We start from the raw sequence: 57,195 nt of genomic DNA on the forward strand, positions 1-57,195 counted from the left end.
TTATTCAATAAGGTATTGTTAGAAAGATGTATGAGCAATAAAATAAGTTTTGCACAAACTAGGGTTGTCTAGAAAACCTACAAGCAATTTATTACATATTGGTCAAATCATTTTATCTCTATTTAGTAAAATTCGAAGGATCAATTGAAATAAATATTTGGATAAGTATTTATCATTTAAATCATTCAATAGAGTATAAAGGAAAGATGTAAGAGTTAGTTTCCATAAAAGAGATTGAGATTATGTTTGATTTAAAGTTTTGTACACAATACTATAATTGAAATAAAATAAATAGGTCAGATAATTTTATCTTTGTGTAGTAGAATTTAAAAGAGCAATTAAAATAAACATTTGAATAGGTATTCATACTTCAAATCATTCAAATCAAAGTTTGCAATACCATACCGTATTAGTGTTTCGAGGTTGGTTCGATACGGTACGATACTAGTATATCGAGCGGTACACCAAGATTTATCGAGCGGTTTCCTTTTAGCACTGTACACTTATAATGTATTACTGTAACATTGTAGCATGGATCATTCGGTAGCGGACGGTCCATGTACCGATATATCGTTGGACCAGTACGTACTGCCCGTACCGAACGGTACCATTTGAAATTACATACCATGATTCAAATAAGATATTAAAAAAATCAAAAAAATTAATTAAAAAAAATATTTTCTCAAATTAAAATTTTGTATAAAATATTTAAGTTAATATAAGACAGATAAATACACACATACATATATAAATAAATAAATAAAAAATATATATATATAATAAAATCACTATAAAGATTATTTGAAAACATTGTATATAATCTATAGACTTATAACTTTGATCAAACTAACTACAAGCCTAAAAATATAATATTATAATAATGATAATAAAAACTGATATGATGTAATTTATAATATTTTTTAATAATATTTTCAATACATCAATAAAATACTGTAAATATTATCGAAAACTATTATAAATGAGCCAAATGAAAACATGTAACATTTGAAAACTTATAAAAAATAAAAAAAATTGAAGGAAACACTTTTGAGAGGTATTTTGAATATTAAAAAAAACCCTATATATATATATATTTATAAACCCAAAATAAAGGCCTAAGAATTCATCGAGTCAAGATTCATATCTATCTATTTCAACAAATTCATGGATTTCACCAAACATTGAACACAATGGTTTTTGGATTAGTCCATTATCTGAGGTTAACATTTGTCATATATTTTTTTCTTTTTGATTATACATAAATAATTCACGTCTATTTAAGTCTGATGTCACGTAAGATTATTCCTTGCGTTAGAGGTGAGTTGATTCGAGTAATAATAAATATAACATCCTTTCTTGCAATGTTTGATCCCATTAAATGATAACTAACTTGCTGTTGTAGTTTCCACGATTTAGGAGAAGCAGAGCATTTATATTGCATGACCTTCTTTCCATTTATGTCTTCCACCATATGAGCATATAATTCACTCTTCACCTGATGACTAATTATTATTATTATTATCATTGGCATAAGTTTTTAGAACACGGAGAATTTGATATGGTAAAAGTGAAAAATTAAGCCATCATCAATAAAGAGGAACGGAAGCCATTTGTCATATTGGTACATAAAAATTGTAGCAAAACAAAAAAAACCAATCATATGTTATTGTTATTATCCTTATTAAGCTATAATCATCGATTACATTGACAACATTAAGAATCAATTTACTATCATTGTTGTCATGTCATTTAAGAAATTTAATAGTAAGGTGTTGATATCAGATCCCCTCTTACCACTGAATTTTATAATTTACAATTTGATATGACTTGGAAATTCTTACCCATAGTTGTCATGTCATTATTTATAAGAAATATAAGATGCACGATATATAATAATATTTTTTGTAAAGCAAAATATATTTTCTCCGTTATTTAAGATATTGGGTAACATAAATAAGCCGACCTATACATTTTTTTATGGAATTAACTCATTCTTTTTTATCGGTAAATAATTTAAAAAAAAATGAGAAAGAATATTTTATTATAATACAAAAAAATGACTAGAAATTAAAACTTTGAGTATACTATACCGAAGTATACATAACTTTGAGAATATATTTTTCTCACGGTATACTGAAGTATACCGTGAGAAAAATATATTTTGAACGTTGATATTTTAATTTTATGCAGGATGCATTTTCTTGGGACATTAGATTTAGAAATTAGAATGAAGATAAAAAAACTTACTTCTGAGATCATATTTTAAATATATTTATTTTATTTTTTATATGAATCATAAAGTTTTTCCCCCTTCTCTTGCAATTAAAAAAAAATTATCTTTTACAAAAAAAAGAGGAAAAATTAGGATAATGTACTTTGGAGACCGGATCGGGTCCGATCTGATCGGATGCGGATAGACTACTGGCAGATTTGGTTCGACGTTTTGCAAGACCGAGTTAAAGATTTCGACACCCGGTCGAAATTTAAATTGAGCCGGACCTCCATGTGGCCCAGCCCGGTCGTATCGCCTTAAGTAGCCTCACTCCGTCCGACCCGAAAGGTCAGGGAAGGCGTTCCAATAACTCGAGCGCCGCCTCGGAGCCTTCTTCGTCCCTGCCGTGACAGTCTCCGCAGGCGGCCGTAGGCGACGCCTCTTCTCCTGCTCTCTGGTTCCGTCTCGGTGGTCGATTGAGAGCGAGGCGGACGAGTGTTCGAGGGCCCAATGACCACTCGAATTACTCCCGGAGTGGGAGCCAACCTCCTCGGCCAGCACTCCGCGGAGAGGAATCAGGAAGCCACAACCTATGTGGGAAACCTAGACCCGCAGGTGCTCCTCGCCGCTTTCTCTCTTCTCTTCTTCCCCATTTTCAGCTGTGGGTCTTGATCCCTTAATCTAGGGTTTTTAAAGAAACCCTCCCCCTTCTGTTGTTTTGTTATATTGATGAATTAGCGAGCTATATGCTGCATGTATTCACATTTTTGCTGTTATTTGCAGGTTTCGGAGGAGTTGTTATGGGAATTATTTGTCCAAGCTGGCCCAGTTGGTAATTCACAAGCCTGTTGATGTTTCTTGGTCTTCGCGGTCGAATGCGATTTCCAATATCGTTCTCCTACAACCGTCGTCGTTATTTCATTGTTTTTTCTCTCTGCGATAACAACTCATATATGCTTGCTGAAATCACCCTACTTGACGATAAAAAAATGCATGCACATAGAATTCTTGCATGACCTACCGGTCGCTGCTGGCATAATATCTTACAAATCATGAACTGGCTAACTCTTTTGAATTTGTCAAGACCCATGCCTTTCTGTTTTCTTATTCTAGTTTGTGAGGTAGTCAGTAAAAGGTAAAATTCAACTTGTAAAGCTTCTTGAATATTAGCAACAATGCATGGACTTTTGTTATTGTCTTGGTTATTCTTGCCCTGTATTGGTGATGAACAGTTTACATTATATTACATATTATTCTACAAGTCCATATTTTATCTTGGGATGTTAGCTACATCATAGGTTCTTTCATGCATATATTTACTTGATGAATCTGTTTGTTGGATAATCATCACCTAAAATGTTAGAAGAGGATATAATGAGGGAAAACTATTTAAGATGGTTCATGCACGTGCTAAGGAATTCTAGTTAGAAGAGGTCAGACAATTAAATATATTAGTGTAAGGAGAGTTAGATAGAGACCTAAGAAGATTTTATCAGAAATTATAATTAAGATTTAGATTCTTTTAATTTAACGAAGGATGCTGCTTTATACAGAGCTTGATGTTGTCGTTGTTGTAGGATAGTAGAGATTGACCTTCAATCTTCCCTCTTCTCCTCTTCCTCTTCCCTTATGACTATCTTTTCAGAGAATTAGTGCTTGGGGGGTGAACCATCCAATACATTTCCTAGCAGGAAGAGGTAACTGAATTGGTTAACAATATATTGAACAAGTTTGAGAGTAGGATAAGGGATATTTTCTAGATTTATTAGCTTGAAGGCTTCTACTAGTATATGTTCAAATTACAAATACTGTGACACATACCCTAGTTGTCTTGTGGCCATCTGTTAGATCTTCTTATGTCATGTTCCTAGTGCAAGTTAAACATTATAATCATTTTCCTTCGAGTAGTCAAGACATAATATTCATTTAGACTCGAGTATGATAGACCTCCAAGTAGTCAATGTAGATAAAAATGACTAATAAACGTTTGTTTTTTTATTTGTTCTGTTTTTGAGATCCTATAAGCATGTGAACAATTCTTTCTTTTTGGCTTCCTTGACGTTTGTGCTACTGATGTCTGTGTGGTACTATACAATTAAAGTTGTTCTTTCCTGTTTATGCTTCCACAACTAATTAGTTTGTATGTGGACCCTATTGATATAGCATGGCAAGGTAATGCAGGATTAATAGAGATATGAATGGGAATCAAGGCATTTGGTAATACTTCTATTTTCATGACCTATGCAACAATACATTCATATTTATAATTTAAGATATGAAAATCAGGATCGGATTGGATTGGCCAAATGTGACTTTCAGCTCAGGATTGTTCTATACTTGGTCAAGATCTTTTGATCCTTGACTAGGGATTTCCCAACCATAAACAATTGGGGATATCATGGCATCCAGTCATCTTGGTGTAAAAGATCAGCTAAGTTATTTTAATCTCGTGGGCTTTAATACCTCGAGGGTTTTTATGTTTGACAGAGGATCTTAAGCAAATGAAGGATATCCTTTAGATCTGATGCAGCCCACCTTTCAGATCTGATTTAATTATCTTCATAATAGACATGACATTTAGTTCTATTAGTTTAGGATTAAAATTTCTGATTGATAATATTGAGTTATTGCCTTATTTAAGTTGATTTTCCAAGAGCAGTATGACAAAATTTTGAGTCCTTTTTAAACATTGCACAGGTGTCTCTGGTGGATACTAGTTTTTCTGTTATTTGACTTAATATATGTTCTAAATTGGGGAGAAAGTAGCTGAATTATTTTTTAGTAAAGTAATTCAGTTTTCATTTTTTTTATTATTCCTAGAGTATTACAACGGTAATTCTGCTCATGTTAATCTATATCCTATTATGCTGATATGCTGAGTATTTGAGTCCTTATTTCTTTTCCTAAGAGTCTCACAATCAATAGGAATTTAGATATATATCCCTTACAAATTGAGCATTTGAGTATATCTCCTTATTCTGTTATTTTCCTAAGAGTCTTCTTCAACCACTTGAAATTGAGTTGAAAGTGAGCTTACTTGAAGTTACTCCAAGTCCTATTCTTCTTCTCTTTAGGTGTTTCCTATTTTCACTTCTTCTTTCATATGCTGAGTTCTTTGAAATGTCAAGTTATCAGTGATTTTCTGTCCAAATCAGTCCTAAACTGATTAAGATAGCGTCCATGTGACTTCTCAGGGAGGTTACACCAATATTCTTCTAGGTTTTTCTGGTGGTATGTGGAGTTGTAGACTATTAATTTTCTACTAAAGCTTAAACATAATGATGATAATCTCAAATCTGACTTTGTTTGGCAGTTAATGTATATGTTCCAAAAGATAGAGTTACAAATCTTCACCAAGGATATGGCTTTGTGGAGTTTCGGAGCGAAGAAGATGCGGATTATGTTAGTAAACATTCTTGTCTTTCGTGCTTGATTTTCTTATATTTTTTGTTGATCACTTTGCTGTGCATTGGCCATTTTTCTTTCCAGTAATTTTCACCTTTTTTGGTGCTGTTCTTTTGCAGGCTATTAAGATCTTGAACATGATTAAACTTTATGGAAAGCCGATACGTGTAAACAAGGTTCTCTTCTATTTGATATTCCTTTTACCTTTTCTGAAGCACTACTAATTTTTATCTTTATGTTCTACAACTTTAACACTAAGTAGCATTGTTAGGTTTAATGCAATAACCTTACTTCACAATATGTTGGTATCTGAAATTAAAGTCATGCTGTCATGGTTGCTTTGATTATGAATTCTGGTTTAGGTTTTGTCATGGTAATAACAGGGCTAATTGCCATTAGCACGTAATTGCAAGTTTTACAAGGGCTAATTGAGGTAGGTAGCAGAAGAATTTGGATGTTGTATTGATTTCTGATATAAATACATGCTACAGGTTCAAATTGAAGCCAAACAGTAGAACAGTGAAATTATTGGAATGTATTAATGCAGCAACATGCTTTCCTTACAGAACATGCCAAGTTAAGCAGCTTGATTCTGCAGATGGCAAATTGAATCAATTTTTTAGTGCCTCCGATCATGAAAAGATTTGACATGGAGAATTTTTACAGTTTTCTGCAGTTATGAGTTAAACAATTTTCTCTCATGTGTTTTAGAAACAAATCATAAAATGGAACAACCTATTTGCTTCCGATGATTAAATTTCACACTACTTTTATAACATCCATTTCATTCTCTTATTTTATTTTTAGCAAATCATGTTTCTCTGACCATCACCAATGTCTAAGCAATTGTCTTTATGAATTTAACAGTTATTCAGTTTTTATGAACTATCTGATATTTATGTCTTTTTTACTTGCATTATTCTTTTATTGCTTTCACCATAAAAACTATGCTTGCTTCATTGTGAAACATGAATTTTGCAAAATGCTTGCCATGTCAATATCGGACACCAGTAGGTGTTGGATACTTCTTAACATGTGCCGGGAATTTCAAACGTAAAGGACAGCTCCACCATCTACTCCTTTTTTTGTTAAGCATATTGCAGGACAATGAGATCATCTAAATAAGCCATAAAGGCATGTCAAATATTGACTAAATGTATCTAATTTCAATGCTTGTCTTACATTTTGTGTACTTGGTGGTTAGTGTACATCAATGCCATGTCTGACAACCATAGATTTTAATATTGTTCAAAGTTTATAAATCATAATCAAATGTAAAACATATATGTGTCGTAGACATGCCCATGCTGTCTCATGTCTTGTGTCCTTTTATGAAATTTGCTATGCCAATGTGTCCATGTCACATGTTGGTATCCATGATTCAGTCTTTTGGTGTATGTGTTGCGTCAGATCCTTTATCTGGTTGTTCTTTTACAAAGCTTGAAGTTGCTCATGTCCTTGTTGATCATAATAAATAAGTTTATAGAGAAAGCAGTTGTTGATGAGGTTATTATGAAGGATTTGTTACAAAATCAGTGTGATCAAGGTGTGTAAAGAGGTGTCTAAATGAGGATTGAATTTTGCAGTTCTCCTTAAACAGGGCTCATGGCATTTATTAATAGCAAAATTTAAGCATGCCTTGTGGATTTCTTTACAAAAGACTCAATTTTTAAAAGGCTCCTTTGTGATGTTACATCTGCTTTATCTGTTTGTCCTTAATTATTAATCATGAAATCTATGTCGCAAGGGATTAAAGCATTATTTTGTAAAATTTATAAATTTCCCATTCTTTAAGAAAAAGGAAAGATACCATCTTTATGTTTTACTGCAAGGACTAAATTAAACAAATGATTTTCTTTCACATATTAGTTTCACTTTTTTTTTCTTTCTTTCTTTATTTGCTTCTTTGCATTGTCACTTTTTTGTCTTGAGTACTTTATCTTCAACCACCTTTGTGTTAGTTCATTTCACATTTTACATAACAATCTATACTTTGAGATGATTAGTCCTTTTTCCTCCGTCATTTAGATGTTATTGAATGATAATTTATCTTAATATTACACTTATATCATGTTCCGTAATTATTTTTTCTAAGTACTATTTAGATGTTATTACAGAAAAAAAATTTCTGTGCCGAACTGTACTTACACCTCACCTTGCACCTCACATAGGGTCCAAGAGATGTTGGCATATTAATGTTTACAAATAATTCTTCAAGAACTTTTTAAAGATCTTATTGTTCTTCCTCTATTATTAAGTCTCAAGTTGTTGGTCTGATTTTTTATTTTTCCTCTATGAAGATCTTTCCTTTGAAACAGTTGGTTACACAAATATTTTCTAAAAGCATATGATTTTTGTCAATCAACCTACTGATCATTAATTCTTTTGCCTATTTTAGGCTTCTCAAGACAAGAAGAGCTTGGATGTAGGGGCAAACCTTTTTGTTGGTAATCTTGACCCGGTAAAGTCTTTTTCCTTCTATTAGCTGTATCTGTCATTTTTAATGTGGAATATATGATTTTTACTTCATGTGTCTGCTGCAGGATGTAGATGAGAAGCTTCTCTATGATACATTCAGTGCATTTGGTGTTATTGTAACAAATCCGAAGGTAATAATTTAAATTGTTCTCTTTGAACTCTTTGAATTATTACTGCAGCTTACTGTAAATGTAGTATGGGAAATACAAGGCTGCATGACTATCCTCACACAATATCATCCTTTCATTTACTTTCATTGTTTTCAAATATCATTCTTTGAGCATAACTTGAAAAATCTTCTATTAATTGATAATTTTATTCTGTTAAAAGTGAAACATTTTCACTTCAAGGATAAGCTTGTTTTCAAGAGATTTTTCATATAGTTAATTTGATATGTCATGAACATAAATTTCATTGTTTATAAAGTATGTTGTTTCTATCTGATGATTTCTTGTTTCTTTTCATGGTTAAGTGTTGTCTGTTTGTAATTTAATAGTTTCATAACTTGTGTTGGAGTTTTATTAGGTGAGTTAAGCTGGGTCTAGATGTAGAATGAAAATCTAGGCTAATAAATATATGAACATATGCTGTGAAACCATTAGTGTTTTTAAAAGCGCTAGGCTCTAAAAGATGTCAAGGTCCTAAAACATCCGAGGTGCTAGGTGTTTGCCTGAACGAAGTGAGATGCCCTAGAATATGAAAATATAAAGTATATATATTATGTTGATAAATATGATTATAGAAATAAAATTGTCATATCAAATTGAAATCATAGAGTACCAAATCATATTGTTCATCTTCAAATAACAAAACTGTCAAAGCAATTCTAAACAGGGATTAACCAGTGCTAAACAGTTCCAAACAAGGATGAACTAGTGCTAAACAATTTTAAAGAGGGATTGAGAACAATTCTAAAGAGGGATTAACCAGTGCTAAACAACTTTAAAGAGGCACTGAGAAGAGGAGTAATCGGCCTATGGAGGAAGATGGAGATGGAGACGGTGGTGACGAAGTGTCACGAACGGTCATTGCGCACCCGCAACAACTCCGTTCAATGAACCGTTCGTCGCTCTCATCTACATGTACAGCTACTTGGCAGCCTGTTTTGTCTTGATTTTGAGTCATTTTGCTTGTAAAAATGTAAGTTCGAACAAGTTGCAGCGCTACAAAGCGACCACTCACCGAACCGAGCAAAACAGCCCCAAAACAGCTCCGTTTTCGTGTGTCGCGGGCTGTTTTCTGCAGCCCGCCTTCGCCCACCAAAATGTCAGCCATCTCAGCCCCTTTGAACCCCCCGGGTGGCACAGGGCTGGATGGGGCTTCGGTATAGTGTCGGGCGTTGAACAACCTTTCGTAAATTCGCATGTTACCTTGACGGGAACTTGTTGTCGTGCCCGGCACCCGGTGAGCAGCTGTTTGTGGACTTGCAGCTGTTCGTTCAACCCTCTAAAGTCCTTGTTTGTCCCCTCTCCCTCTTTTCTCTTGTGCACGCAAGGTGCTCGCTGAATTGCTTGTAAAGCTTCCTCTCTTTTCGCGAGACGTCGGGACTTGTTTGTCGCTCGTTCTTTCGAACTAATCAACTTTCTCTTTTACAGGTCCTTTGGGACCTGTGAGAGGTTGCAAGTGGGCTGATCTTTGCGGAGCAATATCGCAAGGGCGAAGCGCGACTTAGGCAACGCAAGCTAAGTTCGCATCTTTGCCGCAAGGGTGCCTCGCGACTTAGGCAATGCAAGCTAAGTTCACGTCTTGGTCGCAAGGGTGCCTCATGCCTTAGGCAATTCCAGCTAAGGCCGTGACAGGAGGTAGCTTCGGACGAAGGTGTCGGCGACCGAGGGAGTTGCGCACGAAGGCAGCAACGACGGACGTAGGGTTTAGGTTTTAAAGTTGGGTTTGGTGTGCGGGGGTGGGGGGTTGTGGTTTAGTGTTAGGGCTCTTCTCTTTAGTTGGTTTGATTGAACCAACTTGAAAGATGGGTCAGGCGCGTGAGGGTGGGGGTGTGTGGTTTAGTGTTAAGGCTCTTCTCTCTAGTTAGTCTGATCGAACCAACTTGCCTATTCAATTGAACTAGGCACAAGCACAAGCCACCTTCACTTGGGCGCTCGCTCAAGGCATCCGGTCCTTGGGCTTAGGTGAGAGCCTAAGTAATGCTTCAATGAAGCGCGTCACTCAGAAGTTGTGTGAGGCGCTCAGGCCTTGTCTCACCTCGCCGGGCACCTATTAAAAACACTAGCCAGCAGTTCGAATGTCTCTCATGAATCACACATGGCAAAAAAATTATTATACTTAAAATTTTGCACTTTTTGATGGTATGGCATCAACCAAGTGTTTGGAAGTGTCTTAATAATATATGAACCTAAATAGCAGTCTCTAAGTTGATCAGTACATCCATTCCTCTCACTATGCATCTGGGATGTGTATACTCATGCAGTTGGACATTGAATTAAACTGCTAGCCAACTATGTTGGTAAGTGGTAGCATTAAGGGAATATTTCCTTCCGAGATCTAATATGAACCACCCAAAGGTTCTTAAACTGGGATGTGTATACTCATGCAGTTGGACATTGTGAAAATTAAACTGCTAGCCAACTATGTTGGTAAGTGGTACATTAAGGGAATATTTCCTTCCGAGATCTAATATGAACCACCCAAAGATTCTTACGTAATGTTTATGCAGTTTGCCTAAACTATCTTGCTGATACCACCCAGGACTTCTTCTCTGAAGCATCAGTTATCTGCAAAACTAAAATAATGTGTATTTTCTGTTGAAGCATTTTTTTTAATGTATTTTATTTGGTTCAGCATTTACCTTTTGTGAAAAGACATGTATGTCGCATATTCTATCATTTACGGTGTTAATCAACTGTCACTATTTATGGATCCTGTTTACAATTACATGTACCTGCTACATGTATGTCACTGTCACCTTTCAAATTTATATGCATTTTTTAGATAATGCGTGACCCTGAGACTGGGAACTCTCGAGGCTTTGGTTTTGTTAGCTATGATTCCTTCGAGGCATCTGATGCAGCAATAGAGGTACTACTGTCTAATTTACTTGATACTTTTTATCAATTTGGAGAACATTTTAGTTATATATGCATAGTTCATGGTCTAATTTGATTTCTTTGTTGGATGTGCATTGCATATATCCAGTCCATGAATGGTCAGTATCTTTGTAACCGTCAAATCACTGTTTCATATGCATATAAGAAGGATACCAAAGGAGAACGCCATGGCACCCCAGCAGGTATCTTTTTGTTCTAACCTTCTTGTACCATATTCTTTTATTTTTCAGGACTTGACTAGGCTGCAATTTGGGTTGTTGGCTCAAGTCCAGCCCATTCAAAACTTGAGAAAGAAGCCTGGTGGCAATTTAAAAATGTATTGAGCTTGGCTTGGAAAAGCCTGACGATCTCAATTTGGGCATATCAGCGCTGAGCCTCAACCTAACTTAACCCCCACCCTGGTTAGGTTGTTGGAAACCCTGAGTCAATCAACCCAACCTGACCTGATCTGAAACATCTAAATTTGGGTCATAACGCGAGGCCTGATTTTATTGGTTTGGTCGGTTCAGGTCATGGGCTTGTAGTCCAGACACCAGATTGAGCATGTGTTTATGCGCAAATGGCCTGAGTTTTAGCCCTAGCTTTGACATATTGGTGTAACTTATCCATGCCCATTCATCATATTCTTAACAGTGTTATCATCAGTTGCTATTGACCTGTGCTTTTTAATCTGACTCCATGCCTTTCCTAGTACTAAGATGTTGAACTATGGACATTTCAAATTGTAATATTTTGGGCTTAATGGGTTATTATGAAATAAGTTCATGGTTTGGTTTATTCTGACTCCCCATTCAATAATTTTTTTTTTTTTTGAACGGTATTCTGTATGACCTGATATTATTTATACTGTTTCAGTCAGGTTATTCTTGTTGCTTATTTTTTTTTTTTTTTGTGATTTATGCAGAGCGAGTTCTAGCAGCTAGCAACCCAGGAACTCAGAGGATCAGACCACATACCTTGTTCGCAAGTGGACCACCAACGCTCCCTAATGGCCCCCAGGCAAATGGATCAGTTCCCCCAGCAATCCCTCCCAGGCCATTCGCCAATGGACCACTACCACCAGCTCCACTTCCAGCAGTACGCCCCCCATCGATGCCAGTTGGACAATTTCCTCCCCCGATGCAGTGGCCTGCCCACCCCCAACCTGGACAAGGCCTTCCACAACCTGTGATGCCTCCACCACCGCTCCAACAGTTCAGGCCTCCAGCAAACTTGCCACCACCTCCACCCACAGGTATGATGAGGCCGCCACCACCACCACCTTCTGGGATGGGTGTTCCACCACCTGCTCTATGGAGACCACCTCCACCACCTCAGCAGATGGCTGGAAGGCCCATGCCTCCACCTCCGATGCCCATGCCACCAAATATGATGCCAAATGGCTCGGCTCCATGACATCACACAGGTTCTATAAGTTTCATTTGTCCTGATAATTCTGTGGAATCTCTTAAAACTTATGTGCACTAACTGTGGATCAGAAAATCTAGTGACTGATATGTCTTTTGGTTGTGTACTACTCTTTTAAGTATTGCACTGACTTACATTGTATAGCCGGGTGATATGACATCTTGGTGAGTAGATTTTGTTTATGATTGTAAAAGAGTTTTGAGTGTCAGAAATGCTGTGTAGACGGTGTATGAAATCTGGCTAAATCGTTGTCAACTTTGCTGTGGATTTCTTCGTATATTATAATATATCCGATCACTATTTCTGAAAAACTAGCTGTAATGTTATTTTAGCTGCCTTCGTGTTTGGATCCAATAAGAGTTATCACATTACCCATGTGGCATTGCAATCGCTAAATAGGGGAATGGGATTGGTCCGGTAGACGGCATCCATGGAAAGCCCCACTTTGGGGATGCTTAAAAAGGTTTCCAGGTTTTTTTATGAATCGAGTGAAAGTTGGAGAGTTGATTGTCTATAATTTTAATTATCTTTGTTGTCTTAATAGAAGGGTAGCTTTTAGCGTCTGCCTACTTGAAGTGACAGTCGCGGAAACATCAAAAAAAGAAAGTTAAGTCGCTCACAAATTTCTCTTTTGTTTAGGTTTACCATCAGAGCAAGCCATTTTCATGGAAACACCATCAATTATATTTATATTTTGATAAGTGGCCTTGTCCATGGACCCGTTCCAATTTTTTTTTTTTTTTTTTTTTTTAATGTTTTTCCTAATCATGGCATGGCTAACAGTTCACAGATGGCATCATTATTTTTTGTAGTTTATTTATAAAAAAAATGCATAGTTCCACCAACTACACATGTAATAGAGCATCATTCAGGACATAAATAATATAAATTATACATAAACATATTAAAAATAATAATAATTCCAATGTTATATCAATCTGCACACTTCAGTATAAAATGGTACACCACGTTAAGTTAATTATATTATATAATTGTTTTATTTTAACTAATAAAACAATTTTCCCAAAATATTCAAATCTTTTTAAACCCCTAAGCTGCAAAAAAATTAAAAAGCGATAAAAAGAAAATGTTCTTTATCTTTTTTTTTTCTTTTCTTTTTATCTTGGATCCCAGTCTAAGTCGATAGAACAATGCTATTAGTTATTTAAATCTACCCTAAAGATTAAAACCGCTTCTTTCGAGAAAAGGAAAGATAATAGACGTGTTCTAATCATATTATGTCGAGAGGATAATATTTCACCTTCCAACAATTGCATTCCAAATATTTTCTCCAAAATTACGTACTTCTATGATACCTTACTACTTTAAAAAAAAAAAAAAAAAAACCCTTTGTACTAGTAAGCGTCCACTAGAAGCCTAAATCTATTGGCACAATACTAGATAGAATTAGATATCTTGATTAGCTTAATATAATGGACAAAGTCGAGATTCAATCCAGGATCTTAAATCTTCTCTTACCGACAGCCTCTACTAACATGTTACCCAGCGACCTCTAGTATTTCTTAATACTACTTAGGTGAATAATCTATTAATTATGAGAGCTTGTTATTTACCTCTCTTCGACGTTAATTTCACAATGATAGATAATATTCTACATCAATTATATGCTGACATGTAATCGTGCCACCAAATTTGTACCTTTCAAATCAAATGATATCGACATCAATGTCGGCGTACTCATCGGACATGATATAGATCGAGAAACATTTTGACGTCTCAGCAACATGGAGTCGTAACCTTAGCTCGTATACTCGTGATTTAATCTCGATATATTAGTAAGAATAAGATATATGTAATATCATACGTATACTCTTTTATCTTGTTTTGCTGAGAGATCTTTAATTTCTTTTAATTTAATATCTTTTTTTTTTCTAATTTATCTGACGATGCAAGAGGATATGCACCTCTTTCATAGATATTTTCTAATATTAATCAAACTTTTTTTCTTATGTGAGCTCTAAATATTCATAAAATAATACTTTCATCTAGTATTGATCAGAGGTAAGCTTTAGTAATCTTTTATCTCAATCTACCTCTTCTTCTTGTTATTTAAAAAGTAACATAAAATCTTTATCATCTATCATATTTATCTTTAAAATCATTCAAAATAATTTTTTTAAGCCTTACGATTCTATAATAGTTCTCATCATAACTTTTTTTCAATCTCTAGTGATCTTTTTCATTAAATCTAAATAATAATAAATTTTGAAATAAATCATAAAAGTCATCATCTTCTGTAATTTCAATCTTCTCTTAAAAGTGATCAAACTTTGAATCTTTCGCTCTTTCTCTACAACCCACTAATATTGTGATGATCTTTTCCGTCGATCATATTTCTCCTACTGCAATCCACTCTAGCAAATTACTTTCTTGATCTCCTCTTCTTGATGAGTGTCAAGATTAAATCTATTTCTCATCGATGCTATGAGTAATTTTTCTTTTCTAAAATTTCTCTTTTTATTCTCTCTCTCTCTCTTCATAAATTTTTTCTCTCCTTAGAATTTCTCTCTATTTTTTCTCTCCTTGGATTTCTCTCTCGATAAATTCTCTCTTTTTGAGATTTTTCTTTCTCTCTCTAGCAATTCGATTTTCTCTTTATAGGTTTATTTTTTTTTTCTCTCTAGATCTATTTACTTTCAATATGTATATTTTCTCTCTCTACCAATATATATTTCTCTTTGTTGTTTTTATGATAGGATATTAATGGGAAGGTTCCCAACGGGGTAATATAGGTGCTTGTAGCATCTATTTCCTATACCCTCTCTTAGGGTAGATTATCCTTTCTTTTTTATCTTTCCTATACCATGTTAGAAATCATATCATAATAAAAATCAAAAAATAATATCATGTTAAAAAATCCTCATAAAATAATGATGGTCAATATGAAATTACGTAAGAGTGACAACATACGAGAATAGAGAAACTTTAAAACTAAAATTTATATTGAATATAATAATTTATAATATCTCAAATCTCGAATATATGAACTTATACTTTAATTCATCTCTCTTCCCTGTTATATATTTTTTAAAGCATTACATGAGCCCTTTATTTAAATAAAGGGATAAAATCAAGACTTTGACTTCTTGCATTATAGTAACTCTTATTTTTACTAATGTTCTTAAATCAAAATTCTATTTGATCTTAGCCGAGAGAGGCAAAAAAAAGAGGTTTTTTTAAACATGTAATATCAAGTAATGTAATACCGTACCGTATCGATGTTTCGAAGTTGGTTCGATACGGTACGGTACTGCCGTACCGAGCAGTACACTAGGATGTACCAAATAATTTTATATATTTTCTTCCTATTGTTACAGTGTAGTACTGTGGCATTGCTACTGTGTAATACTGTACCACTATAGCATGTTTCATCTGGTATCGAACGATTCGCATATCGATATGTCGTCGGACCGGTACGTACCACCCGTATCGGATAGTACCATTCAGTATTACATATCATGTGTAATATTTCAAAACCTATGCTTGACTAAAACCATTTGCTACCACATTAATCCCAACTAAAGAGGTGTAGCACAAGTAAAAAGGAAGTTGCGAGGGTTTGGTTCTGTAAGAAATAAAGTTCTTTTTATCTTTTCTCTTTATCTCCTATTTCTCTTTTCTATTTTCAAGCCTTGATTTCTATAAAATTTGTTTCTCGTATCACACAAATTCTCAAAGTCAATTTAGATCTAAAGAGATACATAGAAAAGAGACTCTCAAGAGAAAAATAAGTACTACGAATATTTATTTTATCCCATCGAGAGTCTTAATTAGATTTTGAGAGAGAAAATAGATTTGTTATATATAGAGAAAAATAAATAATGCTATAGAGAGAGAGAATATAAACAACTAGAAAAAAATAGCATAGAGAGAAAATCTAAGGAGAAATTATAGAGAAACAATTTGAAGAGAGAAAAACTATAAAGAGAAGAAATCTTGAACAACACTTATGATATGGATAAGAAGATTACCAACATGAATTCCTTCAATATCCTTGATTTATCGACAAGAGCTATAATCACTAAAGTATCTAAATAAATATTTTTTTTTAATATCAAAATATTTAAAATATTATTGATAAGAGTGAGTTTAACAGAGCGTAGGAAAGAAAAAACACTGAATTATATTAGATTATTAGATTACGAACATGAATTTATATTAGATTATTTAAAAATCTGAAGATGAATCATACTGAATTTATATTTTTTTTGTTATCATAAACTATATGAAAATCAAAAAGATTAATAGTGTTAAAATTATGAAAAAAATTAAATCATTAATGTCTAAATTTAAGCATGTTGTATATTCAATAAATTAATAAATTTTCTTAATGATCTAATAAAAATACATAAGATGACCAGAAGAAGAGGTGGTCAAAGCCGATGTTCCACCTCTCCGCAAACGCCACCGAGTCAGCGATGACACCCCCGAGATGAAGTTAATTGTCTCCACGACGCAGCCATCGTTGCAAATGAAGCCTCTGTCTTCTTGAGTTGGTGCTGCGGTGTCCGTCTCATCATGGCCCGCGCTAAGAAGACCATCCTGGTTGTCTGATTGATGATCCATACGAGTTGATCGAAGTCGTTGATGGATTCAATCCGAACCGGTCCGGGTTTTGGGCAGCTTTCTTTTGGTCGGATCGAGTCGACCGATTGATTGCGCCAGACCGAACGTCTTCTGTCGCCACTCAAGTCACGACCCTACCCGTGATTTGTTTCGCGGTCCATGTCCACCAAAGCTTGCTTCTCTCGGAGAGGAGGTGGGCCGCCGTCTTTTCTCTGGCGTCCTTACAAGGGAGTAACGTGACGACGTTTGTTTCTGGTTGGGTGGCGCGGCCGAGACAGTTGATCCAATAATCCAAGGAATCGACTCGTTGCCGGAGTCGCGGAATTAGAGATTGATTCCGATGCCCGTTAATACGTGCCGATCGCCCATTCCCCCACCGCCAAGTGCTCCGGGTGGCTCTCCCTCTCTCTTCCCGCATGTAAAGCTCGCTTTGAGCTTAGGAGGAGGAGCCGAGCCGTCGGCCTCGTTTCTCCCTTGACCTTTCACGTCGCTGTGTCGGGGAATCGGCTTTGGAGCACCCAGTTCTCCGCTCTCTCCTGCCGTCCTCCTCATCCTACTCGCTCTCCCTTGGGTGTCGTCGACTTCTTGAAATGCCTTCAAGAACAGTCTCTTCTCGTTCTCGTTGTTTCCTCTTGGAATTAGGTTACGTTTCTTGAATCCGGTTTCTTGAAACTCTTATGGCTCGAATCTTTGGTCTCTTTGTCTCTGGTAATGTTCGACGTTCTTGAGCTGACTGCTGCTGTTGTTTGCCGTCGGGAAGCTGATGGGGAATTAGTTTCGGTGGAGTATTTGTAATCGGTATCCGTTTCGGTCATTTGTTAAGCTTGCAGCGATGAGAGATATGCATATTCTTCGTTGTTTCCTCTATTGGTTTGCTATTGTCATGTCATCTGTGCGATTCTTGAACTGCCTTGAAGAAGAAGTCTCTCCTCACTCGTTGTTTCCTCTTGGAATTAGGTTACGTTTTCTTGAATCCGGTTTCTTGATAGTCATCTGATAAGCGCCGACCAAGTGTCGGAGCACAAGGCTTGCATCTTTGATCTCTGTCTCTGGCTCGACGTTCTTGAGTTGACTGCTGCTCTTGGTTTCCACCAAGAAGCTTGTTATTGGCATATGTTTCAGCCATGCATATGTTAGCATCTTTCACATAAACGTTCATTTTCTGCAGCTTGGTTGGGGTTGTCCATGACATGGGTTCATTGATGCTCCTTGGAATGTAGTTTAAGTTCCTAAGCAAGTTAGTAAAATTTGGAATTCCTAAAACGAATCTTCACATTACATGAATCAGAACTCAGCTTGAGCTATCCCTTATTTGGTACAGCTAATGTCTATGATACACCAAAAATACTGGCTATGATGGAGGACACTATTTGTTATTAACTCCTTAATGTCTCTGATACATCAAGCTAATTTTCAGTGCTCTTTATCGATCTGTCATTGTAATATCTGTCCTTGCGTATCTGTTAGCCTTGTTTCCTATTTTTCTTCTTTATTGTTGTATCAGTTGTATGCCACATAGATCTTACATATTAATTTGTTATGTATTGATTTGTTGACGATCAATTAGATTGTGTGATATTCCATCTTAGATTCTCAGGGTTTCTTGATCTTGGCAATGCAAGAAATAATAATTGAATTAGCTAAGAAATAAGACATAAAAATATTAAAGTATTAAAGATAAAGAGTTCCTATCATAGTGAAACTTAAAGTTTTGAGTTTATCTCTCTATAAATAAATGACTCTTATCATCAAGAAAAGAGATGAGATAGGGCCAAAAGAAGAAGAGAGATTAGGATGAAAATAGTCTTTGGTTTTGAAGTGTATTTTGTGTTCTCCTCTATTTTGACTACTCAATGATTTCTTAATATTTATTATCTTTTTGTGAGATTCTTTCACCATGGTATTAGAGTCTTGAATATAATCTTATTAGAGAGATAAAATAAAGAGAGAAAATAGGTTTCTTAGAGAGAGAAAAAATAAATAAATCTATAATGAGAGAAAACATATCCTATTAGAGAGAGAAATAACGTTGTTAGAGAGGAAAAATGATGTCGATAGAGAGAGAAATAGATAGAGAATCTCTAGAGAGATGCTTTGAGGAGAGAGAATATATACAAAGAAAATATGATGAGAGAGAAAATCATAGAGAAAAGAATCATTCGATTCGATGAGCATATATGATTATAAGAGGAGATACCAAGATCAAGAAAGTAATCGATAAATTATACTAAGCGAAAGATGATTGATGAAAGAGATCATCATGATGTTGATTAGTTGATAAAGAAATATCATCAGATTAAAAGTTTGAATGATGACCTTTATAATTTATTTGGATCTTATTATTATCGAGATTTGATAAAATAGATTACTATAGATGAAAAATTATGACGAAAATTTTTCATAGATAAGAAGATTTAAAAGAAATTATCATATATAGTTTTAAAGATATGATATATGATCGAGATTTCATATCGACTATTCGATATAAAACAATACGGAGATGCTTCTCTATGATTAGAGAGAATGAATCACTTTTGTGTTACAAGAAACTGATACAAAGATTATTAGGCAAACATATTCCACCACAGGAAACCTAAATTTTAATTATTAATATCTCTATTATCATACTTCAAAGTTGGAATCTTTTGTTGACATCTGCTTTCTGAGCGGAACCATGCTGCACATTAGGCAGCTACTAAACTAGAAATGAGAGCTCCACCGCTTTTTGGAAGGAATACTTTAAGAGTTATGTATTGTAATTTTTTTATTTTTTAATTAAAATCTTTGAATTTTGTTTTGAAAGAAGAACAAACTAAGACTTATGTATTTTAAACACATCAATTATATCATTAGGTTAAATAGCTCAACAAAGTTAACGAGACAATCATTCTATCAAACCTAATCTTAATATCTAAAGTCACAAATTTAGAGGGAGAACAATCACTACGCTGACTGATTAGCAAATTTTATTGAAATTAATAGTTATGGCATTAATAGTGATGGATGGATTCCCTAAGTTTGGACTTTTGATTTCCTGTAATAGGAGAGAGGAGATGGATGCGTAAACATGAGATAGTTATGCAATGTATTTCTAGATTATGCATGTGCGCATGGTGTTCTAATGTTCATAATAAATCGAGGGTCATCCTAGCACAGAAATTTTAATAGCAAATATGTGGTGCAAGGGAGACCAAAATAAAGATAAAGGCAGGATAATGACATATGCATTAAAACTCATCAAACCATGTGTTTTGCATGCATCTGGAAATGTTTGATCAAAGTAACTTCCTACTAAATAGGTAGTGCTAAAAGAAAGCACACAGAAACTGTGTCAGGCCTAAATTATTCCACAAGAAAGCCCCAAATTAACAAAGTAAAATTTAAACAGTTTACAAGTTTTGATTTTTTTTTTATTAAGACAAATACTTTATGGTATTTATGACAAAATTGGATAGGGCTTTTGAGAAAAGAAAAAAAAAAGTTAATATTTCAACTAAAAAATATATGCAAAAAAAATTCATGATCTCCTCCTGCTTATAACGATGGTGAAGTGATGCTGGAACTGATCAAGAAAAAAATTTCATATAGTAAGATTTTCTTGAATGCCGAAAAATGACCCGCAGATGTTTCCACCAATATCTGGGAATGTTTCAAATCCAGGAAGAGGTTTCACCATGCCTTTCTTGTCGACATCAACTGGGTATTTGAGTAGGTGGCCCCTCATTTCAGTAATATCATCAGCCACAAATTGTTTCCAGTTCAGCAGACCAAGGTCACGAACCCGTCTCATGCATTCGAGGCTGTGTGGAGAGGTAAAACACTCCTCGACGGTTCCAATGTGTTCGGCCCACAGCGACATTCTGTAACCAAAAATCTGCATGTTTCGCCAGCCATCCATCCATCCTCGATCAGACTCCAAACAAACAATTGCAACAAATAGAATCTTATGAATTCAAGAATGAAGAAAGAGCCTCATCTGGAACCACAACAAGTATTAAAGATTTAACTATGATGAGTCATAGCTGAAACATTAGCGATGAGAACAGGACTCTGAAGTTGGAAAGAAAAAATCACAAAAAACTATGCTCACAAAAGAAAAGCAGAAAACCATAAAATGGAACCTGTGGAACGCAAATAATGTTCAGTAATCAACACAGTTATTGTGGGGTCTTCTAGACAAATCAAATGTCCAAATGACCATTGGGAGAATGTCTATTTTGTCAACAAAGGTATGTCATAGTGAAACAAGATAGATCGAGTTGTAATCATTACCTGTCCACGAGGACCAGAGAGCTTTCTTGCCCAGGTATGCTGGGGTTGGTATGCGCCCATTGCTATCTCCGTATCCCTCGTACCTTCCAACGACCTTTGGTTGATGTTTGCTGATCCCATGATAACGAATTCATCATCCACTATCATACCCTTTGAATGCACGTAGATCATGAAGCGTCTATTCTTCTTCGCAAGTGCCTGAAGAAACCAGGACCGTTATTTCTTTTATAGCAACCAAGAAAAATGCTCTTACATGCACTTATCAACTGTCAACAACGAGAAAAATATTGAGCTCTATGCATCCCAACATCACCAGGTCAGCTTTGCAGAGGACTCGATGCTTCCCGTCATTTACTAGTTGAGAAACAAAATTTACTGGGGAGTGGGAGCAACATGTAAGATTTCACAGGCGATGCAGCAACTTGGTAAGGGTTTTGTTGATCATCGGTTCATGCTGACATTAAAATGAATAGAACCCTGCTTGCAGAGTTACAAACAGAAGAACAAGAATATTGCATCTATTGCAAGTTTCTGATTTAAAAACAGGGAATTACCTGAGGAGAGATTTCTGCATTCTGACTCGCACTGTTTAGATCTGAAGCTTCCCGATTACCAAGGCAAAAGAAGTTTAAATAATCTTGTGGCTCATATATATTCTCAAGACCGACTTCCTTCAAGGCTGTATATATTGTCTCATACATCATTTGCATAGTTTTATTCTGCAGCAATCAACAGAAATTGTATCAACCGTAACCCAAAGCATTTTTTAGTTAAATATGACAATATTCAGTTGTAATAGGATAGTGTAACAGATTAATCCCACATCACAATACTAAGATTAACTTATAAGAATATGATTAATGTATTATTATCAATTTTAACTTAAATATATTGACCAGTAATTTAAGTTCAGAAGATGATGAGCCAATTAGCCCATTAAACTCGATAGTAACCTGACTCTAACACCAAATGTCATGAATGTTGGGCTAATTGACCCATCACTTCGTTTCACCTTTCAATAAATGTACAATTATAGAATGCTACTTGGTAATCAATAAATAAAAACTATATTTTAAATGTACATTGACATAATTATTATTTGGTAAAATTATATTTCAAAAGTTCATTAAAAATACTATGTGATAAATTTACCCTTCTAGCATATTTAATATTTATGCAAAAATAATTATATATATATATATATATATATATATATATATATGTAATCATATAAAAATTTTTGTATGACCCATATATATAATAAATAAATAATCATATAAATGAATGTAAAATAATTTTTAGAAATAAATAAATAAATGAATATATTGAAACGCTGAATGTGCAGAAGAATGAATATATAAATGCATTAAGCAAATTAAGGAATAAAAAGTCATCAATTAAAAGAATGGCAGAAACATGATATATCTATGGAGAATCAAGAAAGAGCTAATAAATAAGCATTAACCATAGAAAATAAGCAAATTCGTATAATGATAAATTGGATTTACCAAACTGGTGCATAATGGTAATTGTTTATCACAGAAACAAATATGTATAGCATTATTATCATGGAAGGAAAACTTTAACCAATCCAAAATCCAAAAGCATGCTCGAAATAATATCACTAACACAAAAAGAAACTCTTCTCATATCTTTTACGAAGCATTAGCCAAATTAAGGTAGATAAAGCTAACCTGCCAAAAAAGAATTCTTTGTGTAGGAGCACCAGTTGGATTACCCTCAGGCCACATCGGAATAACAATATATGCAGAGAAGCGTTCATTTGCTTTAATTTTGTTTGCAATTTTAAGGGCAATTTCAATTGGTATCAGATTATTGGCACCTACAACAAGAAAATACTCTTAGAAATCTGCAATAAAGGATATAGTGGCCATTGCAAATATAACTGAAGATCACATATATAATCATTAATATAGAAAATATTTACAAGGCAATCAAGATGGTAAAATCGTATCGAGAAACGGACCTGTAAAAGTAGGTAGCAAAGAAACATGACATGTTAAATAAGCTCGGATATTCCAATGTCTAGCAGGCAAGCCAAGCATACTAGAAAACATGCAAGCATCTGATAAGTTTAAAAATATAGAAATATATTTCAATTTTTTCCTATGTCACATTTGTTGGAAAATAATCTGAAAAGAATATATAAATAAGTTCAAAGGTTGATGATTCAGAAGTCAAAATACGAAACAAAGATTTTCATACAAAATCCTGGAGAGATCTGCACATTATATGATGATCATCTCAACCAATCATCTAAGGCCACAGTATATTTTCAAAAAATATCTCATATTATTAGCATTTATTTTATTTTTCTCCTTTTAAAAACTTGCTAATTTAAGACTCCAGAATTTCACGGAGAGATTATAAGTTTTTTGCTATATCAACCTGCAAACATATGCTGTTCACAGATTGACATGTTCTAGACAAAATTCTGGAAATTTAAAATACAAGCCACTATGGTGTAGTAGTATATTACTAGAAATATAAAAATCACAAAACACAAATTTTGATCAAGAGAAAACCAGTCATTTTTATGGCAGTGAAAAAAAAGCATTATGCTTCCTCACGTTGATCCCAACATGTTGCTTTCAGCATATTTCGTAACTATGGATTATGCACATGTGTTTTACTACTCAGCATCAACCTCCATCTCTTAAATTTCATGCAATATAAGCAAGGTCAGAAACAACTCATGTTACCATATATAGTCTTATGCACTTATGCCTCTGTAAAATCTTAGAATCTTTGACTCCACATCTCTTTTGCTGTCATCAGAACTTAGCATTCTCAAGATTTCTTTCCACCTCTGCTTCGTAGCAACCTAATACCTTAACCAACCTACTGCATGGCAGACTGCTAATTTTTAATAACTTCGACGTTTGCTTAAAAGCTCAAATGCTACTCTTGATTGAATCCTAGAAAACAAAAACAAAAAAAAACACTTCCTTTTTGTCACAGATCAATCCTTGCTTTTCAGCCACTGTTGCTGGTTGAATGCTAGTATTCCTTGTACTGAAATAATTATCCTTTTCCATCCTGGAAGCCCCATCAAAATAATAACTTTGTCGAGAAAACCTCAACTCCTGAGGGTTGTCAAAGGCAAACTTTTTATATCAGCTATGTAACTTGTATAAATTGTTCTGGCTTCAGCTAAATCAGCAATCAAGCAGTCCTCACTCCAGATATCTGTTGTGTTCAACTCAGAGTAGTTAATGTGGGTCACAGCCCTTGCAGCGCTTCAAGCCCTATCATGGCTGAAGCTTAAGCTCTATTAGCTGGTCTAAGAAACGCAGAGGAGCTGAATCTGTCACAGCTCCTAGTCAGAACCGATTCCCAGAACCTGGTACATTCTGTCCAAGGAAAGCTTCCAGTTCCTTTGTTTCTTCGGTCTCTTGTAAGAGAGGTTGTTTTGTTTTGTAACAGACCATCGATCAGCTGCATCGAATTTGTTCCTAGAGACAGCAATTGGTTGGCTGATAAGGCTGCTAATTTTGGGAGAACTTGTGCTTCTCCTTTCTTTTGAGTCAGTTAGTGATGTAGCTGCTTGTTCTGTGTTTTCTTCTTAATTTGCATCAATATATTTCCATTTAAAAAAAAATGTGGGTCACAGCCATCTCTCACATACAGCTCAACATTCTCTATAGACTCCAAATATGTTTCTAAGTACTTCATGAAAAAAGGTATATACTGTTGTGTGTGACAAGTATAGATTTTTTTCATAGCTTTGATGATATATGACTCAATTTTTTCAACATGACAACAGTAAGCACCATTCAGAACCTGAAACTTGAAAAGCAATGCCACAAAGCTAACACTTGAAACATTATATATTAGGCTATGTTTAAAATTCAAAGTTCTAATACATGGCTTAAGCTACTGATAATTTGAAGACTCGTTTGCAAAAACCATATTGTTTCTTCAAAAGTCATGGCTGACAAAAATAATATTACAAGAAAAACTATTGCAGTCCGTCACCAAGTTGAATCAATAAACTGTCATTATAATCATAAAATCAAAATCTTTGACATCAGCAATGGTGTGTTCTTGTTTAAAAAACCTACAGCAGAGCCACTAGTTGATATCTTAATTGTTTATCAAGTATAACTTGAAGCATTGCAACTAAAAAATCACGTCCCCTTCATAGTTCATTCTCATTAATCTGTTTGCAACTGAGATTAATAAAGACCTCTAAAATCCTTAATAATTATGTAGAATGCATAAAGTTACTGAGAAAATTAAATATCACAAGAGATCCCATTAATTAAGTGCAAAAAGCATAGCACAAAATGGATGCAAGCTATAAAAGAAATTGAAAGTAATTATAGATAAGAATCTGCACATTCTCTGAATTTCATATCAGAAGAAATTATGTCCTACTTAGCAAACGTGTGAACAACTTGCAATTGTACGATTGATGAAAATGACAATTTTACCTAAAACATGACATGTGAAATTGAAAAGTTCAAATATTTGAGTACCTTGGATGTTTATGCTCACCTAAGTTCTTGTTTGAATCCCAATTAAATGATGAACCCAGGAAGTACTGATTCTCGATGTAAATAAAGTGTTGAGCAGCTCGGATGGCATGGACATAAGCTCTATGTATACTCATGTCAATCAGTACATTCTTCCCACAAATGAGGTTCTGTTGTACAAAAGCTTTCATGTTGTAACTATTCAAATTTGAAAACAACAATTTATATATTGATGGAGATATTTTATGCACATAGAAACCTTATTAGTGGCATCTCTTGGATCTTTTGGGAAACCTTTCACTGAATTCGAATCAATTGATCGGAAAATCTGAAATTTTGAGTGAGGAAAACGTCTGTAAATGACCCTGAACAAATATTCTTTTAAAAACTTCAGGAACTAGCACAACTCTACCTGAACATGCCAAGTCTCTGGATCGTTATCATTCATGTACAATGAATTATTAACCCCTATAATATCTGGGATTCTTTCAATATGCAGCAATGCATCATCTGATGATTTCTTCAATTTTTTGATCCCATGGTGCTTTGAAGCTTTTAACCAACGCTCCTCAAAGTTTTTGAGAACATCATAAGCAGCTGGACCATCAATTCTAGAATGCAAATCATGCCATGGTTCTCTTGGACCACTGTCATCATAATTCTAAAAAATAGTTTGTTAGAACAAAGCATATTCTGAGTATTATGACGACTTAATTATAATGTCATCACAAAGCAATGACAAACAGATTGCATGATTTAATTCTTCACATTTTATAGTTGACAAAATCATCAAGCAAGGTCAAATACAGAAACAAGAGGGGAAAAAAGGCCAAAAGGAAAAAAAATCAAAAGTTTCTGATTCTACAAAAAAAGATGCGCACTCATGAAAAACCGATGAAACACAAACAAAATCGAGATTCTAGAACTATATATATTACAAGCAAGGAGCAGGTTAGGTCTACTTAAAATTCAATTTAGATAATTTTAATTTTAACTTTCAGGACAACATAATTTAGAAATTGTCTAACTTTTCTTCTATTTTGATATGATTTGCATGCTAATTTTACACTGCTATCATAAAGATCTAGTGTTGTTTCTGAGATGTCTTTTTGAGTTGTAACAGACCTGATCAACAATGTACTAACAAGTTTCATATTATATAGCTTCTGAGTTCGTAAAAATCTGCGGGTCAAGTTGATATCCTGACAAGTTACTAGGACACCCAGCTTATAAATGTTCAATGCAGTCTTACAGTAAAAAATATCTTGCTCCCAATTGAGGCATGATTTCAAGTGTGATCAAGACCTTATTGTGTCTTCCAGCTTTTGAAAATGTCTAATTTACTGGCTAATTTGCATGAGAAAGTGATATGAAAACTTTCAGGCCATCATCTAATACTATATTGTCATCTGACTTTGAACTACAGAAAGGATTTGATTTTGTATCATGTTGGATTATTTGAGACAGAGGATACTCCTATTAGATCTGTTTAAATGGATTCCTTGTTTATTTAGGATATTCTTAGGGAAGTTGTAGTTTCAATTTAGCCTATATGTAGGATAGCTATTTAAATTCTTTATATATGAATAGAGGTGGAGTTCACTATAGAAAAACAAATGAAATCTTGTTTGGGAAATTATCTGCTATTGACAACATGAAACCCATCAGACATGAAGCACAAGTCAATCCATCTAGAAAAAGCAAACTAATTATGATTGTGTTTTTGATGATTACAATACTTTCTATAATGACAATATTTCAGAGAGAAAGATAAGCAAATCAGCATTCTAAAGAACTTGCAACACCATTTTAATATTTAAAAATAGAGTGTCCATGATCCTTTAAGGTTTATCAAAATTCACAAACAACTTGATAAGATAAAGAACCGTTGGACATAATGCTAGAATGCACTTAGTGACTAAAATTTCTTGTGTAGCACAAACTACAAGTTACTTTTTATCACATAAAAGGGCATGCACATATGAAATGGTGTTGTGGAATTTAGCTGCAAGAAACCTAGAAAAGACAGAATAATCTGTGTTTTGCAACATTTTGGTGGGAAACTTATATGATGTATAACTGAGATTAACATGTCATTGTTTAGTTAAAAGAATTACAAATTATTTATTGGACTTGTGGCTATCTGCAACAAATTGAATGACTAGAACTATCTATGAGTCTCAAAAGAGAATTGTTTTCTTTCTTTTTTAATTCTTTAAACTGCTACCTTTTTTTGTATACATTGAATTCTGCCCACATACCATAAATTCACAAAAAATTTGTTAATCATACAAAAATAATACAAGAAAAAATCAAGCCATGAGAGCAGCACACCAAGCAGAAAATTGAAATTTACAAAATTAACATAAAGAATGTCGATTGGTTACCACAAAATTGGGATTGTGATAGTCATCCTTATGCAGCGTTTGTAGTGTCCTAAACAAAGGGTGTTTTGGATTGTCATACCGCCCACCACATAAATCAAGCCCTCCAACAAAAGCTATTATCTTTCTTGTGTTATTACCAGCATCAGCATCCACAACCACTTGTTTCTGATGATGAGTGTAGATGGTTCCCGTTTCCTGATACAGGGAAATCAAAATTAGTATATTCTTAGTTCTTACTATGGTTCACAGAGACCACAATGTTCATCCTATATAATTTGTATGATAAATGCAATATTTGTCACACACAGTTCACAGAAATCTTCTATGAATTATTTGTGTCACAATATTTGTAGCTGACTCATGCCAGATCTTGGAGTCACTTGTCATGCTATTCTAACCCATGGCCAGGTCAACTTTTGGCCTATGCCAAACAGCATGGCATACATACATGCTTTGGGAGCTGCACAGAAATCATGCATAACAGAAAGCAGCAGTAGACTTGATGATACATGCAAAGAAAAAGAAAATAGATCATTGAACAGTAGTCACCTGTTGTTTGACAAAGCTGTGTCTTTTACCAGCTGAACGAGGACAAAGCAAAACTTGCACTGATGAGTGCTTGAAAAAACGACGAGTTTCCTCATCACGGGTTCCCATTACACCATCCTGTATTATATATGACTTGTGAGGATGTGTTAATCCAAATGATCAAATACTATCAGTGAAAGCAAGACAAGATTCAGGCTCTATGACATGCCATCCCAAGAGATTCAATAATAAAAGTTGTTTAAAAGTTTTACTGCCAATAGCAAAAGATTCTGATAATACATGCATCACTTTTACCAGGTGAACTTTTCCTACCTATAGAGCCAGTATAGACAATAGTATTCCATTATAAACATATCAGAATGAGATGCTTGACTACTATAAGATTGCAGTTCCAGTTGATTAAAACACAAAGATGAGATTTTTAAAAAACAAGAAAAAATGTCATCCCAATGCTTATGTCTACATTAGCTTCACAAATGCAAGCCACATAAATTTTCCTAGCCATATAGGATTCTTGATCTGCTGAGTTTTAACGTTATCCATATAGAAATTTTCTCTATCCGTCACGAATTTAACTCCTTAAGAGAGACACATTTGTACAAGGATTTAGAGACATGATTTTATATGTAATATTAATAACAATTGTGTTGGTAACCGAAAGAATAGTATCAATATGAATCAACATTAAACTGAATACGATAACAAACAAGGATGGAGCCTCATTGGCAAGGAAATAAATGTAGAAATTATATGCATATTTAAAGGTTGGATTCGGTGAGAAAACAAGGAGAAGATAGATGACATAATAGGACAAAAACTGTAGTTGTAGAAATATATTAAATTGCCAAACAGAATAAAGATTATAGGACAAGTTATTAGGATGATTGCATTTGTGTTATAAACTTACAGAGTTACCCTTTTTAGTTGGTAATAAAAAGTTAATAGTCTACAAATAACAGCACTTGGTAGCATTTCTTCAAAGTGGTTCAAATGCCCTATCAATCTTTGAACTCTACAGCTATAAGATTTATGATACATCGAAGAGCCTGACGTATCTGACTTACAAATGCATATTGCAGACAAATTCCTCAAGGAAGATGCAAGAGTTACGATGATAAAATACTCCAGTGTATGGAAGGATATGGATGTTAATCAACTGCAAAACCTTATCATTTTCAGTACTCAATATGAGTATAGATTGTCCACAAATTAATCTGGGGATATCAATCGCAAACATTAATAAAGCATTGGAATTCCTCTAAAAGCAAAGCAATAACGGGAAATAAAAAGGATCCTTACTGTTCGATAACCCAGGATGTTCCTGGACGTCGGATCGTCCCATACAAGAAGCAACACTCTCACGCCTTCCTGCGACTTTGATTTCAGGAGATCACCTAGGATAGGAGAAGACGAATTACCAGAATCCCTTACCAGACGAACGGTGTGGAAAACTGACCACCCGATGATGTATATCAGACGGCGAGCATTGATTATTGAATCACAAATGTCATGCCAACACTTCCCATGCTCGTAATACATCCCATTTCCCAGCATCAGGTCCGGGAGATAACCATCAGGAACATGAGCATCTTGATAAAGTGTGACCTTCCCACCTTTCCTGAGAGGGAAATAGGTACCGGGCACGCCACAGTGGTCAGGACCGGAGCCAACTCCATGATGGTAAATGCTAAGCCTCTCCATTGGAATATACTGTATCGACAACCTTAAGACAGCACCAGGTTTGCATTGCTTTCCATTAGGACACAGAATTGGGTAAGTCCCTTCCACCTTCTCGCCAGAGTAAATCTGCATCGTTGGGATCGAAACAGAACCGATAAGCTGTGCTCCGAGTACGTCACTGTCCTTGACCAAGAACTCCACTTCGGCCGCATGGTGTGCTACCGGAACATTGAAATGCTGCATCCAAACGGGGTTCTCGCTGTTGCTCACCACGTATGTCCTGCCAATTGCCGCATCACACACGTTGATGGTCACGTAAGGGTCGCTGGTTATCGAAGTCACATGCTCCACCTTGCCGCTTATGGTGCCCGTTATCCGCGGGCCAAACATGTCCCCCAACGTCTTGTGGAACAAATCCATGTTGGGGAGGTTCTTGGCCTCGTACGCCCAGATGTCGAGGCTTCCATGAAGCAGCAGCACCTTGAGCGACGCCCGGCCCCTCGAAGACGGCGATCCAGCGAACGGCACGATCGCCCCATGCTGCGATTCACGGGAAGGGGTAGCCGGCGGTGTGGCGAACGGCGTAACGGACGACAAGCTCCCGGAGAAGGACTGGCGCTGGTAATCGTGAATCGCCGACCGGTGATGCGACGAATCTGGGGACAGGGTTTGATCGGCGAGGCGGCCGTTAGCGAGGTGATTGTTGATCGGATAGATCGACGACGACGACGACGAGGAAACGGGTAACTGAGCGGAGATGACGTCGTACTTGGCGGGTTCGTAGGGGATCGTGTAGGGATAGATGTAGGGGTGGGGGTTGCGTGGAGGAAAGGAGTAGGGATCGTAGGAGTAGGTCGTCGGAGCGACGAAGGGGGCGGCAGGTGGATGGTAGGACGGCGGAGGCGGATACTGGATGGGGCCGGAGCGGGTGAATTGGAGCGACGGGTTTGGAGGGGGTGGGGATGGGAAGGAGTTGTAAGTGTAGAGATAGGGAGGGTGGGGAGACTGGTGCGGCGCTTCATAGGGGCTGGGGTTGGCCAGAGCAGAGGGAGGAGGATTCTGATAGCCGTAAGGATGAGGGTACTGGTATGGATTGTCCATGGATTCGTTCCTTCCTCTGTTTCGCTCAGCCCCTTTCACCACGCTCTGTTCTGTTCCATTGGTGTCTGTTCCAGATCCAGAGATCGAGAAGAGGTCGAAGAAGAGAAGTCAGACGGTTCCTGATAATTTTAGGATCGAGATGAAGAAGAAAGGTAACGAACGATAGGAAAAGACGTGAAGAGAAATGGCTTGATTGAAGTCGCGCGATTGGCGATGGAGCGGAGGTGTGGGCTAAGACTACGTTTCTGCCGTTGAGCTGATGGACAGAGAGGATAGCGGGAGCCGGGAGACCATGATCGATGCATGTGCACTCCAACCGACAAGCCTCCACCGTGCGTTACATTCATTTCTACACGAGCTCGACGTCCGTGCTGCTTTGATATTCGTGCAATTAGCCTACCATGATTAATAAGTTGTAGGGATTCTTTACAAACATAATAGTATAGGATTTGTGCCTCTCAAGTCACAATATACCGCACCTGACATGTTTTTTATTTTTATAAATTTAAAATATACTATTTTTACATTAAATGATAAATTTAAAAAATATATTTTTATGATGTTAAATAATATACATAACGTTAGCATGTGGATTTGAACTTAAGATTCATTACTTGTTTAATAATGCATTAATCAATCTGAATATTTTTTAAAATATTTAATAAAATTAAAATTAAAATAAAAAATTAGTATGACGATGGAAGAAATGATCCACACCCACAATATTTGAGGGAATAAAAATTATATAGAAAGCTGAAAACCATTAATTAAAGGCAAACCCACGATATTTGATACCCTTGTTTTAATGCTGTAGTACGGGCCTACGAGGGGTTAGGAGCGAAAACAAAAACGTAAGGTTTTCCGTGTGTGTGTGTGTGTATATATATATATATATATATATATATATATATAACATAAAATTTCACAAATATGCCTCTGTAATTAACGACTAACAGCAACGGCACATCATCGAACCATGAGTTTGCGATCGCAGCAGTTACTCTGTCTTCTCCTTCTTCCCCGATTACGACCCAAACCCCGCGTCTCGTTCTTCGTCCGGCCTTCGAAGCACGCCGCAGCCGCTCTGCCCTCACATGGATTTCGGGGCGACCGAGCAGGAACCCTATCCACCAGGTTAGCCTCCCGTTCTTATCGACCCAAATCCCATTTTCGTTCCCTTTTCGTACCAAAGCGAGTTAGTCTACTGTCGGTTCTGGACATCTTGCTTCAGTACGATGATGTGCTTCTACTTGAGCATCTGGCGAGTGGATTTACTCTCGTTTCATTACCATGGGATGAAAGAAGTATAGTTCATCCTTTTTCTACATGAGATCAAACTGCCAACAAAGAACCATAGTGGAACGCAACCAAGGTGGTTGATAATAAGAGAGAGAAGGCAATCAAGCAAGGTCGGACATTGGTATGCCAAAACTTCCCATTTCGGTATGTCTTCTTGTCGTTTTTGTGCATATTGAAGTAAGAAATAGAAGATTCTTGACAAATTTAAATGTGCTTTCACATTCAGATTGCAGTTCCTCTTCAGCATTTGAATTTGATTACTTTTTGCAGTTTATAGTTGATCTTTAGTGCTTCGGCATGTAAATTGTTGTGAAATAAGTGACAATAAAACAAAATCAAATAGAATAATGGAAACGGGAATCACAATGATGTTGACCCTTCTTGTTGTTCTTCATACTTGGACCAAGCCTTGTGAAGGCATTCTGCCAGTCATAAGCCCTAGATTGGGTCAAGTTCCATGTCCCTGGCTCAGGGCCAGTTCCATATGGAAATTTTTAGGAATGTCTTCTTAGAACTTGAGATGGTCAAGCCTCCCTGCGATTAGCAAGAACTCAGAGTTAATATACAGGAAATAATGGCACCTGAATGAGTCTTGCTTCAAAAACTTTGTAAATAATGTTTGGAAGCATATCTTATATAGTTCCACTTTTGTGGATCTTGATGTATAACCAACAAGAAGCTGGGTTTCATTTGATCAATAGTAAAGGGAGAGGCATTTTATGTATATGGTCGCTTGAATTGATGGTGGTGATTTATTTGGAAAGATCACGTTGAGATGGAGTAGAGAATAGGATCTTCTACTACGATACCATTCCAAAAGCTTAAGTTGATACCATGTTTAATATATGATGGCTTAACTGTCCAATAGAATATTTCTTAAAAGATATATTATGTGATTTATCTTCAAAAATACGTTGGATAAAGTTTCGAATTTTCAATCTTTGATATATGAATCTTATACATCACAACCAACCAATATTTAGATATAAATTTAATCTTTTTTTGAATGATTTGTTACTTTAAAAGCTAAGTTGTATAAAAGAAAATATATTGTTGTCCGTATCTTAATTTATTATGTTAGTCAATCATCCAAATTTATAACAGAGATAGAGAGCTAATTACATATTACTTCTATAATTAGGTCCTTTTAGTATTTTCGATCTTTATGCTTTCAAAAATTATATTGGACTGATGAAAATATTGTAGGATTTACCACTGTGCATATGAAGTATTTTCGTTAGTAGAATTAATGACTTGAGGAGAAATAAAATTAAATGTTTTACTTTCATAAGTATATGGATCTCAATATAATTTTTAAAAATATAAATATTAAAATATTAAAAATAACTAATTACAGAAAATAATCTATAATTAACCTGAGATATAAAATCTCAATTGGCTTCCAGTTAAATTGCATTAATAGGTAGTGGCCACCTGTGAGTCTCTTTCCAAGTGTTGGAGGAGGGCAGCACCGAGAAGCCTTTCATTGGGGGTACTATGGTACTATGAACATAGATAAATGCGTCGTGATAACTGCAGACGTGGTTAAGGGTGCCTTTAATTTAGAGGTTCCATTTTCATCTGTGATAAGTCAGTATTATGTTTTCCAGACCCATTTGTGTTGACAAGGCCTAATTGCCGCGTACTATGACACTTCCAAAGTAGGAGTGGATTAGCCTATGGCCCAGTGTAGCCGGTTCCCTTCTGTTGACACAGGGAAAAAGAGATTGAAGACAGGAAGATGAATGACGGATTAATAACTTGTGCTTTTCTTTTTGCAACTTTTAAAGCTTTGGTGTCCATACTTTTACTGTTTTTGGAGAACAACTAAAGGAGACAAACCAAAGCCATAAAGCTGTTTCCTTTGTGAAATATGGCATCTGGCCTTCGTTGATATGGAGACACTATGTGATGTATCGTAAAAGTAACAAGTCATAATGTCTCAACTATTTAAATTTGCATCCATAGATTTTTTTTCTCATCATTAAACTTATGTAGGACAATATAGTCAAATTAAGAGCAAATACATATCTTTTCATCATTTCTAAGAAAGTTTATACAGATCTTCCTTTATCTTTTTTTGTATCATCAAGTCTTCTTTAAATACATTCAGACTATCTTAACTAAATTTATTTATTTATGCTTTAGCGAATAGGTGTGAAATTATGTTAGAAAACGTTTATCAAACTCTTATGTCATATCCAAGTTAATTGGTGTGCAAATGTATATCTAACATGTACCATGTAAGGAATGTCTTTTTGCTTCTTGAAAATTCATGGATGGGGATATGGATATGATCTTATCTAATCCACATACAAATAAAATTATATTTACATATCTAAAATAAGCTAAAGAGAAAGTGGTCATTAACTTTTTCTTTCCAAGAGTATAATGCTTTCTCTTCTTTACACTATTTGAATTTCTGTCTGTCCTGTTATCCAAATATATATACATATATGAATATTTGCCCTGCATATGCATTTATTACAAATACTGTAACCATATTCATATATGTTGGAATAGGTAGAGGCAGAGTGTCTAAGCAATTTACTAAAGTTTATTAAAATGATATCATGTAATGCAATGAATCCTTTGAACAATTTGATTTATTTTTCCATGTTGTCTTCGAATTTTAGTAGTATGACCTACTGGGCAATTTATTAGTGATCTGGGAACCTTAAAAGCTCCGCCGAGTTAGATGCCAAAGATATTGCGAAGAATGCTGACATGGTTTGACCGTTCACTCATAGTTTATGAACGAGCAGTATAGCAGCTGCAGACGTAATGAGAAGTCAGTATCCTGCATAAAGTTTATGCCATCTGCAATCCGGTAAGTTTTCTTTGTTACATCTTCTTTTTCTTGAAAGAAATTTATTGTGTACGCCGGTATGAATCTGACGAAAAGCAATCCAATTCATAAGAGCAAACATTTCGATGAAGCATCATTTATTGTGATGGAAACACTCTGCATGCAGCAAGCTCGCTACCTTATGATTCTCGATACAATCATACGATATTTTCCACACTCGAGCAATCTCATGTCTTTGTAGGAAGGACTTTCGGGCCTACAGCGAGAGACATATCATCATGATTCCGGTCAAGCTTTCTTCCCACTGACACCAGCACAAGGTTATAGCGATTGCAGCCATGTCACCACGACCGGGCTTCGGACTACATGGGTCCCGTCGCTCCATGTCAAGCCTCCGAACTCAGGTGATGACTGAGGCGAAATGGTTCTGAAGGTCACCTTGTAAGACAGCTTCTGGTTGTGACGCGTGAAGTGGAGCGTCTTGGGTTCGACCACCACATCTGCGCCCTTGAATGCGCTAACCTTGACGCCGTAAGTTGAAACTGCGGGGCCAACGTTCGTCACGACCCTCTGCAGCGTCAGCGTGGTGGCTGGTTGCTGCCGGAACACGGCGGACATGGCCGGGTAGTTCAGGTTTCCTGGAGAAGCCAATGAATGCTTACAAGTTCTGTTGGAATGCTTGGTGAAGACCTTCATCTGCACTGATGTCAGCTTCTGACTGCAGAGAAACTCGAAGTAATCTTCTGGAGTTATGTCGTAGACGAGTCCTGGATCTACAGCTTTTAGAGGTTGTATGTGGCCGGCGCCGTGATCGTAGGTGCTCGACGGTTGGCCCGTCGCCGCATCTTTCAGTGGATGGTGAGTGTTGTCATGGACGTAGGCGGTGGTCATCAGAGCAGATTTTATGGCGGCTGGGCTCCAGTCAGGATGGCTGGCCTTGAGCAGCGCGGCTACCCCTCCGACATGTGGGCATGACATGGAGGTCCCGGACAAAATGTTGAAGCCGACACGCCGGTGATCCGCCGCCAAGCTTGAGGGGCTTGCGTCGCCGGTCCACGCCGCCAGAATGTTCACGCCGGGGGCTACCACGTCGGGCTTGAGGATCTCCAGCGTGAGGATGTTAGGCCCCCTTGAGGAGAACGCCGCCACCACCGGAGACGGGCGGATTCCCACTTTGGTCCCCTCGAAGGTGAGCGTTGCGGTCGGGCGAGCGCTGGCCTTGCTGTACCGCTTGATCTCCTCTCCGGCAGTCTCTCCCACCGCGACAGCCGGTAAGAGGTGGCTGTCGGCGACGAGCTCATCGCCGTTGGCGGCGGTGTTGGCCAGGATCATGCCGATTCCTCCTGCATCCTTCACCACCTGGCCCTTCTGCACGCGGGGGCTGACTCCCCTGTCGCACATCACGACCTTCCCGGCGACGACGCGAGGATCCAGAGACCCTTCCAGGCACAGTGACTTCGGGTTGGGGCTGCTCAAGTTGCCGCCCATGTAAACCAGAGGATAATGCTGCGAGGGCAACAGGTTCTGACGACCCTTGTAGAGGGAGACGCCGGTTATGTCCATCCCGTTCCCTAGCCCGACTTTGGCCGGGAAATCTCGGTCCATCGTGCTCGCGCCAACGGTGGTGATCCAGGGCGACACATTGGTCAGGCTGATCGGGTCAGGGCCGGCGTTGCCCGCAGAACAGGCGACGAACACCCCCATCTCCATGGCACCGAACGTAGCAATTGACAGGCTGTCACGGTAGTAGGCGGAGACCCCACCGCCGAGGGAGATGGAGAGGACGTCCACCCCATCGGCCACCGCACGGTCCACCGCCGCCAGGATGTCGGAGCTGAAGCACCCACCGGTCCAGCAGACCTTGTAGACCGCGACCCGCGCATGGGGCGCCATACCTTGAGCGGTGCCAGTGGCGTAGCCGAAGAGGTTCGCTCCCCGCACCGGCGAGCCTGCGACTGTGGCGGCGGTGTGCGTCCCATGCCCGTCTTGATCCCTTGGGGACTTGAGCTCGCTCTTCTCGTCGATGGCACCCGCCGAGGCCTCGTAACCCCGGTGGAATATCCTGGCGCCGACGATCTTTCTGTTACAGTTGCTGTGGGTGAAGTTCCGGCCGGCCTCGCATGCGCCTTTCCACCGCGCAGGGACGGCCGGCATGCCTTTGTCGCTGAAGCTCGGGCTCTCAGGCCATATTCCAGTGTCGAGCACCCCGACGAACACGTCGTGGTTGGCGGACGCCGCCGTGGTGAAGATGTTGCTGCTGTCCTCAGGGCCGATGCCCAGGAACTCCGGGCTTCTGGTCGTGTGAAGCCGGTAGACAGTCTCCGGGAGGACGGCGAGCACGCCGGGAACACTCTCCAGCCGCTCCGCCTCGTCAGCGCCGAGCTTCGCGGCGAAGCCATGGAAGGCGGTCTCGTAGCTGTAGACGATCCGATCAGCTGGGTCATCTGCTCCCGTCGACGCATCCAACTCGCTAGAAGTTGCGGCCACCGAGTTGATGGTGGAGAGATACCAATCGACGTGGGTGGCGAAGGAGTCGGGCTTCTCGGATTTGGCCACATGGACGATGTACGTTTTGGGAGGAGGCTTGTTGGTTGGGACGGCACGGAGAGAAAGGGCAAGATGGAGAGCCAAGAGGCAGAAGGAAAGCCATGTCTCCCTGCAAGCTGCCATGGGGATGAGGAAGCTGGAAGTGAGCAAGAGCGGTGGCTGCGGGGTGGGTATAAAGAATCGAAACAGCAGCATGTGAGCGACACGTGTGTCTTGTAGGGTGCAATAAAGACAGTTGGTGATCGTTGGTGCTCGTAATTGAAGCGCATTTACTGGGCAAATTTATTCGGCCGCACATCGCAAGGTGAGACTATCAATGACAGAATCTTAGATAATGAAGGAATATTGGCTTATGTAGCAGTAGATAAAAACACGAAAAGAGAAAAATGATGTCTGTATAGGGAAATTTAAGAAGTTCAACATTTATTTATTATATATAATTAATTGTTGTGTAGCGTTATGCCTTAATGCATGCAGCTAACAGCTTGCTGCTCTTGTAGGTTTATGCAGCAATGTCAGATAGTTGGTAAGCAGAGTTAGGGACGCTCTGCTCTCCGGTGCGTACGGGGAAATCAAAGCTCGAGGGTTTCAGTACTCAACATGGAGATATTTTTGAGGACGAACAGATGATCGAGATACGAGAAGCGGAAGGAGGATCGTCGACGACAGTCTACGGATCGAGTTTGTGAGAAGGCCGAAGGTGACGTCGAGAATTTTGGTACGGAAGAGGCATTATTGCATTGTTGATCACTCTACTTCCGGTGTCGGTGTCGTCAGCCCCTCTCACAACCCAATCAAACTGACAAGTCGACTTTGTGAAAAGGGGATGGTGACATCGATATGAGAATACCTCTGCATGCAGAGCCTTTCAATAGTCCCATCTCCTAACTTCCGCTCAGGTAGACGAAGACTCTCGTGTTAGTCACCATGTTTCTTCGATCATTCGTATTCTGAACCGGTCATTGCTCCACAACTGAGAAGGCGACAGATTGGATACTAACTTGTGGGTCTATCAGGACAGATGGCTTCGACATGAGTAGGAAATGACATGTTGTCATGGGATTTCATTTCATTACTTTTTTTCTTTTATCTTTGATAGTGACGAGTTATAATGCTAGTTTGAAGGTTTTGGTCATCTCCCACTTTCAATAAGAAAACTGAGATTTAGAAAGGTATGATACCACATAAAGGCACCATACCGCCTCAGCCTTCTTCGGAGTTGCAGGTGAAGTCCCCAGCGATGTCAGTCCGTAGCTTTGGGCTCCACCACGTACCGAGGAAGGGACCCAGGTCACGTGGAGGACCAGACGAGCAGCTGGCCATTAATTGACCGTCTTCATTCCTTTGGGACAACCGACAGGGACGGGAAAGGTCGCATTTACGTGCGCCACCCAACCCCATATCCAACTCTCTCACCTCGTCGAGGTGGCAGGTCGTGACCACCGTCCGAGGCGGCGAGATGGCACCCACGTGCTGGGCGTTGGCTCGCCGCTGACGACTACGACGACTCGTAGCTCTCTATTGCGGAGCCAGGCTGCGGCAGCGGGCTCGGCGGGGATCGGGAAGCGAGAGGCGGTGTAGGGGTGGAGGCGTGCTGACAGAACGCCGAGCCGGGAGACACGTGACGTGGTTAGTGAAGCGCCGACTCGGGAATTGTTGCTCGCCACCGCGCATTGTCTATATGGAACGGATTATGATGATCTGTCCGACCGTCGAAGTCGTTCAGATTATATGGCTGGAGTGTTTAACATCGTAGGTTCGTGTAAACAATTTTATGTTGTAATCTCAGAGTTGACATAGCTTGTTTTGGATCCGAACGGCGGGGATCCTGTCGAAGGTCTCTCAGGGTTGTCGACGGGGGTGGCAGAGCGGATCGAGCAACGTCCGGGCTCATCGGAACGTCCCGCGAGGAAGGGTCCCTCTCCACGACGTTTGCGAAGAAGTGGCTCGGTCTTGGTATCTGCATACAAGTCGGGTCAGAACTCGACCCGATCCCTCCGACGATCAAGTCAAATGATACGAAGAGGTCTGTTTTGTGTGTGTCTTTCTCCCCCCTTTTTTCGTTTAGCATGTAAGGGTATTTATAGGGAAGCTTACTGTGCCCGCTTGCAGGGGGCAGGCTCGTACTCTTAATAGCGTCTGACACTGACGTTGACGTGGTGTAGAGGGCCTAGCATGAGCAAGTCATTAATGCGCCTCGATCGACGTTTCGATTCGTTTGACCAGGTGCTGTCGGGTCAATCGAGACGTGAAGCGTCATCTGAGGCAGCTGACGTCAGCCCAAATCTTATCGTCATTATTATCCTCATCATTAGCACCAATCAAATCAAAAAGTTAAATAAATCTCTTATCCTGTGATCAACTCATAACGTCATAAACGCGGTATTACCCATATAATAATCCTGCAATGCCATTAGCCCGGTTCAAATTTGCCTTCGCAAGCAAGACTAATGGATAGGAAAAAGTAGGAGCTCATTAAGGATCAATCCTTTTGATTGATCGGGATCTAACAAGAAACCTTGTAATCTGACAAGCTTGACGGCCAAAAAGAAGAAGAAGCCAAACCCAAACAGACACGTACCAAAGAAAGCGATGGGTGAGAGAAAGTAACACGAAACAAGCAGCTCTGCTGCCTCCTTCCCTTCCTACGCTCCTCCTCCTCCATCAGGCTTAAGTCATTTTTGTAACCAATTTGTTCCTGAAGGTTAAATAGGGGATAAACACAAGGGTGGAATTTTCGCACGGCCCTAAAAGAAAATAGCAGCGAAGAAGAATAAAATTGGCTTTTCGTGTCCACAAAGGGGAAATTTTATAAGACTAATGCAAAACTGTTCATGCAAATAATGGACGACGGAAGAGCGGCAAAAGAAGATGAGTGGATACTTATCATGATTGCAAAATGGTTGTAACTATTTTCCTTATGTACGATAAATAGGTGTTAATCGATAGACTATTGAATGAGTTTATTGCATTGTAGATTGAAGTATTCCTTCTCCTTAAAAATATTCTATCTACCGTAGACCCTCATTAACTAACTTAAGAAGTCACCAAATATGATACCATAATCTGATTTGAAATAAAACCAATAAAAACATGTCGATTAAAAAAAATTAATAATCCAGAAAATAAAAAAATGATAAGTATTAGAGTAAGGGTGCATTTAGGAATAGATTTGAAATATATATAAATGGTTTAAGAATACATTTGAAATAAATATTAAGGGTTCAATGTATATTTCAATTATAAGTTGATGTTTGATCATTTTTTTAAAAACGCATCTGGCCTGGGTGCTACAATGGAAATGATGATGTTAGGGTAGCATTAGCATTTCAGTATCTATGATACTAATATATTTTTTAAATTTTAATAAAAAATTAAAATTTAATTAGCATCTACATGATAGGGTATCAGTTTCTACACGATACTGATACAAGTATCGGTATAAATTTTAAATTTTAAAATTTAATTAGCATTTCAGTATTTAAAATTTAAATTTTAAAATTTTAATTTTAATGTTAAGGTATCAATATCAATATGATACTAATATAATTTTTTGGTATCTACATGATGTTAAGGTAGTATTAGTATCTCAATACCTAGCACACAAAGTTCCGACTTTTCCTAGATATGATTGAGTACTTCATCCTTCTGATAGATATGTAGATCATATTAGATGAGAGGATGTTGAGGATATTAATCTTCAAACCCATGAGGAGGCTATTACGAGTATAGACTTCGAGAAATGACAAGAAGCTATGAATTCAAAGATGGATTTCATATATTCCAATAAGGTTTGGAATCTAGTTGATGCATCCGAGAGTATCATACCCATTGGTTGTAAGTGGATCTTCAAGAAGAAGATCAAAATATATGAAAATGTATAGACCTATAAATCGAGGCTAGTGGCTAAGGGGTATCGTCAAATGCAAGGTGTTGACTATAACGAAACATTCACACACGTAGCTATACTAAAATCTATATGAATTCAAATGACTATTGCAGTACACTATAATTATGGGATTTGATATATGGATGTAAAAACTACATATCTCGACGGTAACCTCGCTGAGGAGATATATATGATATAACTTAAGCGACTCTATCCAAAAAAAAGTCCAGATAGGGTGTGCAAATTGCTTAGGATTTGATTAAGTTGAACCTTGTGTGTATAGAAAGATAAGTGGGAGCATTATCATCTTTTTGGTATTGTATATAGATGATATCCTAATCAATGAGAATGATATAAGAATGCTCTCTATAGTAAAAGCGTGCATATCTAAACATTTCTCCATGAAGGATTTAGGGGAAACATCCTATATCTTGGGGATTTGGATATATAGAGATAGATCCAAGATGATGCTTGACTTGTCCCAATCCAGGTACATAAACACTATTATCAAAAGGTTTGACATAAAAAAATTCAAAAGATGTCTTATATCAATGAGACATGAGAAATCACTTTCTAAGAGTATGTCCATAAATACTCTTGAAGAAATAACATATATGGATAAGATATCTTATGCCTCAATGATAACGTATATCATGTATATTATGCTGTGTACCAGATCTGATATAGCACATGCTTTGAATGTCACAAGCAGGTATCAAGCGGATCCAAGTTTGGAGCATTAAAAATAGTAAAGTATATCCTTAAGTACTTAAGAATGACTAAGGATCTTTTACGGGTATATAAAGAAAGTAGCGTTAGGGTTGAGGGCTACACGGACTTGAGTTTCCAGTCTGATGTCGATGATAATAAGTCTAATTCAATGAATGTGTTCCTCCTGAATGGAGAAATAGTATACTGAAAGAATTCTAAGCAATATACTACTGTTGACTCGATCACATAGGTAGAATACATTGCTACGATAGAGGCAGCAAAGGTAGAAGTTTGGATGAAAAAGTTCATTATAGATCTTAGAGTCATGTCGGGCAACAAGGGGCTGATTCCCTTATATTGCGACACTTTAATAGAGAGATTGTGGCATGAGGAGATATAGTAGTGGAAAGAGTTTCATCCGAAGATAACATCGTAGATCCACTGATAAAGTCACTGTCTTATATTGTCTTTGAGCGTAACAGAGGTTTGATAGGGGATCAAACACGTAGGTAATTGACTTTAGGTTAAGTGAGAAATTTCTAGTCATAGGTGCCCTACAAGCTAATCACGTGAGTGATAGCATGTGTGACATGATATGTACTTTTTTGTTTATTATTTATTTGATTTTTTTTTCACTTTATATTGCTTATTGTATATATTGTGATATACATGGATCTGTACAATGAGAATCGGATCATGATGAGATCATGATAATGAGACCAATTCACCTTTAAACATAGACCATAAATAATTCTAATCATAAGTCACTCGAAAGGAACATTGAGATGATCGAATAGACTGGTATATCGTATACACATCCATATGATGAAGATGACTGATCTCATAGATACTCGTATGAGGATACTATATATACTACGCAAGTGCTCATTGGAGAATAAGTTTACTTATTGATCCGCTTATAGAATGTTGGATGATTGACAATACCTCATTGTAAGATAATAATTCCGTTGTCTTAGTGGTGTATCTGATCCTTAGACTTGAGATACTAAGGATATAATATATGAGTACTCCACTCTTTGATACCAAACTTATAGGCCTAGAAGTTCCAAATCTAGTATAGTCGGTCATCGAGAGTGGTAGCCAAGCTTACGAGAACTATTGAGTGTCGATAGAGGATTATCCATTCTCGGTGTCATGAGAGGATTATCTCATGTGTTCTTGCTCAGGGAAATCTCTAGCCATGGTCATTTGGATTGAGAGAGAAAGAGTTCTCTAAGAGAATTCGATTAGAGCGAGACTCGAGTAAAAACCATATGAGCCTAACAACATTATGGCCGGTATATGGTCTCTAGGATATTATATTGATGAGGGACTATAGATACACGGTAACTATGGACAGATAGATTCAAAGAATTGTATTCTCTTGTATCGTTTGTAGACTACGGCGTAGTGGCATAATACATCCACCATTGATGAGTCGAGTGAATTATTATGGAGATAATAATTCACTGAACTAGAAGGAGTTCTGATAGGTCTGACTCATGACCAGCTCAATATTAAACTTAAAGGGTCACACACATATGGTAGGTATTACAACGAGTAAAGGTTTGAATATGAGATATCTGTTATAGCCCATATCTTATTAGATATCTAATAAGCTCATGAATTATTTGATAATATAGATGAGATCTAATAAAAATTAATGAGAGATTATTGGATAGGGACCCACTAATCTAAGAGGCTTGGGTAGTTGGATGTATATTCAATACCCAATATGATAGGATCCATTAAGGTTAAGTTGATAGAGAGGCTCTAGAAATAGAAGTAAACTAAAGAGTTATAGGCTAGACCCCTTTTAGCTACCACATCTTATTCTCCTCTCTCCCTCTCCTCCTCAACCAATAGCTCTTGCTTGTGGCATATGGATAGCAAAAAGGACCAGCCCCTTCTTGATTATGTGGTGTGCATAGTGAGAAGATTTCGAGTAGCAATTTGAGGAGCATCTTCGTAGCCCATGCCATGTGGATCACCACTAGAGAGGAGGATAGTTGATTTCATTCATCCTCTCCCATAGATCTACAAGATTTTAAGGATATACGATCTCCCTAGGTAACACATCTTTTTTATACGCGTAGTTTTTTGTTCAGTCGATTTTTGCACACCAATCTTCACACGATGACAAGAGACTATTTCTCTGTAAAAATTTGAGATTTTTATTTCTGTTTTTCCACTATGCATATGATGTCGCCCAAGATTTCCTAATAGATACATGCTATGTTCTTAAAATTCTAAAAATTTTGGTTCTTTACCTAGAATTGTTTAGGATATTATTTCTCTCTTAATGGTTATATAATTAGTATAATTCAATAAAAGTTAACCTTTGGATTCTACATGTTAGTCACTTAATATGAATCTCGAGCTTATAACGTTCCTATAATCAAATATTGGGATGAAATATAGTTTCATAAACTTCTTAAGATTATATATGCTTATATATGCGGGTCACTCCATGTTTTATTTTAATGAAGAAACCTATTGAGATATGACTATATATATCTAATTCACATCAGTTCTTGCACCTTTATGCATACATAAATTAAGTCAAGAGATAATTAGATAAGAAAAATTAAAATTATCAAATCTGATAAGGATGATAAATTTTATGATAGTTATGAAGAACCCAATTATAATTCTAGTTCTTTTACTAGATTCTTGAAAAGGTAGGATATTTGTGCTTAGTATAATTTACTTGATGTGTTATAATAAAATAAAATTGCTAAAAAGTGAAATTATACTCTTGTGGATATAACAAGGAGCATGATGAGTTATTATTCTATAACTGAATTAATGTAAGGAGAAACTCTAAAGATGATTATATATATCTTGAATATGATTACTAATAAGTTAATTTTATTAACTTCTTTTTGTTGAATCTCGGATTTTGATGATGAAGTCAATTGTCATTTGTTGTCTAATCTATGTGTTGAGATAAGTGTGCAGGATTAACTACGATGAAAGTCAGACAAGCAGTAGGAGTTGCGCCGGAGTCAAGATCATGATCACATTGGGAGTTCGAGAGTTCGACGGAAGTTCGGACGGTCGTCGGAGGTTCTGCGAGAACAGATCCGAGAAGTCCGGAAGCTTGCCAAGTGAAGCTCGTCGGAACTCGCCAAGTGGATCGTCGCAAAATCCAGGAGTTTGCCGGAAGTCCGCAGAAGCATCACCGAGGGTTCATCGGATGATCGACGGAAGTTCGCCGGAAACTCGCCGGAAGAAGCGATTGACGTACCGAAGCAAAGCTGCAGAAATGGTCTTAGATTTAATCGTAGTTAGCACGTTGATTAAGTTAGAAATGGGAGGTGATCCCATTAGCTTAATCCTGGGGCAATTGGGCCCCTGAAGAACTCAGATTGGGTCGAATGGTTCAACCCATTCGGACCCAAGTTGCTGTGGGCGGTGCAACCGCCCCAACCAAGAGGTGCAACCGCCCAGGCTATGTCTCCCAGCGACACTGGGCGGTGCAACCGCCCCAGACAAGAGGTGCAACCGCCCAGGGCTCAGTCTCCAAGCGAGACTGGGCGGTGCAACCTCCTCTGTCAAGAGGTAGCACTGCCAGAGCTCAAGTTTCGAGCTCTGCCAAAAGGTGCAACCACCGAGCTCGGTCTTCGAGCTCTGGCAGAGAGGTGCAACCTCTCTGGACAGGAGATGCATCGCCTGAGCTCGGTCTTCGAGCTCTGGCAGAGAGGTGCAACCACCTCTGGCAGAGAGGTGCAACCTCTCTGGTCAGGAGATGCACCGCCTGAGCTCGGTCTTCGAGCTCTGGCAGAAAGGTGCAACCACCCCTGACAGAGAGGTGCATCCGCCTGAGCTCAGTCTTCGAGCTCTGCCAGGCGGTGCAACCTCTCCAGTCAAGAGGTGCAACCGCCTGATCCCGGAATTCCGGGATTTGATCGTTTTGAGCTCCAAATTTGAACTGGGTTAGGGCCTATAAATACCCCACCTGTTCAGCACAGAAAGGATACAGATCCACTCCGAATTCTTGATCTTTTCTGTGATTCTAAGAGCTCAAAATTGTGTAAAGTCCAAAAGTTCTCCTCTTTCTGTTCTTCAAAGTCTTGAGTTGTAAAGAGAGGAGAGAAAGGATATGTAAAGGTTGTCTCCTGAGCCTGTCAAAAGGAGAGAAACTGTAAAAGGACAGTTGGCCTTCGCCTATTGAAGGAAGGCCTCTAGTTGACGTCGGCAACCTCATCGGTGGAGGAAGCCAAAAGTGGAGTAGGTCAAGACTGACCGAACCACTCTAAATCTCTGGTTTGCGTTTATTTTTTAGCACTTTATCATTACTGCAAACCTCCTACATAGCTACTGTCCTCTGCGCTTTTACGAATGATTCTCTAGACGTAAATCGGTGTTTTCGTACGATCTTTACATCGCAGTTTACGCTTACGCTTTGATTCCATTCATAACTGCGAACTGCTTTCTGCACATTCACAAAAAGATTTTCAAAGTTCAGTTTCTGCGTTTAGATGTAAAACCACGTTTAGACGCAAAACTGCGTTCAGACGCAAAACTACGTTCAGACGCAAAACTGCGTTCAGACGTAAAACTGCGTTCAGACGTAAAACTACGTTCAGACGCAAAACTGCGTTCAGACGTAAAACTGCGTTCAGACGTAAAACTGCGTTTAGACGTAAAACTGTGTTTAGACGTAAACTGCTCTTAGACGCAATCTGCGCTTAGACGCAATCTGCGCTTAGACGCAAACTGCGCTTAAATACAAACTGTGAATCGGCTTTTGCATCATAATAGATTTCATTGAACGAACGCACCTTTCGGTTTTAAATTGCTGTAAGATTTCCGCTGCACTAATTCACCCCCCCCTCTTAGTGCTCTAGATCCTAACAATTGGTATCAGAGCAAGGTTAACTCTCTAACGGATTAAAACCCAAGAGAGATGGCATACGCCGGAAACCAAGAGGGGCATTCTATTACACGTCCACCCATGTTCAGTGGGACGGACTACACCTACTGGAAGACCCGAATGAGGATCTTTCTTATTTCTATGGATTTTGAACTGTGGAACCTTGTTGAAAATGGATTTTCAAAGCCTTCTCTTCCAATGATCGATTGGAATGAATTGGAGAAGAAGGCTTTCGCTCTTAATGCAAAGGCTATGAATGCCTTATTTTGCGCACTTGATAAAAACGAGTTTAATCGTGTTTCAACTTGCGAAACTGCATTTGATATTTGGCACACACTCGAAGTGACCCACGAGGGCACAAGTAGAGTAAAAGAGTCAAAAATCAATCTGTTGTTACATTCTTTTGAACTTTTTCGAATGAAACCAAGTGAAACCATTGGCGACATGTTTACCCGTTTCACGGATGTCGTCAACGGTCTAAAAGGACTTGGAAAAAGTTTTTCGGATTTGGAACTCGTAAATAAGATACTAAGATCCCTTCCTAAGAGTTGGGATCCTAAAGTGACTGCTATTCAAGAGGCAAAAGATCTGCGCAACTTCCCTCTTGAAGAACTAATCGGGTCATTAATGACCTATGAAATGACTTGTAAAGCTCATGAAGAGCAAGAAGACATCCTTCCAAAGAACAGGAAGGATATGACACTCAAAACTTCTGAATGCCACTTGAGAGAAAACTCAAGTGATGAGGACTGTGATGATGACTTGGTACTTCTAACAAGAAAGTTTAAAAAGTTCTTTAAAAGAAACAAGTTTAAGAATGATATAAAAAATAAACTTGAACCCAAGAAGGACCAAGTAATCTGCTATGAATGCAAAAAACCGGGACATTACAAGAGTGATTGTCCCCAAGTCAAAAGGAGAACGTCAAAGAAAAAAGCGCTTCAAGCAACTTGGGATGACTCAAGCGCATCCAAAGAAGAGGAGTCCAACACCGAGCAAGTTGCTCATTACGCCTTAATGGCCATCGAAGATGAGGTAACAAATTCAATAGATGCAGATTTATAATTCGATGAATTATTAAATGCTTTCCATGAATTGTTTGATGAGTGTAAGATTATCAGTAGTAAATACAAACTGCTAAAAAAGGAGCATGATAGCCTTATTTGTAATTTCGATAAGTTAAATACTGAATATCATGATAGTTTAAGCCCATGCATGAAATGCCATGATCTAGAAACTCTCAAAAAAGAAAACTTGCTACTTAAGGATACCTTGAAGAAATTCGAGGTTGGTAGCAAGTCATTGAACATAATCCTTACAAACAAGGGTCACGTTCCCAAAAGAAGTGGTATTGGATTCGTGAGAAGTCCTCACCAAAATCCAACCACCTTCATAAAAGGCCTCATCTTACATGTTAGACATCAAAGCAAATGCAACTTTTGTTGCAAGTTAGGACACAAGACGCACTATTGTCCATTTAAGAAAATTAGTCCAAACAAATTGATTTGGGTTCCTAAAGGAACCATAATAAACTCTATGCAACATGATAGAAAATGTAGATCTATTTGTGAGGCACCCAAAAGCAAATGGGTACCTAAACATCATCCCTTCTTGTAGAAAACTAAACTATCGCAAGCTAGGAGCAAGAGATGGTACCTTGATAGTGGATGCTCAAGGCATATGACCGGAGATACATCTCAATTCTCTAAGCTCACTAGCATAGACGAAGGATATATCACCTTCGGAGACAACAACAAGGGTAAAATCATTGGCAAACGAACCATAGGTAACAAATCCAACTTCTCTATTAAAGATGTTTTGCTAGTTGATAGTTTAAAACATAACCTCTTGAGCATTAGTCAATTATGTGATAAAGGATATATTATCAGATTTGAATCTAATGCTTGCATCATTGAAAAACCACACAAAAACATATCTATGATTGCATTAAAACAAAATAACGTATACACTATTGACATCAATAATTTATGTAATGAAATGTGTTTTTCTGCTTTGAATGAGGATGCTTGGATATGGCATAGAAGATTAGGTCATGCTAGCATGAAACTAATCACTCAAATATCATCCAAAGAACTTGTAAGAGGAATTCCTCATATCAAGTTCATCAAAGACAATGTATGTGATGCTTGCCAATTAGGTAAACAAATTAAAAGTAGCTTCAAATCTAAAAACCAAATAAGCACCTCTAGGCCCTTACAATTGATCCATATGGATTTGTTCGGACCTATCTCCACATCAAGCCTAGGAGGTAGCAAATACGCCTTTGTCATCGTGGATGACTATAGCAGATACACATGGACTTACTTCTTAAAACAGAAGAATGAATGCCTTAGATATTTTACCAAGTTTTGCAAACTTATTCAGAATGAGAAAGGTTCTATGATTTCGTCAATTAGAAGTGATCATGGTGGTGAATTTCAAAACCATGATTTCCAGGAATTTTGTGAACTCAATGGATACAATCATAATTTCTCTACTCCTAGAAATCCTCAACAAAATGGAGTTGTAGAAAGAAAAAATCGAAATTTACAAGAAATGGCAAGAACCATGTTGAATGAATACAACTTACCCAAATATTTTTGGGCTGAAGCCGTAAATACTGCATGCTACATTTTGAATAGAGTTCTAGTAAGACCTCTACTAACCAAAACTCCCTATGAGTTATGGAACAATAAAAAAACCCAATGTTTCATATTTTAAAGTCTTTGGGTGTAAGTGTTTTATCCTAAATGAAAAGGACAACTTAGGAAAATTTGATGCTAAATCTGATGAAGGAATCTTTCTTGGTTATTCTACTGTTTCTAAAGCCTTTCGTATCTTCAATAAAAGAACTTTAATTATTGAAGAATCCATTCATGTTGTTTTCAATGAGATTTCCGAAATCACGAAAAATGATCTTGACGAAGATGTTAATTTTGATTCTTTGAATTTAAACGAGACCCCTTCTCCAACGAACAACTTGGATGCATCCACTCCCGAAATATCCTTACCCAAGGATTGGAAGTATGTAGATGCTCATCCCAAGGAGCTAATCTTAGGAGACACGTCAAAGGGGGTTCAAACACGATCTTCTCTTAAAACCTTTTGTGCAAATGCCGCCTTTCTCTCCCAAATTGAACCCAAATGCGTTGACGAAGCCATGAAAGATGATTCATGGATTATCGCAATGCAAGATGAATTGAATCAATTTGAGAGAAATGAGGTGTGGAAGCTTGTTCCTAGGCCAAATAACCATTTAGTTATTGGTACTAAATGGGTCTTCAGAAACAAGCAAGATGAAAATGGTATCGTGGTTAGAAACAAGGCTAGATTAGTCGCCAAAGGTTTCAACCAAGAAGAAGGTATCGATTACGAAGAAACCTTCGCTCCTGTGGCTCAATTAGAAGCCATAAGGATGCTCCTTGCCTACGCTAGTAGTAATAATTTTAAACTGTTTCAAATGGATGTTAAAAGCGCTTTTCTAAATGGCTTTATTTCCGAAGAAGTTTATGTTGAACAACCTCCTGGATTTGAAAATAATAGCCTCCCTAATCATGTGTTTAGATTAACTAAAGCTCTCTATGGTTTAAAACAAGCCCTAAGGGCTTGGTACGAGAGACTTAGTTCATTTCTTATTGAAAATAATTTCACAAAAGGCAAGGTTGATACTACATTATTTATCAAGAATTTTGAAAATAATTTTCTCATTGTTCAGATTTATGTTGATGATATTATCTTTGGCTCTACAAATGAATCTCTCTGTGAATCTTTTGCTAGAACCATGAGTCTTGAATTCGAAATGAGCTTAATGGGAGAATTAACATTCTTCTTAGGTTTACAAATCAAACAATTAAGCAACGACATCTTTATTAGTCAAACTAAATATGCTATGAATTTATTAAAAAAGTTTAATATGAACAACTCAAAGGCTATTAGAACCCCTATGAGCACCTCCACTAAGTTAGAAATTGATGAAAGTGGAGAAAGCTTCGATCAAAAGACTTATAGGGGTATGATAGGAAGTTTACTTTACCTCACTGCCACCAGACCAAACATCATGTTCAGTGTAGGACTTTGTGCTAGATTTCAATCAAACCCTAAGATATCTCATCTCAAAGCAGTCAAAAGAATACTTAGATATCTTAATGGAACCACAAATCTAGGATTATGGTATCTAAAATCAGAAAATTTTGAGTTAACAGCTTATGCTGATGCGGACTTCGCTGGCTGTAGACTAGATAGAAAAAGCACATCAGGATCATGTCAATTTTTAGGACATGCCCTTGTTTCCTGGTCATCTAAGAAACAAAGCTCGGTTGCTCTATCAACAACCGAAGCTGAATATATTACAGCAAGTGCATGCTGTGCACAAGTTGTATGGATGAAAAACACTTTAGAAGATTACAAAGTTAATCTTAAAGATATTCCCATTAAATGTGATAACACGAGTGCAATATGCTTAACTAAGAATCCTATACAACACTCAAGAACAAAACATATTGATATTAGACACCACTTTATACGAGATCATGTCACTAATTATGACGTAACCATAGAGTTCATCGATACTAAACATCAACTGGCTGACATTTTTACAAAACCTCTAAGTGAAGAACAATTTGATTTCATTAGAAGAGAATTAGGAATGTTGATGTGTCCGAATAGATAAACTCAGTTTTTCGGACTATATGATTGCCATGTTTATATGTGAAAATGTGCAACAAAATCTTGTCCAAATGCATCTTATTTGTTCGAATGCTATAAAACAGATTTATTCGTACACTTTCATGAAAAATAAGTTCCTGAAATAAATCTGATAAAGTGATTCCTGTGTATGTATTTCATCCTGTAATATCTTTGCGGGTTAAATGGATTATAACAAAAAGGGGGAAGAAGTGTTCAAAGCAATCTATGCAAAATTCCTCTATAAGCTTGCTAATATTGTTTTCCTCGTATCACAATTACAATGCTTTTTGTTGATGACAAAGGGGGAGAAACATATGAATTGATAAACACTGCCATGATCATGTCTATGTCATAGTTGCAAATAATTGAGTGATGCTATAAACTATGTTATGGTTATGCCATCCTTGCATCACCAAGGGATATATGAACGTGTGCTATAGTTTGCATTATGTCTTGAGTTGATATCCTATCTTGTGAAGTAAATGCAAACTTGCTAGAATGATAATATGTGTGCATCATGTAATAGTCCCTCGCAGCTTTAAATGATAATGTTCAATTACATGGTAAATAGTTACAAACACTATCATACAAACTTGATGATGTATGTCAAGCTTTGACATCATTCTTGAAGAGATACATCATGATGAGTATCATGATGGGAGTATTGATAAGTTTAACTGATCTAACTTATCAGTACGTCACTTGAATTCTTAGGTCTTGAATTCAAGGTTGACTTATCTCAACAATAGCATATAGATAGGGGGAGTTAAGGATAACTCCATTATCAATTGATTGTCATCATCAAAAAGGGGGAGATTGTTGAATCTCGGATTTTGATGATGAAGTCAATTGTCATTTGTTGTCTAATCTATGTGTTGAGATAAGTGTGCAGGATTAACTACGATGAAAGTCAGACAAGCAGCAGGAGTTGCGCCGGAGTCAAGATCATGATCACATTGGGAGTTCGAGAGTTCGACGGAAGTTCGGACGGTCGTCGGAGGTTCTGCGAGAACAGATCCGAGAAGTCCGGAAGCTTGCCAAGCGAAGCTCGTCGGAACTCGCCAAGTGGATCGTCGTAAAATCCAGGAGTTTGCCGGAAGTCCGCAGAAGCATCACCGAGGGTTCATCGGATGATCAACGGAAGTTCGCCGGAAACTCGCCGGAAGAAGCGATTGACGTACCGAAGCAAAGCTGCAGAAATTGTCTTAGATTTAATCGTAGTTAGCATGTTGATTAAGTTAGAAATGGGAGGTGATCTCATTAGCTTAATCCTGGGGCAATTGGGCCCCTGAAGAACTCAGATTGGGTCGAATGGTTCAACCCATTCGAACCCAAGTTGCTGTGGGCGGTGCAACCGCCCCAGCCAAGAGGTGCAATCGCCCAGGCTATGTCTCCCAGGGAGACTGGGCGGTGCAACCGCCCCAGCCAAGAGGTGCAACCGCCCAGGGCTCAGTCTCCAAGCGAGACTGGGCGGTGCAACCTCCTCTGTCAAGAGGTAGCACCGCCAGAGCTCAAGTTTCGAGCTCTGCCAAAAGGTGCAACCACCGAGCTCGGTCTTCGAGCTCTGGCAGAGAGGTGCAACCTCTCTGGACAGGAGATGCATCGCCTGAGCTCGGTCTTCGAGCTCTGGCAGAGAGGTGCAACCTCTCTGGTCAGGAGATGCACCGCCTGAGCTCGGTCTTCGAGCTCTGGCAGAAAGGTGCAACCACCCCTGACAGAGAGGTACATCCGCTTGAGCTCAGTCTTCGAGCTCTGCCAGGCGGTGCAACCTCTCCAGTCAAGAGGTGCAACCGCCTGATCCCGGAATTCCGGGATTTGAACGTTTTGAGCTCCAAATTTGAACTGGGTTAGGGCCTATAAATACCCCACCCGTTCAGCACAGAAAGGATACAGATCCACTCCGAATTCTTGATCTTTTCTGTGATTCTAAGAGCTCAAAATTGTGTAAAGTCCAAAAGTTCTCATCTTTCTGTTCTTCAAAGTCTTGAGTTGTAAAGAGAGGAGAGAAAGGATCTGTAAAGGTTGTCTCCTATCAAAAGGAGAGAAACTGTAAAAGGGCAGTTGGCCTTCGCCTATTGAAGGAAGGCCTCTAGTTGACGTCGGCAACCTCATCGGTGGAGGAAGCCAAAAGTGGAGTAGGTCAAGACTGACCGAACCACTCTAAATCTCTGGTTTGCGTTTATTTTTGAGCACTTTATCATTACTGCAAACCTCCTACATAGCTACTGCCCTCTGCGCTTTTACGAACGATTCTCTAGACGTAAATCGGTGTTTTCGTACGATCTTTACATCGCAGTTTACGCTTACGCTTTGATTCCATTCATAACTGCGAACTGCTTTATGCACATTCACAAAAAGATTTTCAAAGTTCAGTTTCTGCGTTTAGACGTAAAACTGCGTTTAGACGCAAAACTGTGTTTAGACGTAAAACCACGTTTAGACGCAAAACTGCGTTCAGACGCAAAACTGCGTTCAGACGCAAAACTGCGTTTAGACGTAAAACTGCGTTTAGATGCAAATTGCGTTTAGACGTAAACTGCTCTTAGACGCAATCTGCGCTTAGACGCAAACTGCGCTTAAATACAAACTGTGAATCGGCTTTTGCATCATAACACTTTTGCATCATAAAAGTGTTAGGATCTAGAGCTCTTAGTGCTCTAGATCCTAACACTTTTGAGTTATGAATTGATAGAAAACTCAACTTGATAGAAAACTCAATTTAAGATATTTATATATTTAGGACTATCCTACAAACATAATGGTGTTCAATTTATATGAAAAGAAATTGATTCAAAGATTATTTTTAAATATTTTATTATTTATCTAAAAATATTCTAAGGGTACAAATTTTATTACCTTAATCATAGTATGAGAATAATTGAATCTCGTAATATAATATTCTTAGAGATTGAAGACTCTCAAAATTTAATCTTGACATTGAAGATATATGGGTTGATACTCCTTTATCATTCAAGAGATTGTTATTATTCAAATTATTTGATAAAGGTAAATAATAAAATAACATTAGTGAATTCCCACATAATATTGATATCGCTACTAATGATCTTTTAGAACAACTACAATCAACTGTTTTAAAAATATCTCAAAAGAAAAAGAGACATATTATTTTTATTATTATGATATATCTACAGGAATTAGATTATGATATTAGAATTAAAAAAATCTTATTATTTTCATAAGTTATTAAAAGTAATGATTTTAAAAAGTGATATGATGTAATAAAAAAAGTTGAAATCAATGACTAAATTAGTGTGAGAACTCGTCGAGTTACCCAATAATTATAAAAGAGTTTATTATATAAATATTATTTAAAGGGTAATATCAAATAATATAACGACCAGACTTATAATCAAATGTTTTATTTATAAAGAATGCATTGATCATAACAAGATATTTTTTTTATTTTTTTTAAATAAACTTGTTAAGAATCATCATAAAAATAAAAGAAATACAAAATTTGGTATGCAAATTTAGAAAATCCATTGACCTTAAACAAACTTTCAAACAATGATATATAAAGTCTATTAATATTATTACTTTCTTCATATTTAAGAAAAATTTTGTTGATCAATATTTATATATAAAGATCAATGAGAGTAAGTTTATTATATTGGTCTTATATATGGATAATATTTTGCTTATAAATAATAATCTTGATTTATTGTATTGAACTAAGAAATTTCTTATTAAGAATTTTAAGATTATTGATATGAATGAAGCATCTTATATTATTAGAATTGATATCTTTAGGAATATATCTCAATCATTATTAGGATTGTCTCAAAAAAAATATATTGACCGAGCCTTACAGAGATTTAGTATATAATTCTATTCAGCAAATTTTAAAACTAAAAATTTTAATTAAAATAAGTATTTTTAAAATGACTTGGAGAAAATCAAATAAAGAAAAAAATTCTTTATGTATATATAGTTGGAAGTCTGCTCAAGCTTATATTAGATCATATTTTAATTTTATAATTGAAATACTAGGTTTATATTAGAGTTACCTAGGAATAAAAATACTAAAGGACTATAAAGAAAATAATAAAATATCTAGAATAAATAAAGGATTATATGCTTAGATATATGAAATTAGATCAACTTGAAATGATGATATTTTCAAGTGTTGATTCTATAAATTGCCTTGATAAATAAGAAGTTTACTTTATAGTTTATATTTATATCTATTGGAAGGGTAATTTATAGGAAAAAAATATAAAGTAATATATTATTATATTCTTAATAACATATGTTGATTTTATGATATGTTTTGAGGCCACTAATTAAACTTCATGACTATAAAATTTTATCTCATAACTTATGTTACCAGATTCAATTATCAAGTCGTTAAAAATACTTTGTGACATATTGGAATAGCTTTCTTCTTTAAAATGGTAAGTACTGTTGCTCTATGCATTATGGCATAAAGTATTTGATTATTAGAGAAAATAAGTCTAGAAATAATTAATATCAATTAATAACTTGAGTTTTATTGTATTAATTATTGATTTATTCACTTAGGCTCACAACCTAAAGTGTTTGAAAGAACATATTTTTATGATTGAGTTTACGAGCTATCCATAAAAGATATGATAATATATATTTAAGTGAGCATTATTAATTGATATTTTTATTTTTATACTTAAAGTTATTTATGTTTACTATTCTATTCATATTTTTATATGTACATATTACGGTTGAATGTAATAACA

The 57,195-nt window shown here is 37.2% G+C and overlaps 3 protein-coding genes across 3 annotated transcripts; 1 reads left to right on the top strand and 2 right to left on the bottom strand.

Annotated features, from left to right (window-relative positions):
* The first annotated feature begins 2,550 nt into the window (after positions 1-2,550).
* On the top strand, positions 2,551-12,834 carry LOC135638793 (uncharacterized). The gene is made up of 9 exons (XM_065152203.1): positions 2,551-2,827; positions 2,996-3,044; positions 5,526-5,614; positions 5,737-5,793; positions 8,016-8,078; positions 8,161-8,226; positions 11,045-11,131; positions 11,249-11,342; positions 12,065-12,834. Exons 1-9 carry the CDS (start codon positions 2,723-2,725, stop codon positions 12,553-12,555), a joined length of 1,101 nt encoding a protein of 366 aa, XP_065008275.1. The 5' UTR covers positions 2,551-2,722; the 3' UTR covers positions 12,556-12,834.
* Positions 12,835-20,523: 7,689 nt separating this feature from the next.
* LOC103985942 (phospholipase D gamma 1-like) lies at positions 20,524-31,878 on the bottom strand. Its single transcript, XM_009403796.3, has 10 exons — positions 30,161-31,878; positions 28,862-28,978; positions 28,313-28,507; positions 26,338-26,586; positions 26,185-26,253; positions 25,948-26,095; positions 23,121-23,269; positions 21,981-22,145; positions 21,427-21,624; positions 20,524-21,028 (listed from the first exon to the last, which is right to left on the bottom strand). The coding sequence occupies exons 1-10, from the start codon at positions 31,640-31,642 to the stop codon at positions 20,735-20,737; spliced, it is 3,066 nt and encodes a 1,021-aa protein (XP_009402071.2). The 5' UTR covers positions 31,643-31,878; the 3' UTR covers positions 20,524-20,734.
* Positions 31,879-35,870: 3,992 nt separating this feature from the next.
* LOC135639156 (subtilisin-like protease SBT1.3) lies at positions 35,871-38,507 on the bottom strand. The gene has a single exon (XM_065152948.1). It carries the CDS (start codon positions 38,490-38,492, stop codon positions 36,072-36,074), a length of 2,421 nt encoding a protein of 806 aa, XP_065009020.1. The 5' UTR covers positions 38,493-38,507; the 3' UTR covers positions 35,871-36,071.
* Positions 38,508-57,195: the final 18,688 nt, after the last annotated feature.

This window comes from Musa acuminata, chromosome BXJ3-5 (genome assembly GCF_036884655.1).
Source record: "Musa acuminata AAA Group cultivar baxijiao chromosome BXJ3-5, Cavendish_Baxijiao_AAA, whole genome shotgun sequence".
In the NCBI taxonomy this organism is placed as follows: Eukaryota; Viridiplantae; Streptophyta; class Magnoliopsida; order Zingiberales; family Musaceae; genus Musa; species Musa acuminata.

Excerpts from the sequence above, each read along its gene's own strand:
- LOC135638793 (XM_065152203.1), top strand. The coding sequence starts at position 2,723 with ATGACCACTCGAATTACTCCCGGAGTGGGAGCCAACCTCCTCGGCCAG. Across the intron at positions 3,045-5,525 it reads TGTCCAAGCTGGCCCAGTTG|TTAATGTATATGTTCCAAAA; the intron begins GTAATTCACAAG and ends TTTGTTTGGCAG. Across the intron at positions 5,794-8,015 it reads AGCCGATACGTGTAAACAAG|GCTTCTCAAGACAAGAAGAG; the intron begins GTTCTCTTCTAT and ends TGCCTATTTTAG.
- LOC103985942 (XM_009403796.3), bottom strand. The coding sequence starts at position 31,642 with ATGGACAATCCATACCAGTACCCTCATCCTTACGGCTATCAGAATCCT. Across the intron at positions 26,254-26,337 it reads CAGAGACTTGGCATGTTCAG|ATTTTCCGATCAATTGATTC; the intron begins GTAGAGTTGTGC and ends TCAAAATTTCAG. Across the intron at positions 21,625-21,980 it reads ATGCAGAAATCTCTCCTCAG|GCACTTGCGAAGAAGAATAG; the intron begins GTAATTCCCTGT and ends TGGTTTCTTCAG.
- LOC135639156 (XM_065152948.1), bottom strand. The coding sequence starts at position 38,492 with ATGCTGCTGTTTCGATTCTTTATACCCACCCCGCAGCCACCGCTCTTG.